The 72,089-nt window shown below is 46.6% G+C and overlaps 2 protein-coding genes across 2 annotated transcripts; both read right to left on the reverse strand.

The window, feature by feature from the left end:
• Window positions 1–8,059: 8,059 nt before the first annotated feature.
• Window positions 8,060–15,708, reverse strand: LOC120973529 (uncharacterized). The gene is made up of 4 exons (XM_040399289.2): window positions 15,319–15,708; window positions 15,054–15,232; window positions 11,708–14,962; window positions 8,060–10,879 (listed from the first exon to the last, which is right to left on the reverse strand). Exons 1-4 carry the CDS (start codon window positions 15,692–15,694, stop codon window positions 8,291–8,293), a joined length of 6,399 nt encoding a protein of 2,132 aa, XP_040255223.2. The 5' UTR covers window positions 15,695–15,708; the 3' UTR covers window positions 8,060–8,290.
• Window positions 15,704–16,938, reverse strand: LOC120974596 (uncharacterized). Its single transcript, XM_040401028.2, has 3 exons — window positions 16,737–16,938; window positions 16,350–16,552; window positions 15,704–16,198 (listed from the first exon to the last, which is right to left on the reverse strand). The coding sequence occupies exons 1-3, from the start codon at window positions 16,936–16,938 to the stop codon at window positions 15,704–15,706; spliced, it is 900 nt and encodes a 299-aa protein (XP_040256962.2).
• Window positions 16,939–72,089: the final 55,151 nt, after the last annotated feature.

A 72,089-nucleotide genomic window follows, 5' to 3' on the forward strand; every position in this document is an offset into this window, starting at 1 on the left:
AGCACAGGTGTGTAGGGTAACCTTCATACGTTCTTCTTGACGGTATTCATACTTATTTCCCAGGACCCGCACGCTGCGCCCTACTGATTCCGGCATGTTAAATAGCCCGGATACTTCTCGCACCATCTATACAAGATACGCCTTGACGTATCCATCCAGTTATAATAAAAATGATTCGTGGCCCAGTTTCTGTGGTTTTTGCTTCTTACTTTGTTTTATCTTGATCTACCTATTTGCTGCATCGATACCCTTCTGTACGTTTGATATTCGCCAGGGGCTACTTATCGCCCCATAATACGGCAACAAAGTCCGAACACTTCTTATACATAAGTTCGGCACCCCGAATTTAGCATTATATGCATTGGCTCCGAATCATGTCTTTGGTCAATAGTTGGGTTGCCCGGCTCCTGTGCTTGCTACCCTACGTTCCGCTCTATCGGCTAGGGTAGTAAAGGGAGAACTACTGCGATTGTGCCCTGGCCTTGACTGGATGAGCACCTCAGTAGAGAAAGCCGAAAACTGACTGTCATGATACGGCAAGAGCCGGTCAGCTGTTCGAGGGTTACAAAATCGTTGGAGATTTATTCCGCGCCATGCGAAGGATCAGCACTTCCTGATCAGATGCTGACAGCACCCTGGTTTGGACCAGGGGCTGCGCACTTGCTTAATTATAAAACTCCTATGGCTAAGTGAGGGTGTTTAAGCCGTACAGTCCGATTGCCTTGTTCGTTGCGCTAAACAACTCCTCCAAAGGACCATATAATTGGATCAAGATTGTTTAGAATCCATCCCGAACACCTCCGTACTACCTACGCGAGGGCAGAAGCCGACGACTGGCCAACCCTCAGATTACAAGTAACACGGCCGCACAGGAGGAAACAATTCAAAGCATAATAAAATTATTTTACAAAAACCGGCTTTGTTCCCATAATACAAGGCAAGGGCAACATGAATACATTTATTCAAATACAATGTCCTGCGAACATTGTGCCGCCACAAGTCGAGACCCATCTACGACATCCGCGAAATATCGCTCGGGTGTGCGGTGCTCCTTGCCCTCCGGAGGCCCGCTGGCAACTTCAACAGCGTTCATCTTTGCCCACCACATCTTGCAGCGAGCGAAGGCCATACGGGCACCTTCAATACAGGCTGAGCGCTTGATGACGTCCAGCCGAGGACAGTCGTTCACTAGCCGCCTCATGAGTCCGAAGTAGCTGCCGGGCATAGCTTCGGCTGGCCATAGCCGGATTGTCAAATCCTTCATGGCTAGTTCGGCCACCTAGTGCAGCTCCACCAGCTGCTTCAGCTGATCGGTGAAGGACACGGGATGCTCTGGCATCGCGTACAGCGACCAGAATAGCTTCTCCGTCGAACCTCCTCCTTCGGCTCGGTAGAACTCTGCAGCGTCTGATACGCTGCGTGGTAGATCCGCAAAAGCCCCTGGGGAACTCCGAACCCGGGTTAGTAAAAGGTATTGCTTCTCCGCATACTTGCTTTGCATCTTAAATGCCTTACCCGCCGTGATCTTCTTGGCCTCCTTGATCTCCTGGAGGGCGGCCTGGGCCTCATTCCGTGCGGTCTCCATGCTCTGACGAGCCTTGGTGAGTTCGGCCTCTTTAGCCGACGCATCATTCTCCAAGGTCTCACATTTTTTTCACCGCATCTTGGAGCTCCTGTTGGACTTCTTCGAGCCGGGCCTTGAGCTTCTTACGAGCGGCCTGCTGTTGGACAGCTTTCTCCTCGGCCTCGCCCAAGGCCTTCCTCAAGGCCTCAACCTCGGTCATGGCTCCTGCACATATTACGACATTACAGTCAAATACACAGTGCCTATGCTTTCCGAACACACAGCAAGACGATACTCACCTTGCTTCTTTTGAAGCCGAATTGTAACCTCGCCGAGCTCGTTCTCGGTCCGCTCCAGCCTCTGCTTCAATTCAGAGACTTCGGCAGCATGCGAGGTTGCGGCCAACGGCGACACCTGCTTATGCATACATACTATGTTAGTGTCCTACAATAGATCCTTTGTGCGGTTCTTCTCGCCGAACACCGTACAGTGTCTCAGGGGCTACTGACTACATGGGATTTTTTCTCTTTCTATGTCACTTACCTCGAAACCTGTCAATAGGTTGCTGCAGAATTCGTTCAGTCCACCCTTGGCGGACTGAACCTTCTCGATCACCGCGCCCATAAGGACACGGTGCTCGTCCATAACGGAGGCGCCTCGTAGCGCCTCTATCAGGTTGTCCGGCGCCCCTAGATGGACAGGGACCACCGGCGAAAGCGGCGCACCCCCTCCTTCAAAGGGGGCTGCTCGCCCGACTCCGGAGCCATATGGGCCTCCGGAATCATATTCGACTGAGGGCCAAACTGGATGCGGCCCTCTTCGCCAGTCTCCATGGGGATCGTCTCCTCCATGTGTCCGGCAGTGGAGGCTTCACCTCGTGGCGCCTCCCGGACAGCGTCCTGGGCTCCTCCCCGGTTCGGATCGGCCCTCCGGGACAGCACTTCGGTGTCGTCCCTGGCCCCGGGGGAGTAAGCAGGCGGTGGCGACTGGCTCGCCATCTCCGATGGAGCCAACAAACCTCCAGACGAGGATCGCTGGATCAGGTCGCGGGCCGGACTGCAATAGTACAGTTAAACTACATCAGGATAATGGAGAGAAAGGGCTGGATGTGCGCATGAGAGAGCCCTGTCACTTATGATGCGGCCTGGGGCTTAGTGCGGGGGCGTCGTTCCGGACTGCTGTCAATGTCCCACGCGGTGTTGACCGCTGGAACGCCCTTCCCCTTCTTGGGCGTCTCCGCCTCCAGATACGCCGGAGCTGCCCTTTTCTTCTTCCTCTCCTCAGTGGGAGGATTGTTTTCTTCCTCCTCCTCCTCTTCCTCTTCATTGTCCTCAGGGACAGAGGAATGAGTTTCGTCATCTTCGGACGTTACGTGTGAAGTGCCCTTATGGCGGAGGCCACTCTTGGCCCCCTTGGCCTTCTTCTCTGGCGCCTTATATGGCGCCGGCACCAGCATCTTCGCTAGACACGGGATGACTGGTTCTTCAGGCAGCGGAGCCGGACACTGGATCCGCTTCGCCCTCTCCATCCAGTCCTGAAGGAACCATAATAAAAGCTCAGACATCATCCTCAAAACAATAAGGTTGGTGATACGTCAAAAGTAACATACCTCGCTGGCGGGGTGTTTACAGTCGTGACCACGGTCTGAATCTGTGGCCGGCGGTTTCTCGTTGCCCTTAAAGAGCAAATTCCAGGCGTCTTCGTGGGTGGTCTCGAAGAGCCTCACCAGGGTCCGATGCTTCTTCGGGTTGAAATCCCACAGAGGTCATCCTCTGTGCTGGCATGGAAGAATCCGGTGAACTAGTATCACCTGGATCACATCGACGAGCTTGACGTTCTTGGCTATCATGCTCTGGACACGCGTCTGCAACGCTATCAGCTCATCAGACAAACACCAGTCCGGACTCTTCTCGACCCAAGAGGTGAGCTGCATGGGAGCACCGGAGCGAAATTCGGCAGCCGCGGCCCAGGTGGTGCCGCGGGGTTCCGTGATGTAGAACCATTGTCTCTGCCACTCCTTCACTGTCTCCACAAAAATACCTTTCGGCCAGGAGACGTTGGGCAGCTTGCTCACCATGGCTCTTCCGCACTCCGACTGCTGGCCGTCCACCACCTTCGGCTTCACGTTGAAGACTTTGAGCCACAGCCCGAAGTGGGGTTGGATGCGGAGGAAGGCCTCGCACACGATGATAAACGCCGAGATGTTGAGGAAGGAATTCGGGGACAGATCATGGAAATCTACCCCGTAATAATACATCAGCCCGCGGACGAAGGGGTGGATTGGAAACCCTAGCCCGCGGAAGAAATGGGGGATGAATACTACCCTCTCTGTGGGCTCCGGCGTGGGGACAACTTGTCCTTCGGCCGGCAGACGGTGGGCGATCTCCTTCGCCAAATATTCGGCCGCTCGGAGCTCAGTAATGTCCTCCTCCTTGACGGAGGAGACCATCCACTTGCCCTCCGGACATGGTTGCTTGAGTGGAAAGGAGATGAGAACTTGGGCGCTGGAGCTCGAGATCGGGAAGGCGGAGACAGAGAGAAAGCGTGAGAAGAGGAAGAGGGAATCCGTATCCTCTTATAAAGGAAGCAAACATTAAACGCCTCCTCACTCGCCTTAAGATTCGCCTGTTCCCAAGGGCTATGTAAAAAGGGCAATAAGGGGACACGATCTCTGCTTCGACAAGACATGCCAATAGCAGCCGTGTCTCGAAACGTGGGATGGCAGAAGAAAAAGGGTTCGAAATTATGACCGGACAAACGTGATGCCGCGTTGCAAAGAAGCTGTCAGCAGATTAGATTCGTGCAAATATTATATTCTCTCTGCGGTTGTGTATGGTGTGTGTAACAGGTCCGGATACAATCATCGCATCCGAAGACTATCTTGGAGTTCGGAGAAAGGGGAACCCGCCTTGCAATGCCGAAGACAATCTGCGCGCCGGACTCCTCGTCATTGAAGCCAGGTTCAGGGGCTACTGAGGGAGTCCTGGACTAAGGGGTCCTCGGGCGTTCGGCCTGTTATTCATTGGGCCGGACTGATGGGCTGTGAAGACATGAAGGCCGAAGACTGCACTGTGTCCGGATTGGACTCTGCTTGGCATGGAGGGCAAGCTTGGCGACCAACTATGAAGATTCCTTCTTATGTAACTGACCCCATGTAACCCTAGATCTCTTCGGTGTCTATATAAACCGGAGAGCATAGTCCGGATAGGGGATATTCATTACCGTATACACATAGGCTAGGCTCCTAGGGTTTAGCCATTACGATCTCGTGGTAGATCAACTCTTGTAACACTCGTATTCATCAAGATCAATCGAGCAGGAAGTAGGGTATTACCTCCATAGAGAGGGCCCGAACCTGGGTAAACATCGTGTCCCCTGTCTCCTGTTACCATCGATCCTAGGCGCAGAGTTCGGGACCCCCTACCCGAGATCCGCCAGTTTTGACACCGACAGTAGCAACGGTGCATACTCATGGAGAACACTTTTATCTTGAAATTAAGTGAAGGGATCATCATATAATGCTACCGCCTTTCTAAGGAAAATAAGATGCATAAAGGATAAACATCACATGCAATCAAAATATGTGACATGATATGGCCATCATCATCTTGTGCTTTTGATCTCCATCTCCAAAGCATCGTCATGATCTCCATCGTCACTGGCTTGACACCTTGATCTCCCTCGTAGCGTCGTTGCGTCGAGGTCGTCACGCCAACTATTGCTTCTACAACTATCGCTAACGCATGGTGATAAAGTAAAGCAATTATATGGCGCTAGCACTTCATACAATAAAGAGACAACCCTAAGGCTCCGGCCGGTTGTCGATATTACAAAATATGATCATCTCATACATCAACATATATCACATCATATCTTGACCATATCACATCACAACATGCCCTGCAAAAACAAGTTAGACTTCCTCTACTTTGTTGTTGCAAGTTTTGCGTGGCTGCTACGGGCTTCTAGCAAGAACCGTTCTTAACTACGCAAAAACCACAACGGTGATTCATCAAGTTTGCTGTTTTAACCTTCTTCAAGGACCGGCCGTAGTCAAATTCGATTCAACTAAAGTAGGAGAAACCGACACCCACCAGCCACCTTTTATGCAAAACTAGCTGCATGTCAGTCGGTGGAACCGGTCTCATGTGCGTGGACATGCAAGGTTGGTCCGGGCCGCTTCATTCCACAATACCGCCGAATCAACATAAGACGTTGGTGGTAAGCAGTATGACTATCACCGCCCACAACTCTTTGTGTTCAACTCGTGCATATCATCTACGCATACACCTGGCTCGGATGCCACTGTTGGGAAACATTGCATGGAAAACAAAAAAAATTCTACGCACACGCAAGAGTGGGGAGTGTGTCTACGTACCCTCGTAGACCGTAAGCGGAAGCGTTTACCAACGCGGTTGATGTAGTCAAACTTCTTCGCGCTCCAACCGATCAAGTACCAAACGTACGGCACCTCCGTGTTCAGCACACGTTCAGCTCGATGACGTCCTCCGCCTTCTTGATCCAACAAGACGGCGAGGTAGTGGGTGAGTTCCGGCAGCAAGACGTCGTGGTGACGGTGATGGTGAAGTGATCTCTGCAGGGCTTCGCCTAAGCACTACGAAAATAGGACCGGGGGTGTAAACGGTGAAGGGGGGCGCCGCACACGGCTAAGACAATGTTCTCGTGTGCTAGGCGCCCCCTCCCACATATATATAGGTGGGGGGAGGAGGGAGCAGCCAGGAGGGCGCCCCAAGTAGGCTGAATCCTACTTGGGATGTCCTCCTGTCTGGGATATACCAAGTGGCGTCCCCCTACCATGTTTAGGTGCGGGGGAAAGGCAGGGGAGGGAGCCCCCCCCCTTTCCTTTCTCCCATGAGAAGGGGAAGGCGGGAGGGGCTAGCCCTCCCCCTTTCCTTCCCTAGGGCTGGCCGGCCAGGGAGAGGGGCCCACCAGCCCCCTGTGGGCTGGTCTGTCCCCTCCTTGGCCCATTAAGCCCATACACCTACCGGGGGGTGTCCGAAACCCCTTCCGTGACCCGATGACTACCCGGTGCATCCCGAAACTCTTTCTGTATTCGAATACCATCGTCCTATATATCAATCTTTACCTCTTGACCATTTCGAGACTCCTTGTCATGTCCGTGATCTCATCTGGGACTCGAAACAACATTCAGTCACCAAATCATATAACTCATATAACACTATATCGTCAACGAACGTTAAGCGTGCGGACCCTACGGGTTCGAGAACTATGTAGACATGACCGAGCCACCTCTCCGGTCAATAACCAATAGTGGAACCTGGATGCCCATATTGGCTCCTACATATTCTACGAAGATCTTTATCGGTCGAACCTTATGACAACATACGTAATTCCCTTTGTCTACCAGTATGTTACTTGCCCGAGATTCGATCGTCGGTATCTTCATACCTAGTTCAATCTCGTTACCGGCAAGTCTCTTTACTCGTTCTGTAATACATCATCTTGCAACTAACTCATTAGTCACTTTGCTTGCAAGGCTTCTCATGATGTGTATTACCGAGAGGGTCCAAAGATACCTCTCCGATACTCGGAGTGACAAATCCTAATCTCGATCTATGCCAACTCATCAAACACCTTCGGAGATACCTATAGAGCATCTTTATGATCACCCAATTACGCTGTGACGTTTGATAGCACACAAGGTATTCCTTCAGTATCCTGAAGTTGCATAATCTCATAGTCGATGGAATATGCATTTGTCATTAAGAAAGCAATAGCAATGAACTGAATGATCAATATGCTAAGCTAACGGATGGGTCTTGTCCATCACATCATTCCCCTAATTATGTGATCCCATTATCAAATGACAACACATGTCCATGGTTAGGAAACCTTAACCATCTTTGATCAACGAGCTAGTCTAGTAGAGCCTTACCAGGGACATGGTATTTGTTTATGCATCCACACATGTATTTAAGTTCTCGGTCAATACAATTCTAGCATGAATAATAAACCTTTTATCATGATTAAGGAAATATAATAATAACCATTTTATTATTGTCTCTAGGGCATATTTCCATCAAAATGTAGTTTTGTTGTTTGTTGTATTTAGGAGGACTGCCCCGGCTGGGATATACAGCTGCTCCTGATTCAGTCTACCCTTCCTAGACTGTTTCTATTGTACTCTTCTTCTCTGTCTAATAAAGATCGGCCGAGGGCCCTTCGAGAAAAAAAACAAATGGAGTAGCACCATGATGTACGAAGCATCTATTCTAAACCTGTTTGAGAACGGGGTGTCACCCAGTTAGCTAGGATAGCATGGGGCTATATAGCCCACCCAGGTTCAAGTTATGGAGTAACCCTTGATGCTTAGATTTTCTTCTATAAAAATATGCCTCAAAGGGCTAGTTCTGGATGGTCTTTTTTTTTTATTCTACACCTTCCCATGCTCTTTTGTATGTCAGCAGTTGAGTTTGTTGACCAAGTCATCATCCCAACCTCTCGAGACGGCACTGAGCCAGCGACCACGATAGTGGTGGTGATGAACTTATTATTTCATTTCCATACTACGTACTACAGTCGATTTATTTCTTCTTCTAGCAGCCACCTGTCGCTGTTGATCTTTATCACTGCTATAAGATCCTACGTAGTACGTATACATCCATAGGCGGCACACCGAGAGAGCGGCAGCTAGCTGAAACCAAAAGCAGCAAGTAACCCACACATGCTTCTCGCGCCTACGGACTATAGCTTGTGCCTGACGATCTCCTCCTTCATGGCCAGGCACAGGGCTCCCAGGTAGCCGCCGTCCTCCACCTTCACGCCCGGCATCGCCACCGCCCGGCTGCCGACGAACCCGTCTTCCCCGACGTGGACCTTGCCGAACTTCACCTTCCCGGCCTCGCCCTCGTACACGTGCCCGAACAGCAGCGCGTCGTGGCCCACGCTCGCGCCCCGCTCCAGGTGCACCATCTCCGGGTTCAGCAGCGCGCCCATCGAGTCCACGTACACCCCGTCGGCCACGGCCACCGACGACCCCATCGTTCGCATCCACGCCGCGAACAGCACCGACCCGCACGTCAGCTCCGCGAAGTACTCCGCCGTCGCCGTCCGTATGGCCTGCCAGACCGTGTCCAGGAACACCTGCGGCGCCCAGATGTGCACCGCGTCGCCTTCGCCCCTGACGCCGACCAGGGCCCACTTTGCCGCGGCGCATGTCGCCATGGAGGCCAAGCCCGACACCGCCCAGAAGACCGGCAGCAGCCAGTACAGCGGCATGCCGGTGGCCCCGGTGACGGCAAGGAGGCCCCGGAATGGGAGGAAGATGACCAGGCCCAGGACGAAGTATGGCACCAGCGTTTGCAGCAGCGGCTGGCACAGCGTGGCCCAGAGCGCCTTGTGCCATGTCCTAGCCAGGGTCACCTTGGTCTCGCTGGCATCGGCAGTGTCGGACCTTGTGTGCATGACGGCGGCCACTGGGCACCCCGACAGGTTGATCTTGGTGTCGGACTGCTCCAGGAACGCCGCCCATGACGCGGGCAGTGGCTCGCCGTTCCGCAGGCGTTGGCATATCTCGTAAATCAGCGAGCGCCCGTGGTCGATGGACGCGCTCTGCTTGCAGGACGACGCCGGGATGACGTCCACCGCTTGGCACCGGAGGAAAGGGTTGAACTCGAGCTTCTCCGTCTCTTCTGCTGGGAGGTTGTTGTCGATGCTTATCTCTCCGATGTCAATGTACGGGAACTCCTCCTCGTCCCATGGCCGCGTGCAGTCAAGGGCGACGTCACAGGTGGCGTCGTCAGAGGGCACCTCCCTGAGCTGCAGTTGGAAGACGTAGCGCACCCCGTCTGGAACTTCCACCCTCCGACGGAAGTCGTCGGCGAGGAAGAGTAAAGGGCGTGTGTCACTCTCATCTCTTGGGATTGCACCGGTCTCTGGCGGCAAGATACCCCTTGGCACCACCTGACCGGACTCCTCCGGTATGTCTTGATCAACTGGACGAAGCTTGAATTTTGCATACATCTCCTTCCCTTCATCGAACCGCAGCAGCCGGCATATGTTGGAGTAGTAATGCAGCTCGGTGTAAGAGTTGGTGTCCCGCAGGGAGCCCCAGACAGCATCCCGGACGTGCGGAGCACGCTTGACATGCTCCTCCCTCGCTGGCAGGCCACAGACCAGCCAAGTGGCGAAGTCGGCGATCGTGCGCGCATAAAATGCTTTGCCACTCTTCAAAGTAAGGTCCAGAAGAGGCACCTCGCCATCGTCGGAGAGAATGCGCACTGCTGCACCACGCGCGTCGAGCCTGGCATCATCATCTGCACTGAGGCTATTACTGTGTCGGACGATTACTGGGAAAGACTTGCCGGCGCCAAATATCTTGTGCTTGGGCAGAGATGGAATGTCCTCGTACATCTTCAGGACCCCCCGCCCGCTTACGCCAATGCGGTGGAAGTACCTTGACTTGACGTTCATGGTGGTGATTGCCAAGTTCGCCGAGAGGTTCCCAACAATCTTCTTGTACATTGGGTCCATCATTTCAATCCTCTCATCTTCTGCAAGCAAGGTGTTCTTCACCATGGTCAGAGACTGTGCCCCAACGTAGATGCCGCCTCGCTGGAGAAGAGAATGTTCCGGTGCCACAGAAAGTGCTCCAAGGATAACATTCCCTTGGAGGACTGAGCCAGGGAGGAGCAAGCTGCCACTACCAATGATGGTGTTCTCCTGGACCTTTATCTCTGCACCAGTAAACCCCTTACTGGAGTAGAACCCTGGAACAATGTGGCAGAAATCACCTAGATGGACCCCATCACCGATGTTGATCAGTTCAGGATTTGCCACTGGATCAATGGACCGGATAGAGCAATGCCTGCCAATCTTTGCACCAAGAAGCCTCAAGTACATGCAGAATGCTTCAGTGCCAGACAACATCTTTGCAAATCTGAGATGCACAGCGATGTTTATACGCCTCTGGATCAAGCTTGTCATATGATTTTGCTTGGTTCCTGGCCTTGTGGTGAGAGCTGTGTTGACCATACTGGTAACAAGACTCAGGATGACACCATAGCTCAAGTAGGCGAAGGCGATGGAGAGAGCAAATGTCAATGCGCTTGTGGGCGTCTCCCGCACAATCACAGGGTAAGCGGCGAGGGCAGCTGGTAACCAGTGGAACGCGCCCGCAAGGCATGCAAAAGAGAAGTGCTGAGGTGAAGCCTCAGTGCCAGAGAAGTGAATGTACAACGTGTAGACGGTTGCACTTGATAGAGCACCTAGCAACGCAACCGCATAGATGCAAACCAGGTGTTCAAGAAGCATGGTCGCTTTCCCTGTTTCTTCCTGCACGAAATGGAGACAGTCACATAACAGCAAAAGATGATCAATTACATGAACTTGTATTTGCCCACCAACGTATGCCTTTAGCTGTATCGCCTAGCTAAAACTTGCAGAGAAGCATTTCTGGACCAATGTCCAGTGGCTCTTACGGTCTATTCCACTTGATCATTTTGTTTAAGGAGATTTAAATATATTTTGTCAGGTTTAAAAGATAAGTACATAGAAAATGAGTATGGCTAGCACCGGGGAACAAGGAATAGATTGAATTGTATGAATGGCTAGGCAAGAGCCCTTGAATTATAAGTAGTATATCATCCCCTTGGTGTATACCCTGTATTATTAGCAAAAGTCCCAAAATTGCATCCAACGGTCCCGACCATTGGTTCCGCTACTCATAGGTTCAGTGATACATTTATGTCCCTACTCATGTGTCTGCCACTAATTTGGTATTATCTCTACCAAATAAACAATAGTACTTCCATTCGGATAATATCCTAGAAAGCGTAAAGTCAAACTTCACTAAATTTGACTATTAATTCATAATATCCATTGAATTGGTCAAGTGAGCATATAATAAAAACTTGATTATCACAAATAAATGTTTCACAATTTCATAAATATTCACTAACATATCCACATAAAAATTAGCGGCCAAAGCTTCATATTGAAGAGTCTACATCCATGTCCAAGATGTCATCTATTTACGAACGGAGGGAGTATAACTAAGGGTAGGCGACGTCATGATGGTATAATGTATAATGCATGAGCAGCTAATTTGTCATCTAGTTACTAAGAATTTTAGCAATGTACGAAATAAGATATTCCAGTTACCTTCATGTCTGCAGAAGTTCTCTTATTCTGATACACTGATTTCCCTGGCTCAGTTTTTTGCAGTGGTGGGACCATAGCACCATCATCCACAACGGTGCCCTTTTGAAGCACCGCATAAGGACCAATGGAGGCCTCACGACCGATTCTGACACGCCTAAAACTCAGCACTTCATTACGGACTTCATGCCCCTGGATGAGAACACCTTCTGCAATCACTGCACCATTTGCAACCACTAACAAGGATGGGTCAGTGATGTCTACTGTGTCAATAACAACAGATGACCCAATTCGAGCCCCTTGCATCTTGAACCAATAATTCAAGAAGATTGTTCCCTTTAGATGCACAGCTAGCATCTTTGCAGCAAACCATTGAGCCTTGTTCAGTGCCCACCATTTAACAAAGTCAACTGACCATATCGAAACATCAGGGGTCAGACCATAATTTGGCTGAAGGAGTGACTTCCCCAAGATAGACAATGATAAAGAGGTGAGCAAGACATAACAAATCCAAGCAATAGGTGCCATGACCAACGAACCAAGATAGGTCGTCACTGATGCTTCAACCAGACTGACCGGGTAGAGCACGCTCATGTATGCCAAACTTGCAAGGTATGCTGGAAGTAGCAACATGAAACACACATAGGTAAGGGCCAGGAGTTGGAGAATCCCAGTAGCAAGCACACTGAAATCTGCACTGACATCTACTAAACTCTCATCCTCAGTAGAGCAAGATACATCAGATGCCAAAAGTGGTTGTGACTTGGGCAACAACTTCTCCAAAAAGCTAGCAAGCTCAGAAATACAGCTTGCTGCAAAGATGTCAATCGCTCCAACAGGAGTACCAAGAAAATCTGAGAGCTTCTGTGCTGCTCGGACCACAGCAATTGAATCGAAGCCATATGAAGGTAGGCTGCCTGTTGGAGAAATTTTATCCTTTGGAATACCTGATTGATCTGATACTATCTGAGTCAGAAACTCAATGATCTCCCTCGAGCTTTTCCCCTGGCTGTTGGGATGATGTGTCAACTTTGGTTGTGACTTACTCAACAAATTCTCCAAGAAGCTAGCAAGCTCAGAAATGCAGCTTGCAGCAAAGATATCAATGGCTCCAACAGGAATACCGAGAAAATCTGAGAGCTTCTGAGCTGCTCGAACCACTGCAATCGAATCAAAGCCATAAGAAGGTAGGCTGCCTGTTGGAGAAATTTTGTCCTTTGGAATACCTGATTGATCTGATACTAACTGTGTCAGAAACTCAGTTATCTGCTTGGAGTTTTTCACTTTGCTTTCTGACTGAGGATGAATGGTGGGATCAACAATCTGCTTCAAGAATGACCTCCTTCTCTCCATGCCGGTTCCTGTTGTGAGAGACCGGAATAGACTCCTTTTAGATGGACGATTACCATTGGCCAAACTAAGACTGTTGTCAACAAACTGCTTCATGCATTCAAATCTCCGTATCTTCCCGGATGTTGTCTTGGATATGGTTCTAGGCTTGATAAGCTTGACCGATGCAACAGTTACACCATGCTCCTCCGCCACACGTGTTTTGATGTTGTCAATGATTTCTTCAGAGACTGTCTTACCCTCCCTAACCTCTGCAATCACGACAAGTCCAACCTGATCAGAAGAATCGGGAATTGAGATGCCTTTCTGAGTCAGAACTTCCTCTGGGACACCAACAACAGCACAACATCCTGGTCGGAGGACATCGGAAGAATTTTCCACCGTCTTCTCTACATCTGCAGAATAAATATTTCTGCCAGCAACAATGATTAGATCTTTGATCCTTCCGGTAATAAAAAGTTTGCTGTCAATGATCCGCCCTAAATCACCGGTTCTTGTGAACTTCTTGTTGGGGTGGTTCTTGAGCTGATTGCAGAAAGTTTTCTGGCTCATTTCCTGGTTGCCCCAATAACCAACTCCAGAACTAGGACTGTTGATCCATATCTCACCCTCAGTACCATCTTGATGCTCAGTCAAAGAGTCTGCGTCAACAATTCTGATGTCAATATCTGGATCATCTTGCTCAATATACCCACAACAAATTCTTCCTTGCATATCTATGAAGACCGGCTTGCATTCACCAAAGGCACAACAAACATAGACACAGTTCTCAGCCAGCCCATATCCAGGTGCAAGAACGCCTTCAGAAAGGCCCAAAGGTTGAGTCAACTCTATGAACCTTCTGACAGTTTTTTGCCTTACTGGTTCTGCTGCAATCATGAGGAAGATCATTGAAGAGAGGTCATATACTTTGCTCTTCTCAGCTTCAAGTCTTCTTATCACGAGTTCAAATGCAAAGTTTGGACCTGCACTATGGGTTCCATGGTAGTCACTGATTGTTTGCAGCCACAGGAGGGGGTTCCTGATAAATGTCATCGGCGAGAATAGAATGGAAGTTCCTCCACTTACAAGAGCAGTGAAAATACCACCTATTAGTCCCATGTCATGGTACTGTGGAAGCCAACTGATAAGGACGGTTTTTGAGGTACTTTGATACCGCTTCTTCATCATCTTCACATTGTGGATTAGTCCTCCATGTGTTATCATCACCCCCTTGGCATCACCAGTGGAACCCGAAGTGAACTGCAGAAAGCACAAGTCACTTGGCTGGGGCTTGGTCATCATAGATAAAACATTTTCTGAGTTGAAGGTGTCTGGACTTCGCCGGTAGTTCTTGATCCATGACTCGGTGTGAATCCACGGGAGGTCAGGCCACTGCGCAGAGCATTTCTGATTCTTTGCTAGAGTGACAATGTTCTTGACATAACCTGCACGTACGGCAGCATGGTACGAAGAAGTTGACAGAATTGCCACAGCGCTGCACACTTTAGAGACGTTCTCGACTTTGAGAAGTGCTTGCCCACCCATTTGCATTGGATCAGGGGGAATAACTGGGACTGGTATAACTCCTGCTCTAATGCACCCAAAGAATGCATCAATAAACTCCAGACCTGGGAGGTGAATAAGGATAACTCTGTCACCAGGCTTGATAATAGGCTTCGTGCTTGTCAATAGTTTGTGTGCAATGTGAGATGCATTCTCATGAAGTTCCTGGTAGGTTCTTCGGTTCATGATTTTTCCTTCTTCATTGATCCAAGTATAGATGACATTTTCCTTGGTGACCCTGTGAGTTCCCCAATATTGCAAGTATCCATCCAGGGATGGAAGGTTGGGAAATTCAACACCTTCAAGCTCACCAAGATCTCTAGGAGGTGAAGGGTTGCTGTTGCGGGACAGAGGAAATAGTCTCTGTGTAAACAAGAATTGAAAAGCATAAGCACGACTCGTCTCATATATACAATTCTACTCATACAGACCGTGACAATATTTTCTAACTCACCTTGACATAAGGAGTTACAGTTTGCTCAACATCGATGGCAAAGTGTTTACAAACAGCCGCAATGGAGTATGAAGCATTTCGTTCAGTAAGCTCAAATGCTAGCAGACCTCCGACATAGTAAGTGTTCTGAAAGCCTTGCAACTCAGATTCAAGCCTCTCATAGAATCCGTCTTTCATGTCTGCAATAGAATAAATGATCACAGTTGGAATATGGAAAAGGTAAATAGAAGACTTGGCAATTAGTGACATTGCTATTATGCTATACCTTCACTGTTAACATGAGGGAAATACTTGAATCGACGCTGCAAAAGCACATTCTGAGCAGTGCCTCCCATAGAACTCACGATGCCCGTCACACATTTGGCCACATATGAACCGTTGATGTCTGCTGAATTCCCATAAGACCAGAACAAGAAAATGTCCGTGCCATCAAAGAATTTTTGCATTGCCACTGGATGCCCTATTGTTGCTGGATCCTCCATGAATTCTCCAAAGTAGTAAAATCCCTTTGGCATGTGCTCAAATCCATTGATCTTAACAACAGTAGTATAGTAGTCCACTGTCTGTACCTTACTGAATAGTTCTCTTTCGAGATCATTCAGTTCCACCACTTCACTTTCTCCATCTGAACAAAAGAGCATACAAACTAATCAGACAGCTGAAACGCAGACTTCAGACAAAGTTGAAAATAAATCACGCTCACCAGTGAGACTAGAAGATCGATATGTGTTGCCATTTTTAAAAGCAAGAGCACCTGAGAATATAATTTTGTCAAACTCCATAACTTGTTTGTCACCATTGTCCTTCTTAATGGTTACACTTGCACCATCGCTGCTGCGCCTGACTCTCAAAACCTCCGTGCCACAAAGAACTTCAAATGGTAATGACTGACTAAGTTTCTCCCACATGCTCATGTAGCCATGCTTGAAACGTCGGATTTTGCCAGCCATAGAGGTTCTAGTGAATTCTTGAATGAAAGCATAGGGCATGTCTTGAACAAAACCATAGCCAGAAGCTGTGTATCCATATGCTACAGATTTCGGAACTGAATTTATCCCATGCTGCCTCAAAAACTGAGGAGTTGGGTCAGAAGCCAATCCACTGAGAGCATGGATGCCCACTCGGCCTGACTTATTTGCTTCATCCTATAAGAATTACCAAAAGGCATACATGTAAACAATAGAGTGGGTGTCATAAAGGTAAAACTAGACCCACATATTCATAACTTCTTAACTGAACTTAATCTATAACTTTATACTTAGTTATTTGTAATCACACTTTACAGAAACAGCTCACCTGTAGTTTTAGCGTCAGAGATACCATGGATACATAGTCCTCAGCTACTTCAAGATCTCGAATATTTCCAGTTTGGCTGTCGATCAGAGCAAGCTTGTGTGAATCCATCTCCTCGAATTCAGCTCCTACCTCTTTTGCCAGGTGAGTTATAGCAGGCGCACTGTTTGCTGCTATAACTTGTCCTCCCAAGTCATATGTTCTTCCTGAATACAGTTGTCACTGATAACTACAACAGTGCAGAAAATGGTAACTACTCCCTCCGTTTGGAATTACTCGTCCAAGAAATGAATGTATCTAGATGTATTTTAGTTGTAGATACATCCATTTTTGTGACAAGTAATTCCGAACGGAGGAAGTAAATAGGAGTGCAGTCAATAAGTAACTCACCTTCTATGTCAATGGACTCACACATCCCTGAAACAGTCTTGCATTTCTCAAACACGGTTACATTGCAGTACCCGAGTTTAGCTAGTGCATAGGCTGCTGATAAGCCACTTGGCCCTGCTCCCACTATGCCAATTCTAGTGTCTATTGGCAAACTTGGATGCAACTTAGAGAATTTATCATCTATTGATTTCTTTGGGTCCATTTTCGAACAGCTGTGGCCCTTGACAAATCAACCTGTCAAATTTGTATAAATAGTCGTGACATTGGCATCTTTCAAAATTAATTTTTTGTATAAAAGCATATATATAAATAAGCAAAATATCTTGTGGGCATGCTGACTTGCATTCCCTTTAACAAATTAACACTTGAACATATAACTTCAGGTATGTCAGCCTCCATTTTAGTTAACATAGCAACTAGTCCACAGAAAATTGTAAAGTTGCTTCCTCATCTGAAATGTCAATCCTATACATTGCAAGGAATGTATATAGCTATTTAAAATACTAGCTGAAATGTATACACCTATTTAAAATACTAGCTTGATGACCATCAAGGAATGACTAATTAATGATTATCAAGTGGTTGTAACCTCAATTCATATGACATGGTGATTAGGAATCATGATTCTTCTTTTACCGGAGCATATAAGAAAACTTCGAAATGGCCATAAGAACCAGAAAAACAATACTGTAATAACATAGGAGAAGCTGTCTAAAAATAGGTTTGCTCACTAGGACAAGATAGGAATATGATAACATATGTTCACTCTCCGAAAATCAGTTTGATAAGCATGTGCATATGATATGCGCGACAATACTAAATAAACCAAATCATGATGTTATTCTTGCTGAAGATTTTACTCGCCTTCGTCGGAAAACTCCGTCCAGAACCTAACAGTACTTGATCCAACAACCTTAAATTCTCAAATAACCAAACAGTACTTGATCCGACAACCTTAAATTCTCAATAAACCAAATCATGATGTTCATTGGCAGAGTTTCAACCACTGATGATGATGCTATTCTTCATGAATGTTTTACTCATCTTCGACAGAAAACTCCGGCCAGAACCTAACTGTACTGGATCCAAGAACCTTAAATTCTCAAGAAATCAAAGAAAAATGGGTTCGATCCTAACGTAACTGGAATCGGAGGCATAGGTAGCAGCGAAGTAAATGCACTGATCAAATGCAAAAAAGATAGGCAACAATAATGAAGAAGGGAGGAGCAGCATGCATGTCAGGCACGCAGCACTTGCACACTGCATTACCATGGCATTGCATCGACGAACTAAGCAACCCTGAACCCCCCTCCATAAACCCAAAGAAGTAAAAAAGAAAAACCACCTCACAAAGACATACTTATTTACTGAAGGATTTACTGAAGAAATGTAAATGAGGAATGGTACTCACTCCCTCGGATCACATGCCCAGGCCCCAGAACACAACCAAACCACGCAGGCAGGCACAGGCTAGCACAATGCGGAGGCAAATATGACTGGCAGGAATGGAGCAGGCAGAGACAGGGTCGTCGTTCAGGGTGGAAGAGGGGGAGAAAGTTACCTCTCTGGTGGTCGGGCGGGCGTCCGGGGTGCAGGAGCCGGCGGCGTGGCGCCAAATGGCAGCTCCTCTCGCAGGCGCGGGCTCCCTCCGGGTGGGGGTGTGCCATTGGCGCCGTGACGCCTTAAATACTGCCCAGATTCCGCGCCGTGGCCAAGGGAGTGGCGACAAACCGGAGGGCGGAAGCGCTGGGTCTCGGCGACGGCGACCCCGCGGAGGGAGGGACGGGGGTTTGGTTGGTGTTTTGTTACCGCCGCCTTGGAAATGGGCGCGCATATTCTTCTCCGTATCCGTATGCCCCGGAAATTACCGGCGCGGTGACGAGGGGGCGGGGTTGGTGTCTCCGCCGGTGGGCACAGCCCGCCCGTAGGTTTTCGAGGAGGACAGGGAAAGGGCACGGTAAAAAAAAGTTCTCGTTCTGTGCCAAAGGACACATCAAAATCTGGATCACATGACAGCAATTGCGACTCTGGACCTGAACTTCCGGCCACACTAGGCAAGAAACATGAAGTGGAGCCCGTTATTTTGAAAAGAAATGAGAACCGCAGTTTGAAGTTTCAAAGAATATCTGGAAAAAAAAATCCACGTGCTCATATGGATGTATTCCATTACCTCGGTGCCGAAAAGCTTGTCTTAGATTTGTCTAGATACGACAAATCTTAAATAAATAATTCGGGACGAAGAAAGTACATGTTTGTAGAGTTTCACAATGAAATACTTTAACACAAAAATATACAAAAAACATGGGTCTTTAATAGTGAGCGGTGCAGGCATTGCTCACCATTTTAAAATCACAGACGGTGTTTTTTCTTTCTTTAAATGGTGCTCTTTGTAGGAAGAATCGTAAATGTAAGATTGATTCTGTCGAAAATCGATTTTACCGGGGATGGGTGTTCACACATTTATATAGGTTCTAACTTTAATGTAGAAAAACATTTATATAGATAAATAAAGTAATCATGGGATGTCCACTGATTCTAGCGTTAGCTATGTAATTCCAGCCTCCTAGGAGGATTGTACTTGTACCCTCCATCTTTCAATTAAAATGAAACACAAAGGTCTTTTGTGTTTTCTCATAAAAAATCATTATTATTTGAAAAGAATATCATATGGAAACCAAAGTTTTAGCGGAAATGATGTTTTGACGTTTTCAAAAAATCTAAAAAAATATGGGATGTTAAGAGTGTGATGGTCTATTAACATGTCAAATTCTCAAGTTCAAATACATTACCATTACGAGGTATGAAAGAAATAAAATCAACATTGAGTAGTGTCGAACAGTAATTGTCACTATTCAATGTTGAATTTGTTTTTTTCATAACTCGTACTCCCTTTGTTCCTAAATACAAGTCTTTTTAAATATTTCAATAAGAACTACATACGACTGTATATAGACTTTTTTTTAAATGGTTATATAGACATAATTTCAATAAGAACTACATACGACTGTATATAGACTTTTTTTTAAATGGTTATATAAACATATTTTAGAACATAGATTCGCTTTTGCTCTGTATGTAGTCCGCATTGGAATCTCTAAAAAGACTTATATTTAGAACGGATGGAGTGAATGGTAACGTGTTTGAACTTCAAAATTTTCATGGCAATAGAACATCTTCATCTTAACATCCCGTGGGTTTTTCAAACTTTTTTGAAACTTTCAAATGTGGTTTCCACAAAGTTTTTTTTGAAACTTTGTTTTCATGTGATATTCTCTCTATTATTTGACATGCTTGTCTTTTTTTTTGACCAGAATTTGACGTGCTTGTCAAGTACTATGTGTACGGGTGCAGGGGAAGGGAATTTTCACCGGTACATCTTGCACTACAGTAATTCGTTGTTTACCATATGATGGAGGCCGTTCAGATTTTCTAGTGCCGACCCTACGCACACAACCAGTCCAGCACGCCAACTCGGTTGCCAAGTCAGAGCCGGCATGCCACCTCAGATGCAACCACGTGGCAAGCTTCTGCTTCGCCCAGGCCAGTGGGGCCCAGTGTCCGGGACTGCATGTGCGTCTGCCACGACGTCGTCAACCCTGCAGTAGCACTCACACTACTCTTCTCGCACGGGCCGCTCACGTACCGCTTGGTAAAAAAGAAAACGAAAGTTGAGTATTTTTTCTTCCCTTTTTTGAGTTGAGTTGGACGAAAGTTGAGTTTAATTCAACACGAGCTGGTGCTTTCAAGTGCAGAAACTTCGTGTCGGACACAAGGCAAGCATGCGACCGCCACATGGGAGAAATGGTGCAATTTTTTTACTGTCTGCTACTAATATATATACTCGCTCAAAAAATATAGACCTTGTCAAGTTGTCATGTGCTAAAGAGAACTGTATATCAAATCGACGTTGCTTCAACTGATATACAAATACAAGCATTCTTATTTTGAATGAAACAAGGCAAAATGAGATGGACCGTTAGGTTAGTTAGTGCCACCCACTGAGGGGCAGAATTATATAACTCAAACCAACTGCAATAGTCTTCGCATAATAAAATAGACTTCTCGACTGTCTATTACAACAAGGTTTGCCCGGCTCCGGCGAGGGAGGGGCGATGACAGCAACGCGCCTTCAGCTCGCTTCAGTGCTTATTATCGTCGATAGGTAATCTATGGATCTGGATGTAATTTTTATTATTTTTAGTGTTCATTTTACTATCATGATTGAAGATGAATAGATTGGAAAAATATCGCAAAAAAAAGGTTTCTTTCATTCATCTCAACATTTGCTGGATAAAATACAACAAGTAATATATTAAAAAATTCAATAAGTAATATGCACCTTTTCTTTGTGGGGTATGATATGAACGTTACTAACAAAGAAAATTACATTACACTACAAAACGGTTAAAGGTGCACTAAATAGCTGTTGACGTACAAACAGAAGTAGCGCATAACATGTTAAAACCGAAGAAACGGAGCGGCAATATACTAATTGTATGTCCCCGCAAATAATAAATTATATGTATTACATACTCCCATACGCATACATGATACGTCCAACGTGTCATGCACGCTATTTGTATGTTGCATTTCTTTTCTTCATGAAATCACTTGGGGACAAAATTGATGCTTGACAGTAACGAAGATTGAACAGAGAGGATCTCAACTCCTAGAACTTCAAATACAATAACATGATAAGATAGGTCGATGACCTCGATGCTTTCCTCATTCTTTAACTGGGTGGGATTGATGACATGTAACATGGAGTCATGCTTTAGTGCACCCGTACATATTATTGGTTCCTTAATGTCCTTGTGATTCTCAATAAATATTGTGTTAAAAAAAGTGACTCTCAATAAATATTTTACTGCATACAAGGCTGTTAGTCCAAGAATATTATAGTAACTTATTTTGTGTTACTATGTATAATCCAAGAATCTCAAAATAAAACTTGCCAACACACACACTACAAAAAAATTCCTTGTAATGTCTTTATGACAACATAATAAATGACAGATTTGCACTTTTATCTAATTATTAAGGTTGGTCGTAATGGCGAGTATCATATACTAGTATCATGCATATGATACTAGTGTATGATACTACATCCGTAGTGCATAGTATCATAAGTTCGTATCATAGCTAACTTCATTTATAGCCATGCATGACACATAATAGCACACCATTTAATATGATACGGTATCATGATATGATACTCAACCTTCTCTTTCTTCATTTAATTCTATGATACTACCATTACGACCAGCTTAGGCTGGCCATAATGGGGGTAACATAAGTGGTATCATGCACTTGGGACTCGCAAGCATGCTTATGTGGCAAACAATTAAAGAAGAGAGAGAGCGTTATAGTAACATAGGTAGATACCGTAACATAATTAATGTTATGCTACTATGTGTCTTGCATGACAATAAATGAAACCACATATGATACTAATCTATGATACTATGCACTATAGATGTACTAGTATCATGATATTCCCTACTATGACCAGCCTTAACAATACAACTTAGATCGGTGGACAATATAATTCTGGTCCTACCAAGTCCCATGTATAAATCCCTAATGTGATTAAACCTACTAGGAGATCACAAGGAGAGTTATGTCAGGTCTTGGCGCCTTGTAACGGCTGTTTTATTTTGCGGAAAAGTTTGTAACGGCTGATCTCACTATTTTGAACCGTCTTTGAATTCCGTAGGGAAGGAAGCTATTGTGTTTTCAGGCGACTGAAGTTTAGCTGTTGTGAATGTTTAAGCTCCCATAGATTTGCGTCGAAAGTTGTAAACTTTTCAAAAGAAGGGTGCACCGAAGCAGCAATTCGAATTATGTGCATCTTTCGGTTGCGAGGTCGGCAAAGATATTTCTTCCACTGCTGAAAAATAATAATTCTTTTTTCTTTTTCTTTTTAAGATAGGAGACAGACTTTTGCAGACAATAGGAATAGAGACCTGATGAACAAGATCAACACACTCTAGCTACACAAAGTGCCTTGTTCAAATTGAAACCTCCTGGGAGAAGGATCCAAATCACGGCTACAAACGTGGCATATTCGAGCACGAAGTAGAGCATATCTGATCGAACTACGTGTGTTACTGAAAGTGAGATTTGTAAATTAGTGAGGAGGGGATGCAATTAGCAGTTGGAAGCGAGGCAAAGGGGCGAGATGCAGGGGGACAAGGCAGTAGCTTTTGGTCGACGCGGCAGCGAGGAGATATGCTCCCAATATGCGCTCAGGTGCCCCAGGATTTGGCCACTGGGATTGCTCTGTTTTCTCTTTGGAGAAGGGATCACTCTGCCTGGACAGGGACCGTCCGTGTGACACACGGTCTAGACAATGCGCGGCTCGGCGTAGAATATTTGGTCGACGATGTATCCAAGGGAATTGGGATGGCGCTGCTGTAGGAGCTGTATCATTTATCCAGAGAGTTGGCAACTTTGAGGACTTGTTTTTTCTATTATTCTTTTTTGAAATGCAGGAGGAGGTACGTAGATTTGGCTTCACCATCCATGTCATTGTTTGGAGCCACTTGATTCTTTTAAATCTTACTACCTCCGTTCCACATACGGATGTATATAGAGTGTAGATTCACTCATTTTACTTCGTATGTAGTCACTTATTGAAATCTTTAGAAAGACAAATATTTAAGAACGGAGATAGTATATTATGGTAAATCCACTTGATTTTTCCTGATAGGTTGGCGAAGCCGTGGAAGTAGTCGAACAAACGCGAGCTTCCAAAAAAAACATAGCACCCTTCACTGCATGTAGGTTTGCAAAGTGTACAGTTCAGACGGTCTAAGTATAGTTGTGCATGTGGTTACCGGGATGAGGAAATCGGAAGTAGCACAACAAGAAACAATGCTGGTGGTGTGCGTGTGCGAAGAGGTAGAAGGCAAATGTGACCTGATGGGTGGCGGCTAAGAGCATCTCTAGCAGACCCCGCATCCCGCCGACCCGCAAAATGCGTTTGCAGTTCGCGAAAAAACGGCTTTGCAGGCCGGCGCGGACGGCCGTAGATGCAGACCTCGCATAACGGACCCGTAAAAAAGAATATTCGCGTATATTATTTCCCATGTCTTCTTCTTCCTCTCGTCTGTGTTCATAGTCAGCTCCCGTCGTCCATGGTAGTCGCCGAATCGATCCAGGAGGCAGCTCCTCCGTTACCGGATGGATCCAGGAGCTAGCTAGCTATTCCATGGCCAGCTAGATCGAGGAGCTTGCTAGCTACTCCCTCAACGCTCGTGGCCGGATGGATCAGGAGCTTGCTAGCTAGCTCGTTCGTGGCCGGGTAGTTGGTTGAGTCTCCAGCCACTGCTCCTGTGATCTACTCCGCAAGCCAACGCCGCAGCAGCGGTAAACGACGAGTTTCCGGCGAGATTCCGGCGAGTTCCGTGGCGGAAGTGAAGGAAATATTCCCTAGAGGCAAGAATAAAATTATTATTTATTTCCTTATTTCATGATAAATGTTTATTATTCATGCTAGAATTCTATTAACTGAAAACTTAATACATGTGTGAATACATAGACAAACAGAGTGTCACTAGTATGCCTCTACTTGACTAGCTCGCTGAAATCAAAGATGGTTAAGTTTCCTAGCCATAGACATGAGTTGTCATTTGATTAATGGGATCACATCATTAGAGAATGATGTGATTGACTTGACCCATTTCGTTAGCTTAGCACTTGATCATTTAGTACGTTGCTATTGCTTTCTTCATGACTTATACATGTTCCTATGACTATGAGATTATGCAACTCCCGAATACCGGAGGAACACTTTGTGTGCTACCAAACGTCACAACGTAACTGGGTGATTATAAAGGTGCTCTACAGGTGTCTCCGATGGTACTTGTTAAGTTGGCATAGATCAAGATTAGGATTTGTCACTCTGATTGTCGCAGAGGTATCTCTGGGCCCTCTCGGTAATGCATATCACTATAAGCCTTGCAAGCAATGTGACTAATGAGTTAGTTGCGGGATGATGCATTACGGAACGAGTAAAGAGACTTGCCGGTAACGAGATTGAGCTAGGTATTAAGATACCGACGATCGAATCTCGGGCAAGTAACATACTGATGACAAAGGGAACAGCGTATGTTGTTATGGGGTTTGACCAATAAAGATCTTCATAGAATATGTAGGAGCCAATATGAGCATCCAGGTTCCGCTATTGGTTATTGACCGGAGACATGTCTAGTTCATGTCTACATAGTTCTCGGACCCGTAGGGTCCGCACGCTTAAAGTTTTGTGACGATCGGTATTACGAGTTTTTGTGTTTTGATGTACCGAAGGTAGTTAGGAGTCCCGAATATGATCACGGACATGACGAGGAGTCTCGAAATGGTCGAGACGTAAATATCGATATATTGGACGACTATGTTCGGACACCGGAAGTGTTTCAGGAGGTTACGGACATATACCGGAGTACCTGGGGGTTACCGAAACCCCCCGGGGGACGTGTAACGCCCGCGATGCGGCTATATCTCCCACGTGTCGAGGCACGACTTAGAGGCATAACCGCATAGTGGTTTTGTCGCAAGAAGGGTCATCTTTATTTAAACCCCGGGCCAGTGTTCCTCTGAGTGCTGGTCCAAACTAGAGCCACTTGCAGCGCCACCTTGGGGAAACTCGAGGATTGGTTTTAGCTGTACGTAGTGTTCATCCGGTGTGCCCTGAGAACGAGATATGTGCAGCTCCTATCGGGATTTGTCGGCACATTCGGGCGGCTTTGCTGGTCTTGTTTTACCATTGTCGAAATGTCTTGTAAACCGGGATTATGAGACTGATCGGGTCTTTCCAGGAGAAGGTTTATCCTTCGTTGACCGTGAGAGCTTATGATGGGCTAAGTTGGGACACCCCTGCAGGGTATTATCTTTCGAAAGCCGTGCCCGCGGTTATGAGGCAGATGGGAATTTGTTAATGTCCGGTTGTAGAGAACTTGTCACTTGACCCAATTAAAATACATCAACTGCGTGTGTAGCCGTGATGGTCTCTTCTCGGCGGTGTCCGGGAAGTGAACACGGTCTGTGTTATGTATGACGTAAGTAGGCGTTCAGGATCACTTCTTGGTCATTGCTAGATGGCGACCGCTCCGTTGCTTCTCTTCTCGCTCTCTCTTGCGTATGCTAGCCACCATATATGCTTTTGCCGCTGCAGCTCCACCTCACTACACCTTCTTTTCCTATAAGCTTAAATAGTCTTGATCTCGCGGGTGTGAGATTGCTGAGTCCCCGTGACTCACAGATTCTACCAAAACAGTTGCAGGTGCCGACGATGCCAGTGCAGATGATGGGGTCGATCTCAAGTGGGAGTTCGACGAGGAACGTGGTCGTTACTATGTGTCTTTTCCTGATGATCAGTAGTGGAGCCCAGTTGGGACGATCGGGGATCTAGCATTTGGGGTTGTCTTATTTTTATCTGGATTTTGACCGTAGTCGGTCTATATGTTTGTATTTTGGATGATGTATGAATAATATTTATGTATTGTGTGAAGTGGCGATTGTAAGCCAACTCTTTATCCCATTCTTGTTCATTACATGGGATTGTGTGAAGATGACCCTTCTTGCGACAAAACCACTATGCGGTTATGCCTCTAAGTCGTGCCTCGACACGTGGGAGATATAGTTGCATCGTGGGCGTTACAAGTTGGTAATCAGAGCCATCCCCGACTTAGGAGCCCTCTGTTGATCGAATCGCTGGCGTTGTTGAGTCTAGAACAAAAATGTTTTGAGTCTTAGGATTATATATATCGGAGAGTAGGATTCTTTTTACTCCTCAGTCCCTTCGTCGCTCTGGTGAGGTCCCCTGACGTAGAAGTTTTGACTATTCTCTCCTCAAATTTCACTAAAAAAAATTTAGGATCACGCGGGTATCTTGGAATCGTTCCGATGGTTTTGTGACGAGAACATTGTTCTTGGTGCCTCCTGACATTTAGGGGTTGTGGCAGTGTCCCGGGGAGTTGAGCTCCGAGGTGTTGTCGTCACAATTTTATCGTTGCAGTTCTGGAATACCCGAGTTTCGCCGACATCGAAATCTCTTTTATGCAGTTGTTGGTGAGATCACCTCGACGCCACCCAGTACTGGGGCGGGAGTTCGGGAGTATTGCCATAACTTGTATAACGGATGTTTTTCGAAGGTTGAGGTAAACGATTTCCGAAGGTTTCTTGGTTATGTGTTGACGGATGGATATAGCTGGATCTAGGGATTGCTAGTTTGTGTGATATATTTTGTGTCCCCTGTATCCCCAACACCAGATTGCATAACCAGAAAGTTTCGGGAGTTTATAAGTGGGAATTCAAGTAGCCTTAGAATATCTTTCCGACAGACGCATGATATGAGATTGGGGTTCGACGTCTAGTGGTCCGCCTATACACGGTTGATTTTACAGTGGTCTCGTAGTGTCTTAAAGAGTCCATGGCTATGCCGACTCGGGGACTCTTCGTATGTCATGTGCACAGCCTTGAACATGATGGTGTTGTACGATTGAGCCCGTGTGGGCCCCACCACGAAAACTTCGGACGAAATATCTATCATATGTTTGTTCCGGCTTATTCTGCAAGCCAATACTTTGTTTTGTTTTGTATTATGGTATTCGAGTTGTTTCGAAATCATACGTTGATTCCATATCTTTTCAAGTGGCTTCTCAACTTATGGAAGTGTGTTGATTTACTACGGAATTCATTCGTTCATCTTCGTTCGAATGTTTATTGTGAAGACTATATGTTGCAATTTCTATCCGTTGATTCTACTTATCTATTTGTCTATCAAGATGCTAACGGATGTCACCCTCTTCAAGATGGCTTCGCCAACGCGTCAGAATCCGGATCGCAATGAAGGGAGTCAAGCGAACCCTCCGCCACCACCTCCGCCTCCGGAGGCATGGCAGGCTATCATGGCAGCCACCAACGCCAATGCTCAGATGATTCTGCAACTCTTGCAAGAACGTACTCAAGGGCAAGGCAATCAAGGTCAATGCAACAATCAGTTTCACTTTGCCACTCTCAACCAGTTTCTCGCAAATCAGCCCAAGTCTTTCAGCTACTGTGCCGAGGCCACGGATGCCGATGATTGGCTCGTGGACATCAACAAGCATTTTGAATGTAGCAATGTCAGGCCTGAGGACTATGTCAAGTTCGCTTCTTTCCAGCTCAAGGACCAAGCTGCTGATTGGTATCAACAATACAAAGATTTCAGAGGAGGTCGTGTGATCACTTGGACTGACTTCTGTCGGGACTTCAAAGCGCACCACATTCCACAAAGTGTTGTTGAGAGCAAGTGCGAGGAGTTCCGCAATCTCAAGCAAGGCAACATGTCTGTGTATCAATACAACATCCAGTTTCAGAAACTTGCTCGCTTCGCTAAACAAGACGTTCCTGATGAAAAGAGCATGATCTATCACTTCAGAGGTGGCCTTAAAGAGGATCTGCAGTTAGCTCTCGTTCTTGTTGAGCCTACTCAGTTTGATCAATTCTATAATATGGCACTGAAGCAAGAGGCTGCTCAGCTCAAGTGTGAGGCTTCTAAGAAGAGAGTCAGGGACGCAGTTCAGTCTTCTTCTTCCTCACTTGTGACAGCTAAGCAACAGAAGTTCTGGTTGCCTCCTCCTCCTCCGTTTCGTCAGCCTTATCAGCAGAAGAACAAAGGTGGCCATGGTTCTTCCAACTCTGGCTATCAGAACAAGTCTCAGAATCAAGCTCCAAAGTCCAATGCTCCTTATCACCGTCCACTCTCAGAGGTGACTTGCAACAGATGTCAGCAGAAAGGTCACTATGCTAACAAATGCTTCAACCAAAGGCGTCTTCCTCCTCCTCCTCTTGTCAGATCTTCCAGCAATGCAGTGGTCAAGCATAATCCAAAGTCTGCAAAGGTGAACATGATGAATGCAGCTCAAGCGGAGGAATCTACTGATGTGATAATGGGTAATCTTCCTATTAATGATATTCCTGCAAAAGTTCTTTTTGATACTGGTGCATCTCTCTCTTTCATATCAAGACCTTTTGTTGCCAAGCATGAATTTGTGACGGAAAAGATCCCTATCTCGTTGAAGGTTGTGTCTCCGGGCAAGCAAATGACATCTAATAATTGTGTCCCAGATGTTTCCATCAAGATGGGCGACTATAAATTTCAGTATTCTCCAATTGTTCTTGGTGACTCGGATATTGATCTAATTCTCGGGATGGACTGGCTTTCTAAGCACAAGGCTCAACTTGATTGTGCTACCAGGGAAATTCAATTGACACACTCTTCTGAGGATGTGATTATTTATGCTGCTCATGATGAAACCATTCGGTTTTTCTCTCTCAATGAGAAGGGCGAATTGAATGCCATCTCGCAAATTCCAGTCATTTGTGAGTATCAAGATGTCTTTCCAGAAGAGCTTCCGGGTATGCCTCCTCATCGGCCAGTTGAGTTCGTTATCGAACTAGAGCCTGGCACTGAACCCGTTTGCAAGTGTCCATACAAGCTTGGACCCAACGAGCTGAAGGAATTGAAGAAACAGCTCGATGAACAAGAGCGTCTGGGTTTGATCAGACCGAGTTCTTCTCCATGGGGTTGTGGTGTTCTTTTTGTCAAGAAGAAGGATGGCACGGACCGACTTTGTGTCGATTACCGTCCATTGAACAAGAAGACAATCAAGAACAAGTATCCACTTCCCAACATCAATGAGCTATTTGAGCAACTCAAAGGTGCTAAAGTATTCTCTAAGCTTGATCTTCGTATGGGTTATCATCAGATTCGCATTCGTGAAGAAGATATCCCCAAGACAACATTCAGAACAAGCTTTGGTTCTTATGAATACACTGTCGTGTCTTTCGGCCTTGTCAATGCTCCTCCAGTATTCTCTCGGATGATGAATTTCATCTTCAACCCCTATACCAATGAATTCGTTCTGGTGTATCTCGATGATATCTTGGTCTTCTCCAAGAATAATAAGGACCATGCCAAACATTTGCGATTGGTGCTCGACAAGCTCAGAGAGTATCAATTCTATGCGAAGTTCTCAAAATGTGAGTTTTGGCTTGATGAAGTTCTTTTCCTTGGTCACATCATCTCTGCCAAGGGCATCGCTGTAAATCCCGAGAAGGTGTCCGCAATTGTGAATTGGGAACCTCCTCAAAATGTCAAGCAGCTCCGTAGTTTTCTTGGTCTTGCAAGCTATTGTCGAAGATTCGTTGAGAATTTCTCTAAGATTGCAAAGCCTCTTTCCAACCTCCTCCAGAAGCATGTGAAGTATGTCTGGTCTCCTGAGTGTGATGTTGCTTTCAACACTCTCAAAGAGAAACTAGTCACAGCTCATGTCTTGACTCCTCCTGATGAATCCAAGCCGTTTGAAGTTTTCTGTGATGCTTCTCTCCAAGGTCTCGGTGCTGTGTTAATGCAAGAGAAGAAAGTTGTGGCCTATACCTCTCGTCAGTTGAAGCCCAACGAAAAAAACTACCCCACTCACGATCTTGAGTTGGCGGCAGTTTTCCATGCATTAATAACGTGGAGACATCTCTTGTTGGGAAGACAAGTGGACATTTTCACTGATCACAAGAGTCTCAAGTACATCTTCACTCAGCCCAACCTTAACCTCAGGCAGACTCGATGGGTCGAAATGATTCAAGAGTACAATCCGAGTATTGAATATACTCCAGGCAAGGCCAATGTCATTGCAGATGCTTTAAGCAGGAAGGCTTATTGCAACAGCTTAATTCTCAAGCCTTTCCAACCGGATCTTTGTGAAGCTTTCCGCAAGCTGAATCTCCAAGTTGTTCCTCAAGGCTTTCTTGCCAACCTCATAGTCTCTCCTACTTTGGAAGATCAAATTCGTGAGGCACAACTCCTGGATGCCATGGTGAAGAAGGTGAAACGTGGTATCGACAAGGGTCTTTCCAAATACAAGTGCTATCGCATTGATGACAGAGACACTTTGTTCTTCGAGGACCGGATTGTGGTTCCTAAAGGTGATCTAAGGAAAGTCATTATGAACGAGGCACACAATTCTCTCCTGTCCATTCATCCTGGAAGTACGAAGATGTACCATGATCTCAAGCAGTCGTATTGGTGGACTCGAATGAAGCGAGAGATCGCTCAATTCGTGAATGAATGTGATGTCTGTCGAAGGGTGAAAGCAGAACACCAACGACCAGCTGGTCTCCTCCAACCTCTTGCTATCCCGGAATGGAAGTTTGATCACATCGAAATGGACTTCGTGATTGGTTTTCCAAAGTCCAAGCGCGGAAATGATGCTATCTTCGTTGTCATTGACAAGCTTTCTAAAGTGGCTCATTTCCTTCCAATCAAAGAATCCATCACAGCAGCTCAGCTGGCAGAGCTATACACCTCCAGAATTATCTCCTTGCACGACATTCCACAATTGATTTCTTCAGATCGTGGAAGCATCTTCACCTCTAAGTTCTGGGACTCCTTCCAGAAGGCCATGGGCACAAACATTCGCTTCAGCACAGCTTTCCATCCTCAAACTAGTGGCCAAGTCGAGCGAGTCAATCAAATTCTTGAAGATATGCTCAGGGCTTGTGTCATTTCCTTTGGCATGAAATGGGAAGATTGTCTTCCTTATGCTGAATTCTCCTACAACAACAGCTTCCAAGCGAGTTCGGGCAAAGCCCCATTCGAGATTCTCTATGGCAGAAAGTGTCGTACTCCTCTCAATTGGTCAGAGACTGGTGAACGCCAACTTCTTGGCAATGACTTAATCACTGAAGCTGAAGAAATGGGTAAAGTCATCCGTGATAATCTCAAAGCCGCGCAATCGCGCCAGAAGAGTTACTATGATAGTAAGCATCATGATTTGGCTTTCGAGATCGGAGACCATGTCTACCTCCGCGTCTCTCCAATGAAAGGCACTCGTCGCTTCGGTATCAAAGGGAAGCTCGCCCCTAGATACGTGGGTCCTTTCAAGATCATTGGCAAAAGAGGCGACCTCGCCTATCAACTTGAGCTTCCTTCCAACTTCGCGAACGTGCACGATGTGTTCCACGTGTCACAGCTCCGCAAGTGCTTCAAGACGCCTGAGCGCACTATCAACTTCGAAGAGATTGACCTCCAAGAAGATTTGTCTTATCATGAGCACCCCGTTGCTATTCTTGAAGAAACTGAGCGCAAGACCCGCAACAAGTCAATCAAATTTCTGAAAGTGAAGTGGTCGCACCATTCCGACCGGGAAGCCACCTGGAAACGCGAGGACCATCTCCGTTCCGAATATCCGGAGTTCTTTCAGTCCTAGATCTCGGGACGAGATCCTCTCGTAGTGGTGGAGTGTTGTAACACCCCGCATGTAACTTGCCATATTTGTAACTCCGACTCTTGCCATTTCCGGCTATGTGTTATGATATTCCCTCCGTAGTCGGGATTTGTCTTCCGTTTTGCATTTTGTCTTGTCATGCATTTTCATATCATGTCATCATGTGCATTGCATTTGCATACGTGTTCGTCTCATGCATCCGAGCATTTTCCCCGTTGTCCGTTTTGCTATCCGGCGCTCCTATCGCCTCCGGTGCACCCCTCTTGTTTTCTTTCGTGTGCGGGTGTCAAACTTTCTCAGAATGGACCGAGGCTTGTCAAGTGGCCTTATTATACCACCCGGAGACCACCGGTCAAGTTTCGTTCCATTTGGAGGTCGTTTGGTACTCCAACGGTTAACCGGGCATCCGCAATGTCCATTTGAGTGTCCAGCAAAACCCCCCTCAAAAACCAGACCAAAACCCCTCCAAGTCATCTCCATGCTCTAGGTCGTTCGATCACGATCGTGTGGGCGAAAACCGCACCTCATTTGGAGCCTCCTAGCTCCCTCTACCTATAAATATGTGAGCATCCCGAAATAGCATTCTCAGTCCAAACCCTAGCCCTCGTCCCACTCCGCCGCCGGACACGTCCGGGCGGAGCCGGACGCGTCCACCTCCGCCACTGGCCAATCCGTGGCTGCCACGTGGCAAGCCCGTATGCCGCCGCCGCCGGAGCCCGCGGGCCCAACGCCAGCCCTCCCGGCCCGTCGCCGCGCCCTCCCGCACGCGCCTCCGCGCCGCCGCCTCGGCCTCCCCGCCGCCGCCGCCTCGTCGCCTCGCCGGCGTGGCCGCCCGCCGCCGACGCCGCGCGCCACCACCGACGCCGGCGACCGCGCCCCTCCGGCCGTCGCCCGGCGCCCCATCTCGCCGCCTCCTCCTTCCCCTCTCCGGCCGCTCCTCCTCACCGCGGCCTCCCGCCGGCGAGCACCATCGGAGCCTCGAGGCTCGGCACCGATCTAGATCTCCTGTGAGCGTTGACTTCCCGCACCCCCTAAATTCTTCCAAGTATTTTTTTTACAGCATATTTCCCTGTTCCTCGTTGCATAACTCCTTGCATGTAGCTCCGATTCGCACGTGTAATATTTCAAATTGTTCGTCTCGTGATGCTCTACATTTTGTTCAATTGCACCATGTTTATTAGAGGTCATCTTGATGCCCAAATCTCTGTTGGAAGAGGGCTAGTTGCTGTTATTCTCTGGTTCTTATCAAAACTTGGAGATTTGTCATTTTTATATCTTTAAATCTGTGCATCTTATGGGCATGAGCTCTACATGTGTTTTGAAGTATGCCATGCCATCTTTCCAGCGGTGTAGTCCATGTATTTTTGTGATCTCTGTGGTGACTAGAACAAGCATGCAAAGTAGGCTCCGTAATGTTTCTGATTTCAGGGACGGTGATTTCTCCAAGTCCTTGTCTGCTGTTATTTTATTGCCATGTAAACTTGATGCTACAGAGAGATCCATGCATATTTTGGGGGTGTTCAGTAAGGATGTTTTGTAGCTATAGTTGTAATTGATCCATTCCTGCAATTGTTTGCAATTATGGAGTGCCATAGCATGACTCAATCTTGCTCTACTTTTGCTATAAAATATTTCTGGCAGGTTTTTAACATGATATGCAATTTTGCCAAGCTTATTGTAGTTGATCCATACATGCTATACTTGTGTTCTTGCCATGGTTAGCTTCATAAACATGCCATATTGCTGTAGATATGCTAGTTTTGTCATGCATTGCTCTGTAGTGAGTGCTTCAAGCTCACAAAGAGGCCTACATATTATTATTTCTGCCATGCTCTGTTTTCTGCTAAGTCTGAAACCTGATAACGAAACTTGCTATGTTTACATGCTTGCCATTATATCTTCTGGTCCTTTTTGGCTTATGGTCAGTAAGGGACTTTTCTCATGTGCATTTAGTAGAATACTTTCATGCCTTGTTTTGCTATGTTAAGTTCCTGTAGCATGTTGATTTCGTGCTCTGAACATTGCTACCTGATGCTGTTTTCTGCCATGTCCAGTTTTTCACTAAGTCTGTGAACCTGTTATCTTTTGCACTTTTGCCATGCTTGTTTGAGCTTGATATGTTGTGAACTAGCCATAGCTCAGTGTTCATCTTTTGTCAAGCATCTCCTGTAGATTACTGTCATATGCTTTGTTGCTATGTTGAAGTGCTGTAGCTTTGCTACTTGTTGCATTTTAAGTGCCATCAATGCTGTTAATCGCAGATTCGTGTCATTCTTGTTTTGCTTGCCATTTGCAAACCGTGCATCCGTTTGCGGTGATCTTTATATCGATTTCGACCGAAATCATCTCATCTTTCCAGTGGCATGCTTGGTTTGTCAAGTTACTGCCTTGTTCATCATTTTCCTTCCGGAGCACGCATATGCATCGCATATCATATCTTGCATATCATACATGTTTTGCATCATGTTGCTTGTGCATTTCTCGTGGTTGATTGTGGTTCCGTTTGTTTGTGTTCTTGTCTTGGGTAGAGCCGGGAGATGAGTTCATGAACGAGGAACCTGTTGAGTACGCTTACGAGGATCAAGCTTTCGTCAACTCTGAGAACCTTGCAGGCAAGATGACCACCCCTCGAAATCACTTCTATCTCTGCTTTGCTAGTTATTCGCTCTATTGCCATGCTACGCTACCTATTACTTGCTATATCATGTCTCCCATATTGCCATGTCAGCCTCTAACCATCCTTTCCTAGCAAACCGTTGATTGGCTAAGTTACCGCTTTTGCTCAACCCTTCTTATAGCGTTGCTAGTTGCAGGTGAAGTTGAAGTTTGTTCCATGTCAGAACATGGATATGTTGGAATATCACAATATCTCTTATTTAATAAATGCATCTATATATTTGGTAAAGGGTGGAAGGCTCGGCCTTATGCCTGGTGTTTTGTTCCACTCTTGCCGCCCTAGTTACTGTTATACCGGGATTATGTTCCTTGAGTTTACGTTCCTTACGCGGTCGGGTGATTTATGGGACCCCCTTGACAGTTCGCCTTGAATAAAACTCCTCCAGCAAGGCCCAACTTTGGTTTTACCATTTGCCGCCTAAGCCTTTTCCCCCGGGTTTTCGCGAGCCCGAGGGTCATCTTTATTTAAACCCCGGGCCAGTGTTCCTCTGAGTGCTGGTCCAAACTAGAGCCACTTGCAGCGCCACCTTGGGGAAACTCGAGGATTGGTTTTAGCTATACGTAGTGTTCATCCGGTGTGCCCTGAGAACGAGATATGTGCAGCTCCTATCGGGATTTGTCGGCACATTCGGGCGGCTTTGCTGGTCTTGTTTTACCATTGTCGAAATGTCTTGTAAACCGGGATTCCGAGACCGATCGGGTCTTTCCGGGAGAAGGTTTATCCTTCGTTGACCGTGAGAGCTTATGATGGGCTAAGTTGGGACACCCCTGCAGGGTATTATCTTTCGAAAGCCGTGCCTGCGGTTATGAGGCAGATGGGAATTTGTTAATGTACGGTTATAGAGAACTTGTCACTTGACCCAATTAAAATACATCAACTGCGTGTGTAGCCATGATGGTCTCTTCTCGGCGGTGTCCGGGAAGTGAACACAGTCTGTGTTATGTATGACGTAAGTAGGCGTTCAGGATCACTTCTTGGTCATTGCTAGATGGCGACCGCTCCGTTGCTTCTCTTCTCGCTCTCTCTTGCGTATGCTAGCCACCATATATGCTTTTGCCGCTGCAGCTCCACCTCACTACACCTTCTTTTCCTATAAGCTTAAATAGTCTTGATCTCGCGGGTGTGAGATTGCTGAGTCCCCGTGACTCACAGATTCTACCAAAACAGTTGCAGGTGCCGACGATGCCAGTGCAGATGATGGGGTCGATCTCAAGTGGGAGTTCGACGAGGAACGTGGTCGTTACTATGTGTCTTTTCCTGATGATCAGTAGTGGAGCCCAGTTGGGACGATCGGGGATCTAGCATTTGGGGTTGTCTTATTTTCATCTGGATTTTGACCGTAGTCGGTCTATATGTTTGTATTTTGGATGATGTATGAATAATATTTATGTATTGTGTGAAGTGGCGATTGTAAGCCAACTCTTTATCCCATTCTTGTTCATTACATGGGATTGTGTGAAGATGACCCTTCTTGCGACAAAACCACTATGCGGTTATGCCTCTAAGTCGTGCCTCGACACGTGGGAGATATAGCCGCATCGTGGGCGTTATAGGATGTAATGGGCCTATTGGGCCTTAGTGGAGAAGAGGAGGGGCGGCCAGGGCAGGCTGCGCACCCCCTCCCCCTCTAGTCCGAATTGAACAAGGAGGGGGGGCGGCGCCCTCCTTTCCTTCCTCCTCTCTCCTTTCCTTCCCCCTTCTCCTACTCCTACTAGGAAAGGAGTCCTACTCCCGGTGGGAGTAGGACTCCCCCCTTGGCGCGCCCTCCTCCTTGGCCGGCCGCCTCCCCCTAGCTCCTTTATATATGGGGCAGTGGGGCACCCCAAGACACAACAATTGATCATTGATCTCTTAGCTGTGTGCGGTGTCCCCCTCCACCATAATCCACCTTGGTCATATCGTAGCGGTGCTTAGGTGAAGCCCTGCGTCGGTAGCATCATCATCACTGTCACCACGTCGGCGTGCTGACGAGGCTCTTCTCGGAAGCTCTACTGGATCATGAGTTCGTGGGACGTCACCGAGCTGAACGTGTGCTGAACGCGGAGGTGCCGTACGTTCGGTGCTGAGGATCAGCCGATCGTGAAGATGTACGACTACATCAACCGCATTGTTATAACGCTTCCGCTTACGGTCTACGAGGGTACGTAGATGACACTCTCCCCTCTCGTTGCTATGCATCACCATGATCTTGCGTGTGCGCAGGATTTGTTTTGAAATTACTGCGTTCCCCAACAGTGGCATCCGAGCTAGGTCTATGCGTAGATGTTATATGCACGAGTAGAACACAAGTGAGTTGTGGGCGATACAAGTCATACTGCTTACCAGCATGTCATACTTTGGTTCGGCGGTATTGTTGGATGAAGCGGCCCGGACCGACATTACGCGTACGCTTACGCGAGACTGGTTCTACCGACGTGCTTTGCACACAGGTGGCTGGCGGGTGTCAGTTTCTCCAACTTTAGTTGAACCGAGTGTGGCTACGCCCGGTCCTTGTGAAGGTTAAAACAACACTAACTTGACGAAATATCGTTGTGGTTTTGATGCATAGGTAAGAACGGTTCTTGCTCAGCCCGTAGCAGCCACGTAAAACTTGCAACAACAAAGTAGAGGACGTCTAACTTGTTTTTGCAGGGCATGTTGTGATGTGATATGGTCAAGGCATGATGCTATATTTATTGTATGAGATTATCATGTTTTGTAACGGAGTTATCGGCAACTGGCAGGAGCCACATGGTTGTCGCTTTATTGTATGCAATGCAATCGCCCTGTAATTGCTTTACTTTATCACTAAGCGGTAGCGATAGTCGTAGAAGCAATAGTTGGCGAGACGACAATGATGCTACGATGGAGATCAAGGTGTCGCGCCGGTGACGATGGTGATCATGACGGTGCTTTGGAGATGGAGATCAAAGGCACAAGATGATGATGGCCATATCATATCACTAATATTGATTGCATGTGATGTTTATCCTTGATGCATCTTATTTTGCTTTGTTTGACGGTAGCATTATAAGATGATCTCTCACTAAATTTCAAGGTAAAAGTGTTCTTCCTAAGTATGCACCGTTGCCAAAGTTCATCGTGCCGAGACACCACGTGATGATCGGGTGTGATAAGCTCAACGTTCATCTACAACGGGTGTAAGACAGTTTTGCACACGCAAAATACTCGGGTTAAACTTGACGAGCCTAGCATATGCAGATATGGCCTCGGAACACTGAGACCGAAAGGTCGAGCGTGAATCATATAGTAGATATGATCAACATAGTGCTGTTCACCATTGAAAACTACTCCATCTCACGTGATGATCGGTTATGGTTTAGTTGATATGGATCACGTGATCACTTAGATGATTAGAGGGATGTCTATCTAAGTGGGAGTTCTTAAGTAGTATGATTAATTGAACTTTAATTTACCATGAACTTAGTCCTCGTAGTATTAGCATATCTATGTTGTAGATCAATAGCTCGCATTTAGCTCCCCTGTTTGATTTTTGATATTTTCCTAGAGAAAACTAAGTTGAAAGATGTTAATAGCAATGATGCGGATTGGACCTGTGATCTGAGGATTATCCTCATTGCTGCACAGAAGAATTATGTCCTTGATGCACCGCTAGGTGACAGACCGATTGCAGGAGCAGATGCAGATGTTATGAATGTTTGGCAAAGCTCGGTATGATGACTACTTGATAGTTTAGTGCACCATACTTTACGGCTTAGACCCGGGACTTCAAAAATGTTTTGAACGCCACAGAGCATATGAGATGTTCCAAGAGTTGAAATTGGTATTTCAAACTCATGCCCATGTCTAGAGGTATGAGACCTTTGACAGTACTTTGCCTACAAGATGGAGGAGAATAGCTCAACCAGTGAGCATGTGCTCAGATTGTCTGAGTACTACAATTGCTTGAATCAAGTGGGAGTTAATCTTCCAGATAAGATAGTAATTGACAAGGTTCTCTAGTCACTATCACCAAGTTACTAGAACTTAGTGATGAACTATAATATGCAATTGATGACAAAAGTAATTCCCAAGCTCTTCGTGATGCTGAAATCGACGAAGGTAGAAATCAAGAAAAGCATCAAGTGTTGATGGTTTACAAGACCACTAGTTTCAAGAAAAGGGCAAAGGGAAGAAGGGGAACTTCAAGAAGAACGACAAGCAAGTTGCTGCTCAAGTGAAGAAGCCCAAGTCTGGACCTAAGCCTGAGACTGAGTGCTTCTACTGCAAAGGGACTAGTCACTGGAAGCGGAACTGCCCCAAGTATTTGGCGGATAAGAAGGATGGCAAGGTGAACAAAGCTATATTGGATATACATGTTATTGATGTGTACTTTACTAGTTTTTATAGCAACCCCTTGGTATTTGATACTAGTTCAGTTGCTAAGAGTAGTAACTTGAAACGGGAGTTGCAGAATGAACAGAGACTAGTTAAGGGTGAAGTGACGATGTGTGTTGGAAGTAGTTCCAGGAATGATATGATCATCATCGCACACTCCCTATACTTTCGGGATTAGTGTTGAACCTAAATAAATGTTATTTGGTGTTTGCGTTGAGCAAGAATATGATTTGATCATGTTTATTGCAATACGGTTATTCATTTAAGTTAGAGAATAATTGTTATTCTGTTTACATGAGTAAAACCTTCTATGGTTATACACCCAATGAAAATGGTTTGTTGGATCTCGATCGTAGTGATACACATATTCATAATATTGAAGCTAAAATATGCAAAGTTAATAATGATAGTGCAACTTATTTGTGGCACTGCCGTTTAGGTCATATTGGTGTAAAGCGCATGAAGAAAACCCATGCCGATGGGCTTTCGGAATCACTTGATTATGAATCAGTTAATGCTTGCGAACCATGCCTCATGGGCAAAGATGACTAAGACTCCATTCTCCGAAACAATGGAGCAAGCAACTGACTTATTGGATATAATGCATACTGATGTATGAGGTCCGATGAGTGCTGAGGCTCGCGGCGGGTATCGTTATTTTCTGACCTTCACAGATGATTTGAGCAGATATGGGTATATCTACTTAAAGAAACATAAGTCTAAAACATTTGAAAAGTTCAAAGAATTTCAGAGTGAAGTGGAAAATCATGGTAACAAGAAAATAAAGTTTCTACGGTCTGATCGCGGAGGCGAATATTTGAGTTACGAGTTGGTCTTCAATTAAAACAATGTGGAATAGTTTCACAAACTCATGCCACCTGGAACACCACAACGTAATGGTGTGTCTGAACGTCATAACCGTACTTTATTGGATATAATGCAATCTATGATGTCTCTTACCGATTTACCACTATCGTTTTGGGGTTATGCATTAGAGACAGCTACATTCACGTTAAATAGGGCACTGTCTAAATCCGTTGAGACGACACCGTATGAACTATGGTTTGGCAAGAAACCTAAGCTGTCGTTTCTTAAAGTTTGGGGCTGCGATGCTTATGTGAAAAAGCTTCAACATGATAAGCTCGAACCCAAATCGGAGAAATGTGTCTTCATAGGATACCCAAAGGAAACTGTTGGGTACACCTTCTATCACAGATCCGAAGGCAAAACATTCATTGCTAAGAATGGATCCTTTCTAGAGAAGGAGTTTCTCTCGAAAGAAGTGAGTGGGAGGAAAGTGGAACTTGATAAGGTAATTGTACCTTTTCCCGAATTGGAAAATAGTTCATCACAGAAATCAGTTCCAGTGATGCCTACACCGATTAGTGAGGAAGTTAATGACGATGACCATGAAACTTCAGATCAAGTCACTACCGAACCTCGTAGGTCAACCAGAATACGTTCCGCACCAAAGTGGTACGGTAATCCTGTTCTGGAAGTCATGTTACTTGACCATGGTGAACCTACGAACTATGAGGAAGCGATGATGAGCCCAGATTCCGCGAAATGGCTTGAGGCCATGAAATCTGAGATGGGATCCATGTATGAGAACAAAGTATAGACTTTGATTGACTTGCCCGATGATCGGTGAGCCATTGAGAGTAAATGGATCTTTAAGAGGAAGAAGAACATTGATAGTAGTGTTACTATCTACAAAGCTCGAATTGTTGCAAAAAGGTTTTCTACAAGTTCAAGGTGTTGACTACGATGAGATTTTCTCACTCGTAGTGATGCTTAAGTCTGTCCGAATCATATTAGCAATTGCCGCATTTTATGAAATCTGGTAAATGGATAACAAAACTGCACTCCTTAATGGATTTATTAAAGAAGAGTTGTATATGATGCAACCAGAAGGTTTTGTCAATCCAAAAAGATGCTAACAAAGTGTGTAAGCACCAGTGATCCATTTATGGACTGGTGCAAGCATCTCAGAATTGGAATGTACGCTTTGATAGTGTGATCAAAGCATATAGTTTTATACAGACTTGCAGTGAAGCCTGTATTTACAAGAAAGTGAGTGGGAGCACTATAGCATTTCTGATAAGTATATGTGAATGACATATTATTGATCGAAAATAATGTAGAATTTTTCTGGAAAGCATAAAGGAGTTTTTCAAAGAAAGACCTCGGTGAAGCTGCTTACATATTGAGCATCAAGATCTATAGAGATAGATCAAGACGCTTGATAAGTTTTTTCAATGAGTACATACCTTGACAAGATTTTGAAGTAGTTCAAAATGGAAGAGTCAAAGAAAGAGTTCTTGCCTGTGTTACAAGGTGTGAAATTGAGTAAGACTCAAAGCCCGACCACGACATAAGAAAGTCATTCCCTATGGCTCAGCCATAGGTTCTATAAAGTATGCTATGCTGTGTACCAGACCTATTGTGTACCTCACCAGGAGTTTAGCAAGAGGGTACAATAGTGATCTAGGAGTAGATCACTGGACAGCGGTCAAAATTATCCTTAGTGGAATAAGGAAATATTTCTCGGTTATGGAGGTGACAAAAGGTTCGTCGTAAAAGGTTACGTCGATACAAGTTTTGACACTGATCCAGATGACTCTAAGTCTCAATCTGGATACATATTGAAAGTGGGAGCAATTAGCTAGAGTAGCTCCGTGCAGAGCATTGTTGACATAGAAATTTGCAAAATACATACGGATCTGAATATGGCAGACCCGTTGACTAAACTTCTCTCACAAGCAAAACATGATCACACCTTAGTACTATTTGGGTGTTAATCACATAGCGATGTGAACTAAGATTACTGACTCTAGTAAACCCTTTGAGTGTTGGTCACATGGCGATGTGAACTATGGGTGTTAATCACATGGTGATGTGAACTATTGGTGTTAAATCACATGACGATGTGAACTAGTATATTGACTCTAGTGCAAGTGGGAGACTGAAGGAAATATGCCCTAGAGGCAATAATAAAATTATTATTTATTTCCTTATTTCATGATAAATGTTTATTATTCATGCTGGAATTGTATTAACCGGAAACTTAGTACATGTGTGAATACATAGACAAACAGAGTGTCACTAGTATGCCTCTACTTGACTAGCTCGTTGAAATCAAAGATGGTTAAGTTTCCTAGCCATAGACATGAGTTGTCATTTGATTAACGGGATCACATCATTAGAGAATGATGTGATTGACTTGACCCATTCCGTTAGCTTAGCACTTGATCATTTAGTATGTTGCTATTACTTTCTTCATGACTTATACATGTTCCTATGACTATGAGATTATGCAACTCCCGAATACCGGAGGAACACTTTGTGTGCTACCAAACGTCACAACGTAACTGGGTGATTATAAAGGTGCTCTACAGGTGTCTCCGATGGTACTTGTTGAGTTGGCATAGATCGAGATTATGATTTGTCACTCCGATTGTCGGAGAGGTATCTCTGGGCCCTCTCGGTAATGCACATCACTATAAGCCTTGCAAGCAATGTGACTAACGAGTTAGTTGTGGGATGTTGCATTACGGAACGAGTAAAGAGACTTGCCGGTAACGAGATTGAGCTAGGTATTAAGATACAGACGATCGAATCTCGGGCAAGTAACATACCGATGACAAAGGGAACAACGTATGTTGTTATGTGGTTTGACCAATAAAGATCTGCGTAGAATATGTAGGAGCCAATATGAGCATCCAGGTTCTGCTATTGGTTATTGACCGGAGACATGTCTCGGTCATGTCTACATAGTTCTCGAACCCGTAGGGTCCGCACGCTTAAAGTTTTTGACGATCGGTATTATGAGTTTTTGTGTTTTGATGTACCGAAGGTAGTTTGGAGTCCCGGATATGATCACGGACATGACGAGGAGTCTCGAAATGGTCGAGACGTAAAGATCGATATATTGGACGACTATGTTCGAACACCGGAAGTGTTTCGGGAGGTTTCGGACATATACCGGAGTACCTGGGGGTTACCGGAACCCCCAGGGGGATGTAATGGGCCTATTGGGCCTTAGTGGAGAAGAGGAGGGGCGGCCAGGGCAGGCCGCGCACCCCCTCCCCCTCTAGTCTGAATTGGACAAGGAGGGGGGGTGGCGCCCCCCTTTTCTTCCTCCTCTCTCCTTCCCTTCCCCCTTCTCCTACTCCTACTAGGAAAGAAGGAGTCCTACTCCCGGTGGGAGTAGGACTCCCCCTTGGCGCGCCCTCCTCCTTGGCCGGCCGCCTCCCCCCTAGCTCCTTTATATACGGGGGCAGGGGGGCACCCCAAGACACAACAATTGATCATTGATCTCTTAGCCATGTGCGGTGCCCCCCTCCATCATAATCCACCACGGTCATATCGTAGCGGTGCTTAGGCAAAGCCCTGCGTCGGTAGCATCATCATCACCGTCACCACGCCGTCGTGCTGACGAAGCTCTTCCCGGAAGCTCTACTGGATCGTGAGTTCGCGGGACGTCACCGAGCTGAACGTGTGCTGAACATGGAGGTGTCGTACGTTTGGTGCTGAGGATCGGTCGATCGTGAAGACGTACGACTACATTAACGGCGTTGTTATAACGCTTCCGCTTACGGTCTACGAGGGTACGTAGACGACACTCTCCCCTCTCGTTGCTATGCATCATCATGATCTTGCGTGTGCGTAGGAAATTTTTTAAAATTACTGCGTTCCCCAACAGGAAGGTCACCGGAGCACGTGTGCGCACGGCGGAATTTCCTTGTCGCGTAGCGTTGACCGGTTTGCAGTTCCCCTTATATTTTGCCTCCAAATCTGCAAAATTAAGGGTCGTGGAGATGGATTCTCAGGGGCCTTCAAATTTTTTACGGGTTTGACCGCTTTTGCGGGGTCTATTCGGGACGTTTTTTGACACCACGAAACTGCAAACATGGATTTTTACGGGTTTGACCGCTTTTGCGGGGTCTGCTAGAGATGCTCTAAGGTCGTCAAACTCCTCTATATAGTCTCTCCGAACCCACATATGAGTTGGTAATCACATACCATCCTAAAAAGTTAGGAACGACTATTTTTAAGTTTTAACACATTTGTCAAATAATCATAATTAATAAAAAAAAACTCACGCCTCGATATGGAAGGAATGCGCGTACATCACTCGTCATCTCAAATTCTAAGGAGTAACAGAAACATATAAAGTTGTTTCGACTCCCCTTCACTCTCCACGTCGGACTAATTTCTCGCCATGTTACAAAACTAGTTTTGTTAGAATCATGGCACAACACTAGTGAGTCTGAGAGTTTTTAAAGAATTAAATGGTTATTAGGCACAAGGCCCATACCTTCAACATAGGTTAGTCGTATACCACCATAGAGCAACTCTAGCAAAATAATCAAAATCTCAACTTTCGTATTATCTGACTGATATAATTTATAAAGACTGAAACGTGTGACATCAAACTCAAAATCACTATAAGCCAGCCTCCAAAATTTTCTAACATGGGAGCAGCTTGTCATTTGCTGACTCTTCTTCCCCAAATCCACACCCACACCTGGTTCACCCACATGTAGACGTCCTTCATGCCTAGCACATTTTGTCGTCCTTTGCTCTATCCTCGCCGCGCATGGTCGAGCTCCTCTCTCGTGGCTTTTGCTCCACTGATTTTCTCTTAGTTTTTTTTAGTAGCCTAGTTTGAAGCAATGCAAACGCTATATGTCGTTGCTCACGTGCGCCCCTACATGGGTCGCACCCAATATTGGGGAGACTAGTGATTTTTGACGTTTCTAGTTTTTATTTTCGGCTTTCGTTTGATCTCCTGGTTCTCTTTATTTATCTTGGTTTCTTTTCTGGATTTCTGTTTTACCTATAGGGTTTTTATTCAATTTCCTTTTTCATTTTCCCTTTTCTTTTTGCTTCTTTCCCCTTTTTAGTTTTCTTTTCCTTCCTTTTTCTTTTTGATTTTTTGTGAAATACTTTTAAAATATCTAAACATATTTTGGGAAAAAATAAAAAAATTCATAAAAAATACACGAACATATTTTGAAAGACCTGTAGACTTTTTAAAATTTTCATGTACACTTTTGAATTTCGTGAATGTTTTTTCAACATGTGTGCATATTTGTAAACCACATGGTCATCTTATATAATGGACGATCTTTTAATAAAAATGTGTGAACACTTCTTAGTAATTACATGAACATTTTTAAAATAGAAGAACACTATTTAGAAAATATGTAATATTTTAAAGTAGATGATTTTTTATAAATATGTGATCATTTTAAAATTAAAAATTTATTTTAAAACGGTGAACACTTCTTAAATTACACAAACTTTTTTAGCATATTTGATGTTCTGAACTATATGAACTTTCCTTATAAATTGTGTAAACTATGTTTAAAATTATATGAAAACAATTTAGATACACAAACATTTTTAATTTTACATGAGCATTTTCTTAAAATGCATGAGCATGTTTTAACATGAACAGTTTTTCTAAAAATGTGCGAAGATTTTTTCTACTTACATAATTCCGATCCATATTACTTGTTTTAGATTTTTCTAGATACAAATAAATCACTAAAATGTGTCTAGATATATCCGTATCTAGACAAATCTAAGATAAGTAATATGAATCAGAGGGAGTATTATTTTCTCAAACCAGGAGTACGTAAAATTGATACAATTATTATTTTGGAATACACACATTTTAATGACAACTTCGAAATATGTATATATAATGGGAACGTGGAAGAATAACTGAAGAACTATCCACGAAAAGGGTACACGGTAGTGAGGAAGAAGGAGCACACTCCTTCCCGCAAAAACAAAAAGGGAAAAAGAAGGACACACTACTGCTCTACATGCACAATTTGACGCAGAGTTTTTCCCCTAGAGTTTCTCTAGGGTACCCGATCTCCTCTGGCGACGCGCGCTAGAGTCCATCGAAAAACCTCGCCGGCGGCCGAGATCTCTTGGTCCTCGGTGAGTGCTACCTTTGTGCTAAGGTTGAGGGCGTCTGTCATGGCGGACGTGGTTTCTGTTGGGATGCAGGCGAAGGGAGGAGATGGGACGAGAGGTAGGGCGGGAGAGGCCAATGCAGTTGAGGCCGATCTGGGGAGACAGGAGGTCCAGGAGGGCGAAGGAGTAGAGGTGGACGAGGACGCGGAGGCGGAGGAGGCGGGTAATGCTAGGGTTCATGAACAGAATCTGGAGGAGGAAGAATATGATTATTTAGATGGACCAAAGCCAGAACTTGCTGATCAGTTTGCGGGCTTGAAACTTCATGGCAAAGAGGAGGAGGATCTCGATTTTTTGGAAGAAGTAGAGGATCTAATCAAGGATGTTCTCTGGCTGGGGTTGTTCCGTGTTCATATATACTACACAACCTTTCAGTCACTCGGCGCTCCTTAATCAGATGCGTAATGTGTGGTCTGCCTCGCAGGGTGTAACTTTCAGCATCAAGGGTCCGAACTTGTTTTTGGTACAATGTCATTGCCTCGGAGACTGGAGAAGAATTATGGATGGGGGGCCTTGGTTGTTTCGTAGAGCACTAGTGGTCATCCAGGAGTATGATGGTTACTCCGATGTAACAAGCTACAAGTTAAACAAAATCCCAGTCTGGGCAAGGATCAAGGGCCTACCAGATGGTCTAACGAGGGAGAAGCAACTGGCGGAGAGAGTTGCAGCAAAGTGAAGGAAATATGCCCTAGAGGCAATAATAAAGTTGTTATTTATATTTCCTTATATCATGATAAATGTTTATTATTCATGCTAGAATTTTATTAACCAGAAACTTAGTACATGTGTGAATACATAGACAAACAGAGTGTCCCTAGTATGCCTCTACTAGACTAGCTCATTAATCAAAGATGGTTAAGTTTCCTAGCCATAGACACGTGTTGTCATTTGATGAATGGGATCACATCATTAGAGAATGATGTGATGGACAAGACCCATCCGTTAGCTTAGCACAATGATCATTTAGTTTATTGCTATTGCTTTCTTCATGACTTATACATGTTCCTATGACTATGAGATTATGCAACTCCCGAATACCTGAGGAACACTTAGTGTGCTATCAAACGTCACACCGTAACTGGGTGATTATAAAGATGCTCTACATGTGTCTCTGATGGTGTTTGTTGAGTTGGCATAGATCGAGATTAGGATTTGTCACTCCGATTGTCGGGGAGGTATCTCTGGGCCCTCTCGGTAATGCATATCACTATAAGCCTTGCAAGCAATGTGGCTAATGAGTTAGTTTTGGGATGATGCATTACGGAACGAGTAAAGATACTTGCCGGTAACGATATTGAACTAGGTATGATGATACTGACGATCGAAGCTCGGGCAAGTAACATACCGATGACAAAGGGAACAACATATGTTGTTGTGCGGTTCAACCGATAAAGCTCTTCGTAGAATATGTAGGAACCAATATGATCATCCAAGTTCCGCTGTTGGTTATTGACCGGAGAAGTGTCTCGGTCATGTCTACATAGTTCTCGAACCCGTAGGGTCCGCATGCTTAACGTTTGATGACGATTGGTATTATGAGTTTATGTGATTTGATGTACTGAAGGTTGTTCGGAGTCCCGGATGAGATCACGGACATGACGAGGAGTCTCGAAATGGTCGAGACATAAAGATTGATATATTGAACCATGTTGTTCGGACACCAGAAGTGTTCCGGAGAGTTTCGGATAAAACCGGAGTGCCGGAGGGTTACCGAAACCCCCCGAGAAGTTAATGGCCTACCATGGGCCTTAGAGGAGAGAGGGCCGGCCATGAGGTGGCGCCCCCCCAGTCCGAATTGGACAAGGGGTGGGGGCGGCGCCCCCCTCCTTCCTTCTCTCCCCTTCCTCCTTCCTTCCCCTCCTTGTTGGACTAGGAAAGGGGGGAACCTACTCCTAATAGGAGTAGGATCCCCCCCTTGGGCGCGCCCCTTGTGGCCGACCGGCCCCCTCCTCCCCTCCTTTATATACGGGGGAGGGGGGCACCCCATAGACACACAAGTTGATTTCTTAGCCGTGTGCGGTGCCCCACTCCATAGTTTTCCACCTCTGTCATATTGTCGTAGTGCTTAGGCGAAGCCCTGCGTCGGTAACTTCATCATCACCGTTACCATGCCATCGTGCTGACGAAACTCTCCCTCGGCCTCAGCTGGATCTAGAGTTCGTGGGACGTCACCAAGCTGAACGTGTGCAGATCGCGGAGGTGCCGTGCGTTCGGTACTTGATCGGTTGGATCGCGAAGACGTTCGACTACATCAACCGCGTTACTTAACGCTTCCGCTTTCGGTCTACGAGGGTACATGGACACACTCTCCCCGCACGTTGATATGCTTCTCCTAGATAGATCTTGCATGATCGTAGGAATTTTTTTGAAATACTACGTTCCCCAACAGTGGTATCAGAGCCAGGTCTATGCGTAGATGTTATATGCACGAGTAGAACACAAAGTGTTGTGCGCAATAATAGTCATACTGCTTACCAGCATGTCATACTTTGATTCGGCGGTGTTGTTGGATGAAGCGGCCCAGACCGACATTACATGACCGGGTTCATGAGACTAGTTCTACTGCCGTGCTTCGCACACAGGTGGCTAGTGGGTGTCTGTTTCTCCAGCTTTAGTTGAATCGAGTGTGACTACGCCCGGTCCTTGTTGAAGGTTAAAACATCACACTTGACGAAAAATCGTTGTGGTTTTGATGCGTAGGTAAGAACGGTTCTTGCTAAGCCCGTAGCAGCCATGTAAAACTTGCAACAACAAAGTAGAGGACGTCTAACTTGTTTTATCACGGCTTGCTGTGATGTGATATGGTCAAGACGTGATGATATATAAATTGTTGTATGAGATGATCATGTTTTGTAACAGTTATCGGCAACTGGCAGGAGCCATATGGTTGTCGCTTTATTGTATGAAATGCAATCACCATGTAATTGCTTTACTTTATCACTAAGCGGTAGCGATAGTCGTAGAAGTAATAGTTGGCGAGACAACAACGATGCTACGATGGAGATCAAGGTGTCGCGCCGGCGACGATGGTGATCATGATGGTGCTTTGGAGATGGAGATCAAAGGCACAAGATGATGATGGCCATATCATATTACTTATTTGATTGCATGTGATGTTTATCTTTTTATGCATCTTATTTTGCTTAGTACGGCGGTAGCATTATAAGACGATCTCTCACTAAATTCCAAGGTACAAGTGTTCTCCCTGAGTATGCACCGTTGCGATAGTTCGTCGTGCCGAGACACCACGTGATAATCGGGTGTGATAAGCTCTACGTTCACATACAACGGGTGCAAGCCAGTTTTGCACACGCAGAATACTCGGGTTAAACTTGACGAGCCTAGCATATGCAGATATGGCCTCGGAACACTATGACCGAAAGGTCGAGCGTGAATCATATAGTAGATATGATCAACATAGTGATGTTCACCATTGAAAACTACTCCATCTCACGTGATGATCGGACATGGTTTAGTTGATATGGATCACGTGATCACTTAGATGATTAGAGGGATGTCTATCTAAGTGAGAGTTCTTAAGTAATATGATTAATTGAACTTTAATTTATCATGAACTTAGTACCTGATAGTATTTTGCATGTCTATGTTGCTGTAGAATGGCCAGTGCTATTGTTCCGTTAAATTTTAATGCGTTCCTAGAGAAAGCTAAGTTGAAAGATGGTGGTAGGAACTACACGGACTGGGTCCGTAACTTGAGGATTATCCTCATTACTGCACAGAAGAATTACGTCCTGGAAGCACTGCTAGGTGCCAAACCCGCTGCAGGAGCAACACCAGATGTTATGAACTTCTGGCAGAGCAAAGGTGATGACTACTCGATAGTTCAGTGTGCCATGCTCTATGGCTTAGAACCGAGACTTCAACGACGTTTTGAACGTCATGGAGCATATGAGATGTTCTAGGAGTTGAAGTTAATATTTTAAGCAAATGCCTGGATTGAGAGATATGAAGTCTCCAATAAGTTCTACAGCTGCAAAATGGAGGAGAATAGTTCTGTCAGTGAACATATACTCAGAATGTCTGGGTACCACAATCACTTGACTCGGCTGGGAGTTAATCTTCCAGTTGATAGTGTCATTGACAGAGTTCTTCAATCACTGCCACCAAGCTACAAAAGCTTCGTGATGAACTATAATATGCAAGGGATGGATAAGACAATTCCTGAGCTCTTCGTGATGCTAAAGGCTGCGGAGGTAGAAATCAAGAAGGAGCATCAAGTGTTGATGGTCAACAAGACCACTAGTTTTAAGAAGAAGGGCAAAGGGAAGAAGGGGAACTTCAAGAAGAACGGCAAGCAAGTTGCTGCTCAAGTGAAGAAGCCCAAGTCTGTACCTAAGCCTGAGACTGAGTGCTTCTACTACAAAGGGACTGGTCACTGGAAGTGGAACTGCCCCAAGTATTTGGCGGATAAGAAGGATGGCAAAGTGAAAGGTATATTTGATATACATGTTATTGATGTGTACCTTACTAATGCTCGTAGTAGCGCCTGGGTATTTGATACTGGTTCTGTTGCTCATATTTGCAACTCGAAATACGGGCTACGGATTAAGCGAAGATTGGGTAAGGACGAGGTGACGATGCGTGTGGGAAATGGTTCCAAAGTCGATCTGATCGCCGTCGGCACGCTACCTCTAATCTACCTTCGGGATTAGTTTTAGACCTGAATAATTGTTATTTGGTGCCAGCGTTAAGCATGAACATTATATCTGGATCTTGTTTGATGCGAGACGGTTATTCATTTAAATCAGAGAATAATGGTTGTTCTATTTATATGAGTAATATCTTTTATGATCATGCACCCTTGATGAGTGGTCTATTTTTATTGAATCTCGATAGTAGTGATACACATATTCATAGTATTGAAGCCAAAAGATATAAGTTTAATAATGATAGTGAAACTTATTTGTGGCACTGCCGTTTAGGTCATATTGGTGTAAAGCGCATGAAGAAACTCCATGCTGATGGGCTTTTGGAATCACTTGATGCTTACGAACCATGCCTCATGGGCAAGATGACTAAGACTCCGTTCTCCGGAACAATGGAGCGAGCAACAGACTTATTGGAAATAATACATACTGATGTATGCGGTCCGGTGAGTGTTGATGCTCACGGCGGGTATCGTTATTTTCTAACCTTCACAGATGATTTGAGCAGATATGGGTATATCTACTTGATGAAACATAATTCTGAAACATTTGAAAAGTTCAAAGAATTTCAGAGTGAAGTGGAAAATCATCCTAACAAGAAAATAAAGTTTCTACGATCTGATCGTGGAGGAGAATATTTGAGTTACGAGTTTGGTCTTGATTTGAAACAATGCGGAATAGTTTCGCAACTCACGCCACCCGGAACACCACAGCGTATTTGTAACACCCCCGGTGTCATGCTACAGTAACCCTCTGTGATTAAAGCTGATCGTTTTGCTAAACAGTGCTTGATCACCTTCGATTCAAATATCGTTTGAAATATCCAATTTGAAATGAAATTCAATTTGCAAGTGAGATATGGAGTTGCACCAAAGTTGCTGTAATATAGTTCATCATTTAGCCAAAATTCCATTACATTTAATTGTTAAGGAAAACAACATCACCTAAGCGCTAAGATGGATTGGAGCAATTATTATAATGCAATTTCAGCATTTCTAAGTGCTATCTTATTTGTGAAAAATGAAAATGGATTCCTCTAGCCTCCAAACTTTTTGTGGCACTGCCTAAAAATGCAAACTATTTAATAGGCTAAGTCCCACATTTTTCTCAGATCTTGTGGTTACCCTAAATAGTCATTTTCTATCTCTGTTTTTAAATAAAAGAGGAAACAGGAAATAAAGAAGAAAGAAAGAAAGGGCCACCCCCCCACTGGGCCAACCGACCGAGCTGGCCACTAGGCCACCAGGCCGGCCCGCACCGTCGCCCAGCCGGCTCACCCCACTCCCACCTTATCCCCCACCCGACAGAAACCCTAACCGCTACCCCCACTCCCCACGATCCCCCACGTCTCGCTCCCTCTCTCCTCCCCCCGATCCAGATCGGGGGCAGCGAACACCGACAACGGCGCCGCCTCGTGCCCCGCCGCCGGCGCCCATCCCGGCGCCGCCCTACCGCCGTCCTCCTCGCCTCCTCCCCCTCCCGATCTGGGCGCCTCGCCGTGGCGCCCCGACGACGCCACCGCCCGACGTCACCGCCGTCGCCTCACCGCCTCGACCATGTCTCCTCGCCGGACCGCAACACCGTCGTCCTCCCATGCGTCGCGCCGTCCTCGTCCCCCTCCACGACACCCGCTGCCGTTGCCCTACGAACCGCCGTGAGCCCCGGCCTCCGCCTCTCCTCTTCCCCCACTTGCTCCAAGGCGACCCGGCATCACCACTGCGCCACTGGCCCGCTCCGGCGCGCCCCGATGCCTGCACACCGCGCCCAAGCCATGCCCCACACCGCGTCACCTGCACGTGCCCAAAGATGCCTCGCCCCTGGCCTCCCCTGCCTCCCGCTCCCGCTGCTCGCACGTCGCGCTCCGCCCCTCCGCCGCGGCCACGCGCCCGATCTGGCCACGGCCAGCGCCGCCCTGCTCCCCTCACCGCCCGCAACCGCGCAGGCCTCGCCGTGCCACCGCTGCCCATTCCCTGCTTCCGGCCCAAGCCCGTGGCCTCGCCCTACCGCTGCTCCCCCTTCCCTGCAGCTGCGGCTGCTCGTAGCGGTGGGCGCCGGCGCCCCGCTGCTCCTCCGCCGCCCAGCGCCCGCTGCCGGCGCTCGCTCCCGCATCAGCACCCGCGGGCTGGGCGACAGCGCCCCTGCGCCCGCACGCGCGTAACCGCTAAGGCCCCTAGGGCCAATGACATGTGGGGCCCAGCCCCCAGAACGTTTTAGATATAAAAAAGAGAATTTTAAAATAATAATAAATAGTTAATTAATTAATTAATTAAAGAATTAATTAACTTAATTAATCCTGATTAGATTAATCTAATCACTAATTAAACTATTTAACCTGTTTAGTTAATCTCAGTCTATGACCAGTGGGACCCATGTGTCAGCTTGACCAGTCAACAGTCAGAGTTGACTGCTGATGTCATGCTGACGTCATAAATGCAATTTCGAATTAAAATAATCTGTTAATTGTAGAAAACTGATTAAACCTTTTAAAATTAATATTAAATAAACCGTAACTCGGATGAAAATACTTTGTACATGAAAGTTGCTCGGAACGACGAGACGAATCCGAATACGCTCTCCGTTCCTCCGCCACACGTCCCTAGCATAGCGAACATGCAACCTTTCCCCTCCGTTTCATTTGTCCAAAAATGCCAAACTTTGGGGAAACTTTCCCGGATGTCTTTCCCCTTCCCCGGTACCGCGTAGCCTTGCGTTAGTTCATCCCTAGCGCTGCTTATTGTGTTGTCATGCATAGTATTGTACTTGTTTGCTCTATATTTATTGTTTCTTCCCCCTCTTCTCTCCGGTAGACTCCGAGGCCGATGTTGATGTCGTTGTGATCGACTACGTCGCCGACAACCCTTCTTCCCGTTCAACGGAGCTTCCAGGCAAGCCCCCCCTTTGATCATCCCGATATCGCCCATTCCATTCTCTCATGCTTGCATTAGATTTTGCTACTGTTATTGTTTGCTCCTATTCTGATGCATAGCCTCCTTTTGTAACCTGCTCATTGTACCTTACTTACTTATCCTAAACTGCGTAGTATAGGTTGGTTAGTGATCCATCAGTGACCCCCACCTTGTCTCGGTTGCCCCTGCTTCATCATCGAAGACCCGATCAACGGGATCGAAGACCAGGCCCCGGCACCGCACATCACTTTCCCCTTAGTTGCTCGAATTCTGATGTTAACCCTGTAGTATAGCTATTCGATCGTCGTCATCGAGGGTGATTTCCTCCTTAACCACTTCCGATACGACTCTGTCATGCAACCCCTCAAGTGTGAACCTCGGGGTGGTTCCTCTTACGTTCACCTTGATGATTACATCGAGTGGAATTCACCGGGGGTGATTCCTTGGGTTTTCCCCTTGATGTTTGGACACACGGATACCTGGACTTTACAACAATTACTTGGAAGGGCGGGTCGACCCTGAGGGGTACCCGCGAGTGATGTGGAGACGGGTTGACCTGGAGGGTGCCCGCGAGATAATTACGAGGCGTGGCCGGGCATTCCTAGCCCTTGCCGCAAGTCCTCGAGACGGGGCAACGGGGTCACATCTTTTGTAAGTCTCTGCTTGTCACCGCGTGCTCCTAATCCACTACGATCTGGATATTTGATCCGAGGGGCCTCTGGCCTGATAGCACTAACCATCACGTGGGCATAGTATGGGCGTTCTGCGTCGTATGCATCAGCCGAAGATTAATAGACGTCAGCGACTGAGCGACGCGCGCCGGGTTGGACTGGTAAGCACCTGCCTTTTTAAAGGAGGTAGCTAGGTCTGCTCACCGGCCGCGTACGCAACGTGTAGGAGTTCTTGGGGAGATGGCCCATGACCCCTGGGGGCATAGGTTTAGTCCGGCGTGCTGACCTCTCTATTAAGCCTAGGTCGGGTTGCGGCGTATTGTTTGGCCGAGGCCGGGCATGACCCAGGAAAGTGTGTCTGGCCGGAGTTAATCGAGCGTGGTGGGTAAGTTGGTGCACCCCTGCAGGGAAGAAAACATCTACCGATAGCCTGTCCTACGGTAACGGACACTTGGAGTTGTATCCCGATGGATACAACTAGAACTGGATACTTGAGATGAGACATGGATATGAGAAATGGATAGTATGGCTCTGGGATTGCTTTCTTGCAGTGAGTCGAGAAAGGATCTCTGGCCAAGGTTGATAACACTACTACTACTTTACTTTATGCTACTCTACTCCCCCTGTTGCTGCAAGATGGTGGTTTCTAGAAGATGCTAGTCTTTGATAGGACTAGGTTCTCCCCTCTATTCTGTCATTTCTGCAGCCCAGTCCACATATACAGCCTTCGTTTGATAATGTTCCATATGTAGTCTAGATCCTTGCTTGCGAGTACTTTGGATGAGTACTCACGGTTGCTTTTCTCCCCCTTTCCCCCCTTTCTTCTTCTTTCCGGTTGATTCAACCAGATGTCGGAGCCCAGGATCCAGATGCACCGTCGATGCCTACTACTACGTGGAGACCGCTGACGACCAGGAGTAGTTAGGAGGCTCCCAGGCAGGAGGCCTTGCCTTTTCGATCGTAGATGCTTTTGTGCTGGCCTTCTTAAGGCAAACTTGTCTAACTCATGTCTGTACTCAGATATTGTTGCTTCCGCTAACTCTTGTGTATTCGAGCTTTTGTATTCGAGCCCTAGAGGCCCCTGGCTTGTAATATAAAGCTTGTATTATTTTTTAATTCATGTCTAGAGTTGTGTTGTGATATCTTCCCATGAGTCCTTGATATTGATCGTACACATTTGCGTGTATGATTAGTGTACGATTGAATCGAGGGCGTCACAAGTTGGTATCAGAGCCGACTGCCTGTAGGTAGCCCCCTTTCCAACTCCTTGGCCGAAGTTGAGTCTAGTCACTGAAAAACTTTTACTAACATTGGTTGTGTGTCTTACGGGTCCACGGCGCCATTGGGTGGTATTAGGATCTTTTACTCCTCACCTATACTCTGGGACTCTGTTCTCTCTTCTATTCAGGTTAAATGAATTTACTAACTACATTAGGTTCTCGTAACGACTTTCCCCGGAGGGCCGCATCAGTCCGGATGGTTACCTACTTCACTAGAAGAATTCTGCAGTTACTCTCCGATGTTTTCCCGAGACCCTTGTGACCTCCGCCTTTGCAATTCCCTACCACCGTTATATTCATATGGATAACGACTTACGCGTGTCGTTCATACAATCATTCCAAATTGCTCTTGATGATTACAAGTTACCCCAATACTATTCGTTATTCCGAGAATCCTTGTGCTTCTGCTTTGCAGCTTCTTTCACACTGCGGATAATTCCTCACACTTATCAGGGATTCGTTCATCCCTAGTTGATCATGTGCTTCATAGCATCATTCCCATTATTAATCGATCTTCTGAAATTTCTCTGCACCCCTTTTGCTCTTGAAATTCATGCCTGCTGGCATTTTGGATAGTTCCATATGTCAAGTAATCCTCGTTGACATTCCTTGATACTACTATTTTGAATCCCTTGAATCAATATGCTGCCAATGTTCGTAATCATTAGTTGAATCCTAGAATTCATCCTTCCGACTCAGACATCATTTTAAGCAGGAGCTGGTTCTCGACCAATCCATTTGCCATCGATTGTACCCCTAAGTCTATTCAACTTATCCATCCTTCATCAGAGCGTATGCTTCTGATCTTTCATTTTGGAAATCATAATTCCTTTGTTATCTAAGCATCGAATTATTCAGATGTTCTATAATCCGATGACCTTGCATTCTTTCTTCCTCTGATTGAGTACCAATACTCACATCAGCTCCGTTGTGGATCGCCGGATCCATTATGGGATTATCATCCGGCAGTGTCCTTCATATTGAAAGAACCTCGTGAAGTTCTTTCCCAGATACATAATGCCTTTGGTAATTGTATCCTCTCCTTTTGTCAACCATGCTCTGCTTTCGAGCTTGTGTTGTTTACTTTTGAAGTTTGTGGAATAGGTTCCTAAGATGCCCCTATGGGTTGAACCTATGCCTCCCATAATCCGTTTGAACCCGAGAGTTTTAACGAGTCTTACTCTTCTGGTGTTTTGCCAGATAACATTTCAACACTACAACTTCATCGAAAGTGAGAAGTAAATGAAATGATATGCATTGAAGAAGTGGGAGTCGACCTTGAACTTGTGTTCATGCCCATGGACACGATGTAGATCTTATCATGGAAGCTTCTCTTAAATTAATTATCCCCATGGTATAAGATCATCTTATATCTAGGATTTGATCTTTCATAAGCGTGGTTCCGACCATAGTTTCTCCTTAATTCCATTTCCCGGACAAGTTAAAATACTTGTCTCCTACAAGTCATTTCGCATGTCCAACCTCTAACTTGATCTACCTACAAGTATTGCCTCATGTTATCTCGAGGATATTGTGTCATTGCACTACCTCTTGTAAATTCTTAATTGGAGTCATACTCCGTCACATCATTCCTAGCCTGATCGGCTATATCATTGTCATGCTAATTTTAACTATGCTACCTGGTCCTTATTCCCGGAGCACAACTTTTCGACGATGAGCGAAGCTTACGTCGATCTTCCTCCTCTTATCTTTCCACCTTGAACAAGTAGCTTGAATCCGAGCTTGTGTCGTATCCGTGGTTCCAATAGCCTTCGCTTCATCATTCCTTTTGCTTGATGTCGTTGCTGCTCGATGGCATCTTCATAAAGCCTATCGACAAAATTTGTCGTGATCACCATCAATATACTGCCTTGTTCTAAGATATAAATCGAATTCTTAAGGACAAATACTATCCTTGCCCGTCGATTATTCGTGTTGTCATCGACACCAACCTTGACTTCTTGCCAATGCAGACTTGGTCATGTTTTGGTTATATCTTACATTCCTTAACATTCTTGTAATTGTTCCTTTGTACTTCTTGTGACCTTCAGTTTCAATCTTGCTTGAAACACCATGTTAATGTTACCTCGAAGCATGACTGTGGTACGCCGAACATCAACAAGAACATTGGAAGTGCATTGCCAAATGTTTCTTGCTCTATTATCCAAACACCGTTGTATGGATAACATCATGAATTCCCTTGCCCCTTTATCCAAATTGTGATGTACTTGTTGATCTAACATGTATATCATGCTCTACCTTTCCTTGGGAAAAGTTACACTCCTAAATCTTGTGTATAAACACATTTTCCTTTCCATTGGTTTGTTCAACCTTTCTTGTGATCTATATATGTTATAAGCAGAAATAATTCCCTGGTCATGTAAGCACCTCGGTGTACAACTCTGTCAGTAAGACCCTATTACTATTGTTGATGACATTCCGGTAACCATCGATGGACGAGAACTTTGCCTATTGGTCCGCCTCGTCTTACGAGCAGGAAAATGGTTCTCTTCGTCCCACGCCCTTGGTACCAAACTTTGTTGCCAACATAACTGACAGGCTATCCTCTGACCTGCCCTGCCATCATGGCCGTGCAAAAATGTTAGCGCCTTCCTGCTTCTAACCCACATGGTGGGCCCATAACCCACAGTTCCACAGGATCGAAACCTGACTCTCCTGTACATCCCTGTTTTCCAAAATTGTTCCTCGCGCTTGGCTTCGTATGTAAATCACGAGCCACCTTCCTAGTGGTCTATTCTGGTACCAGACGTAATACTTATTCCCATTGCTCTGAACCCTTTTCACCCTCCGTTTTAGGCAACAAATGATTTCCTACCCGGTTGAAGCTTCTTATTGCACCTCCTTACCTTGCTCTCGACGTCTTTCTTGAGTTTCGACTCGAGAGGTGCCTCTATGCCACATTCACTAAGATAGCCCCAGGTACCTATCTTGTGTTGAGCTCCGTCTTTCCCGAGTCTTTCCCCTTACTCCACCCCTTAAATCTCGGGACGAGATTTCTTGTAGTGGAGGAGATTTGTAACACCCCCGGTGTCATGCTACAGTAACCCTCTGTGATTAAAGCTGATCGCTTTGCTAAACGGTGCTTGATCACCTTCGATTCAAATATCGTTTGAAATTTCCACTTTGAAATGAAATTCAATTTGCAAGTGAGATATGGAGTTGCACCAAAGTTTTTGTAATATAGTTCATCATTTAGCCGAAATTCCATCACATTTAATTGTTAAGGAAACCAACATCACCTAAGCGCTAAGTGAAGGAAATATGCCCTAGAGGCAATAATAAAGTATTATTTATTTCCTTATATCATGATAAATGTTTATTATTCATGCTAGAATTGTATTAACCGGAAACATAATACATGTGTGAATACATAGACAAACAGAGTGTCACTAGTATGCCTCTACTTGACTAGCTCATTAATCAAAGATGGTTATGTTTCCTAGCCATAGACATGAGTTGTCATTTGATTAACGGGATCACCTCATTAGGAGAATGACGTGATTGACTTGACCCATTCCGTTAGCTTAGCACCCGATCGTTTAGTATGTTGCTATTGCTTTCTTCATGACTTATACATGTTCCTATGACTATGAGATTATGCAACTCCCGTTTACCGGAGGAACACTTTGTGTGCTACCAAACGTCACAACGTAAATGGGTGATTATAAAGGTGCTCTACAGGTGTCTCCAAAGGTACTTGTTGGGTTGGCGTATTTCGAGATTAGGATTTGTCACTCCGATTGTCGGAGAGGTATCTCTGGGCCCACTCGGTAATGCACATCACTATAAGCCTTGCAAGCATTGTGACTAATGAGTTAGTTGAGGGATGATGTATTATGGAACGAGTAAAGAGACTTGCCGGTAACGAGATTGAACTAGGTATCGAGATACCGACGATCGAATCTCGGGCAAGTAACATACCGATGACAAAGGGAACAACGTATGTTGTTATGCGGTCTGACCGATAAAGACCTTCGTAGAATATGTAGGAACCAATATGAGTATCCAGGTTCCGCTATTGGTTATTGACCGGAGAGGTGTCTAGGTCATGTCTACATAGTTCTCGAACCCGTAGGGTCCGCACGCTTAAAGTTACGATGACAATTATATTGTGAGTTTATATGTTTTGATGTACCGAAGGTTGTTCGGAGTCCCGGATGTGATCACGGACATGACGAGGAGTCTCGAAATGGTCGAGACATAAAGATTGATATATTGGACGACTATATTCGGACACCGGAAGTGTTCCGGAGAAGTTTCGGATAAAACCGGAGTGCCGGAGGGGTTACCGGAACCCCCCGGGGAAGTATTGGGCCTTAGTGGGCCTTAGGGGAGAGAGAGGGCAGCAGCCAGGAGGTGGCGCGCCCCCTCCCATGAGGAGTCCGAATTGGACTAGGGGAGGGGGGCGCGGCCCCTCTTTCCCTCTCCCTCTCCCTCTCTTTCCTTCCCCCTCTCTCTTCCTAGTTGGACTAGGAAAGGGGAGTCCTACTCCTACTAGGAGGACTCCCCCCTCTCCTTGGCGCGCCCCAAGGGCAGCCGGCCTCCCCCCTTGCTCCTTTATATACGAGGGCAGGGGGGCACCTCTAGACACACAATTGATATACGATATTTTAGCCATGTGCGGTGCCCCCTCCACCATATTACACCTCGATAATATCGTTGCGGAGCTTAGGCGAAGCCAAGCGTCGGTAGAACATCATCGTCGTCACCACGCCGTCGTGCTGACGAAACTCTCCCTCAACACTCGGCTAGATCGGAGTTCGAGGGACGTCATCGAGCTGAACGTGTGCTGAACTTGGAGGTGCCGTGCGTTCGGTACTTGATCGGTTGGATCGTGAAGACGTACGACTACATCAACCGCGTTGTGATAACGCTTCCGCTTTCGGTCTACGAGGGTACGTGGACAACACTCTCCCCTCTCGTTGCTATGCATCACCATGATCTTGCGTGTGCGTAGGATTTTTTTTGAAATTACTACGTTCCCCAACACTAAGATGGACCGGAACAATTATTATAATGCAATTTCAGCATTTTTAAGTGCTATCTTATTTGTGAAAAATGAAAATGGATTCCTCTAGCCTCCAAACTTTTTGTGGCACTGCCTAAAAATGCAAAATATTTAATAGGCTAAGTCCCACATTTTTCTCAGCTCTTGTGGTTACCCTAAATAGTCATTTTCTATCTCTGTTTTTAAATAAAAGAGGAAATAGGAAATAAAAAAGAAAGAAAGAAAGGGCCACCCCCCCCCAATGGGCCAACCGACCGAGCTGGCCACTAGGCCACCAGGCCGGCCTGCACCCTCGCCCAGCCGGCTCACCCCGCTCCCACCTTATCCCCCAACAAAAAAAAACCCTAACCGCTACCCCCCACTCCCCTCGATCCCCCACGTCTCGCTCCCTCTCCCCCTCCCCCCGATCCAGATCGGGGGCAGCGAACACTGACAACCGCGCCGCCTCGTGCCCCGCCGCCGGCGCCGCCCCACCGCCGTCCTCCTCGCCTCCTTCCCCTCCCGATCTGGGTGCCTCGCCGCGGCGCCCCGACGACGCCACCGCCCGACGTCGCCGCCGTCGCCTCACCGCCTCGACCACGTCTTCTCGCCGGACCGCAACACCGTCGTCTTTCGCTGCGTCGCGCCGTCCTCTTCCCCCTCCTCGACACCCGCTGCCGTTGCCCTACGAACTACCGTGAGCCCCGGCCTCCGCCTCTCCTCTTCCCCCACTTGCTCCAAGGCGACCCAACATCACCACCGCGCCACTGGCCCGCTCCGGCGCGCCCCGATGCGTGCACACCGCGCCCAAGCCGTGCCCCACACCGCGTCACCTGCACGCACCCAAAGATGCCTCGCCCTGACCTCCCCTGCCTCCCGCTCCCGCTGCTCGCACGGCGCGCTCCGCCCCTCCGCCGCGGCCACGCGCCCGATCTGGCCACGGCCAGCTCCGCCCTGCTCCCCTCGCCGCCCGCAACCGCGCAGGCCTCGCCGTGCCACCGTTGCCCGTTCCCTGCTTCCGGCCCAAGCCCGTGGCCTCGCTCTACCGCTGCTCCCCCTTCCCTGCAGCTGTGGCTGCTCGTCGCAGTGGCCGCCGGCGCTCCGCTGCTCCTTCGCCGCCCGGCGCCCGTTGCCGGCGCTCGCTCCCGCATCGGCGCCCGTTCGGGCTGGGCGACAGCGCCCCTACGCCGGCATGCCCGTAACCGCTAAGGCCCCTAGGGCCAATGACATGTGGGGCCCAGCCCCCATAACGTTTTAAATATAAAAAGAGAATTTTAAAATAATAATAAATAGTTAATTAATTAATGAATTAATTAATTAACTTAATTAATCCTGAATAGATTAATCTAATCACTAATTAAACTAATTAACCTCTTTAGTTAATCTCAGTCTATGACCAGTGGGACCCATGTGTCAGCTTGACCAGTCAACAGTCAGAGTTGACTGCTGATGTCATGTTGACGTCATAAATGCAATTTTGAATTAAAATAATCTGTTAATTCTAGAAAACTGATTAAACCTTTTAAAATTAATATTAAATAAACCGTAACTCGGATGAAAATACTTTGTACATGAAAGTTGCTCGGAACGATGAGACGAATCCGAATACGCTCTCCGTTCATCCGCCACACGTCCCTAGCATAGCGAACATGCAACCTTTCCCCTCCGTTTCATCTGTCTGAAAATGCCAAACTTTGGGGAAACTTTCCCGGATGTCTTTCCCCTTCCCCGGTACCGCGTAGCCTTGCGTTAGTTCACCCCTAGCGCTGGTTATTATGTTGGCATGCATAGTATTGTACTTGTTTGCTCTGTATTTATTGTTTCTTCCCCCTCTTCTCTCCGGTAGACTCCGAGGCCGATGTTGATGCCGTTGTGATCGACTACGTCACCGACAACCCTTCTTCCCTTTCAGCGGAGCTTCCAGGCAAGCCCCCCCTTTGATCATCCCGATATCGCCCATTCCATTCTCTCATGCTTGCATTAGATTTTGCTACTGTTATTGTTTGCTCCTATTCTGATGCATAGCCTGCTTTTGTAACCTGCTCATTGTACCTTACCTACTTATCCTAAACTGCATAGTATAGGTTGGTTAGTGATCCATCAGTGACCCCCACCTTGTCTCGGTTGCCCCTGCTTCATCATCGCAGACCCGATCAACGGGATCGAAGACCAGGCCCCGGCACCACACATCACTTTCCCCTTAGTTGCTCTACACTACCGGGTTACTATCGAGTGCCGAGGGTGAGACCTCTTCAGCACTTCTGATGTTAACCCTGTAGCGTAGCTATTCGGTCGTGGTCATCGAGGGTGATTTCCTCCTTAAACACTTCCGATACGACTCTGTCATGCAACCCCTCAAGCGTGAACCTCGGGGGTGGTTCCTCTTACGTTCACCTTGATGATTACATCGAGTGGAATTCACCGGGGGTGATTCCTTGGGTTTTCCCCTTGATGTTTGGACACACGGATACCTGGACTTTACAACTGTTACTTGGAAGGGCGGGTCGACCCTGAGGGGTACCCGCGAGTGATGTGGAGACGGGTTGACCTGGAGGGTGCCCGCGAGATAATTACGAGGCGTGGCCGGGCATTCCTAGCCCTTGCCGCAAGTCCTCGAGACGGGGCAACGGGGTCACATCTTTCGTGAGTCTCTGACCGCGTGCTCCTAATCCACTATGATTTGGATATTTGATCCGAGGGGCCTCTGGCCTGATAGCACTAACCATCACGTGGGCATAGTATGGGCGTTCTGCGTCGTATGCATCAGCCGAAGCTTAATAGACGTCAGCGACTGAGCGGCGCGCGCCGGGTTGGACTGGTAAGCACCTGCCTTTTTAAAGGAGGTAGCTAGGTCTGCTCACCGGCCGCGTACGCAACGTGTAGGAGTTCTCGGGGAGATGGCCCATGACCCCTGGGGGCATAGTTTTAGTCCGGCGTGCTAACCTCTCTATTAAGCCTAGGTCGGGTTGCGGCGTATTGTTTGGCCGAGGCCGGGCATGACCCAGGAAAGTGTGTCCGGCCGGAGGTAATCGAGCATGGTGGGTAAGTTGGTGCACCCCTGCAGGGAAGAAAACATCTATCGATAGCCTGTCCTACGATTACGGACACTTGGAGTTGTATCCCGATCGATACAACTAGAACTGGATACGTGAGATGAGACATGGATCTGAGAAATGGATAGTATGGCTCTGGGATTGGTTTTCGCAGGGAGTCGAGAAAGGATCTCTGGCTGAGGTTGATAACACTACCACTACTTTACTTTATGCTACTCTACTCCCCCTGTTGCTGCAAGATGGTGGTCTCCAGAAGATGCTAGTCTTCGATAGGACTAGGTTCTCCCCTCTATTCTGGCATTTCTGCAGCGCAGTTCACATATACAGCCTTCCTTTTATAATGTTGCATATGTAGTCTAGATCCTTGCTTGCAAGTACTTTGGACGAGTACTCACGGTTGCTTTGCTCCCCCTTTTCCCCCTTTCTTCTTCTTTCCGGTTGATGCAACTAGATGTCGGAGCCCGGGAGCCAGATGCCACCGTCGATGCCTACTACTACATGGAGACCGCTGACGACCAGGAGTAGTTAGGAGGCTCCAGGGCAGGAGGCCTTGCCTTTTCTATCGTAGATGATTTTGTGCTGGCCTTCTTAAGGCAAACTTGTCTAACTCATGTCTGTACTCAGATATTGTTGCTTCCGCTGACTCTTGTGTATGTGAGCTTATGTATTCGAGCCCTCGAGGCCCCTGGCTTGTAATATAAAGCTTGTATTATTTTTTAATTCGTGTCTAGAGTTGTGTTGTGATATCTTCCCGTGAGTCCTTGATATTGATCGTACACATTTGCGTGTATGATTAGTGTACAATTGAATCGAGGGCGTCACAGTATTGGTGTGTCCGAACGTCGTAATCGTACTTTATTAGATATGGTGCGATCTATGATGTCTCTATCGTTTTGGGGTTATGCTTTAGAGACGGCTGCATTCATGTTAAATAGGGCACCATCTAAATCCGTTGAGATGACACCATATGAACTGTGGTTTGGCAAGAAACCCAAGTTGTCGTTTCTTAAAGTTCGGGGCTGCGATGCTTATGTGAAAAAGCTTCAACCTGATAAGCTCGAATCCAAATCGGAGAAATGTGTCTTCATAGGATACCCAAAGGAAACTGTTGGGTACACCTTCTATCACAGATCCGAAGGCAAGATATTCGTTGCTAAGAATGGATCCTTTCTAGAGAAGGAGTTTCTCTCGAAAGAAGTGGGTGGGAGGAAAGTAGAACTTGATGAGGTAATTGTACCTGCTCCCTTATTGGAAAGTAGTTCATCACAGAAACCAGTTCCAGTGATTCCTACACCAATTAGTGAGGAAGCTAACGGTGATGATCATGAAACTTCTGATCAAGTTGCTACCAAACCTCGTAGGTCAACCAGAGTAAGATCTGCACCAGAGTGGTACGGTCCTGTTCTGGAAGTCATGTTACTTGACCATGACGAACCTACGAACTATGAGGAAGCGAAATGGCTTGAGGCCATGAAATCTGAGATGGGATCCATGTATGAGAACAAAGTGTGGACTTCGGTTGACTTGCCCGATGATCGGCAGGCCACAGAGAATAAATGGATCTTCAAGAAGAAGACTGACGCTGACGGTAATGTTACTATCTACAAAGCTCGACTTGTTGCGAAAGGTTTTCGACAAGTTCAAGGAGTTGACTATGATGAGACCTTCTCACCCGTAGCGATGCTTGAGTCCGTCCGAATCATGTTAGCAATTGCCGCATTTTATGATTATGAAATTTGGCAAATGGATGTCAAAATTTCATTCCTTAATGGATATCTTAAAGAAGAGTTGTATATGATGCAACCAGACAGTTTTGTCGATCCAAAAGGTTCTAACAAAGTGTGCAAGCTCCATCGATCCATTTATGGACTGGTGCAAGCCTCTCGGAGTTGGAATATACACTTTGATAGTGTGATCAAAGCATATGGTTTTATACAGACGTTTGGAGAAGCCTGTATTTACAAGGAAGTGAGTGGGAGCTCTGTAGCATTTCTGATATTATATGTGGATGACATATTGTTGATCAGAAATGATACTGAATTTCTAAATAGCATAAAAGGATACTTGAATAAGAATTTTTCAATGAAAGACCTCGGTGAAGCTGCTTATATATTGGGCATCAAGATCTATAGAGATAGATCAAGACGCTTAATTGGACTTTCACAAAGCACATACCTTGATAAAGTTTTGAAGAAGTTCAAAATGGATCAAGCAAAGAAAGGGTTCTTGCCTGTGTTACAAGGTGTGAAGTTGAGTCAGACTCAATGCCCGACCACTGCAGAAGATAGAGAGAAAATGAAAGTCATTCCCTATGCTTCGGCCATAGGTTCTATCATGTATGCAATGCTGTGTACCAGACCTGATGTGTGCCTTGCTATTAGTTTAGCAGGGAGGTACCAAAGTAATCCAGGAGTAGATCACTGGACAGCAGTCAAGAACATCTTGAAATACCTCAAAAGGACTAAGGATATGTTTCTCGTTTATGGAGGTGACAAAGAGCTTGTCGTGAATGGTTACGTCGATCCAAGCTTTGACACTGATCCGGATGACTCTAAGTCACAAACCGGATACGTATTTATATTGAATGGTGGAGCTGTCAGTTGGTGCAGTTCCAAGCAGAGCGTCGTGGCGGGATCTACGTGTGAAGTGGAGTACATAGCTGCTTCGGAAGCAGCAAATGAAGGAGTCTAGATGAAGGAGTTCATATCCGATCTAGGTGTCGTACCTAGTGCATCGGGTCCAATGAAAATCTTTTGTGACAATATTGGTGCAATTGCCTTGGCAAAGGAATCCAGATTTCACAAGAGAACCAAGCACATCAAGAGTCGCTTCAACTCCATCCGCGATCAAGTCAAGGAGGGAGACATAGAGATTTGCAAGATACATACGGATCTAAGTGTTGCAGACCCGTTGACTAAGCCTCTCTCACGAGAAAAACATGATCAACACCAAGACTCCATGGGCGGTAGAATCATTACTATGTAATCTAGATTATTGACTCTAGTGCAAGTGGGAGACTGAAGGAAATATGCCCTAGAGGCAATAATAAAGTTGTTCTTTATATTTCCTTATATCATGATAAATGTTTATTATTCGTGCTAGAATTGTATTAACCGAAAACTTAGTACATGTGTGAATACATAGACAAACAGAGTGTCCCTAGTATGCCTCTACTAGACTAGCTCATTAATCAAAGATGGTTAAGTTTACTAGCCATAGACATGTGTTGTCATTTGATGAATGGGATCACATAATTAGAGAATGACGTGATGGACAAGACCCATCCATTAGCTTAGCACTATGATCGTTTAGTTTATTGCTATTGCTTTCTTCATGACTTATACATGTTCCTATCACTATGAGAGCATGCAACTCCCGCATACCGGAGGAACACTTAGTGTGCTATCAAACGTCACAACATAACTGGGTGATTATAAAGATGCTCTACAGGTGTCTCCGATGGTGTTTGTTGAGTTGGCATAGATCGAGATTAGGATTTGTCACTCCGATTGTCGGAGAGGTATCTCTGGGCCCTCTCGGTAATGCACATCACTATAAACCTTGCAAGCAATGTGACTAATGAGTTAGTTGCGGGATGATGCATTACGGAACAAGTAAAGAGACTTGCCGGTAACGAGATTGAACTAGGTATGATGATACCTGCTACCTCTTGAGCACGCGTTGGTTTTCCCTTGAAGAGGAAAGGGTGATGCAGCAAAAGTAGCGTAAGTATTTCCCTTAGTTTTTGACAACCAAGGTATCAATCTAGTAGGAGACTACACGCAAATCCCTCGTACCTGGACAAACAATCAAGAACCTTGCAACCAACACGATAAAGGGGTTTTCGATACCTTCACGACCACTTGCAAAAGTGAGGTCCGATAAAGATAATAAGATAAATATTTTTGGTATTTTTGTTGTATAGATTGGAAAGTAAAGATTGCAAAATAAACGGCGACAGAAATAGCTAGTTGACAGGAGATTAATATGATGGAAAATAGACCCGTGGGCCATAGGTTTCACTAGTGGCTTCTCTCAAGATAGCATAATCTACAGTGGGTGAACAAATTACTGTCGAGCAATTGATAAAAAAGCGCATAGTTATGAGAATATCTAGGCATGATCATGTATATAGGCATCACGTCCGTGAAAAGTAGACCGCAACGATTCTACATCTACTACTATTACTCCACACATCGACCGCTATCCAGCATGCATCTAGAGTATTAAGTTCATAAGAACAGAGTAACGCATTAGGCAAGATGACATGATGCAGAGGGATAAACTCAAGCAATATGATATAAACCCCATCTTTTTATCCTTGATGGCAACAATACAATACATGCCTTGCTGCCCCTGCTGTCACTGGGAAAGGACACCGCAAGATTGAACCCAAAGCTAAGCACTTCTCCCATTGCAAGAAAGATCAATCTAGTAGGCCAAACCAAACTGATAATTCGAAGAGACTTGCAAAGATATTAAATCATGCATATAAGAATTCAGAGAAGAATTGTAACGCCCGGATGTTTAAGCTACAGTAAAACTTCTGCTAATGAGGCCACATCACCTCCGTCACATGCTAATCATGTGTTTGTTCGAATCGTTTCAAATTCAAATTTGAATTAATGACAAACAACCAAAGTTTTCAAACATTAAAACAAAAATGTTCGGGATGTGACTTAATTAAGTTTACTAAATTAGGTACAACCTATGTATTTTTACAAAACTAAAATGTTAGGTAAATAAAGTGAAAGCAGAAAAGAAAATGCAAGTAAAAAAGAGAAAAGGCCTAAACTAGTACTGCCCAAGTGGGCTCTAGTGTGCACATGGCCTAGCCCACTCCCAGCCTTTCCTCTACCATGTACAGGGGGGAGGCAGGGGCCACGTGGCGGCCATCCCACGGCGCCATGGCCGGATGGCCACCACGTCGCCTCCCTCGGCCTATAAAGTCGCCCACCGAAACCCTAATCCCCATCCCGCCCATAGCCCCCTGGATCCCACATCGGCCCCCTCCTCTTCTTCTCGAATTCGAGCTCGAATAACTCACGGTCACCGTTGCCTCGCTATCATCGTCGCGGCCACCGACCTCTCCGATGTGCGGGAGCACGTCCAGGAGGTCCGTCGCGGCTGGCTTCGTCCTTTGCGGGCACCAGCTCGAGCCAGGGCGCTGCGTCGCCAACGCCGTCTTCGTCTTCTTCGTCCGGCCGCCGCCATCTCGCCATCGATCCACACCACTCCGACAACCCTCGGTCTTGCCATCTGCTCCTCCGCCATCACGGTGAACTCCCCTCCATCTCCCCCTATTTTTTCCTTCGATCCGATGCCGTAGGCTGCTCTACCTGTCGTGCCCGAAGTTTCGTGTCGTAGACATGCTCAATCGCGCCCCTGTTCGTGTCTGACCGCGTCTGGCCGCACGCGCCGCTTCCTAACTGCACCCACGCGCATGACCGCTGCCTGCCCTGCGCCAGCGCCGCTCGCGACCGCGCCTCCGCGTGCGCGTGGCCTCGCCCGAGCTGTTGCTGCTCCTTGCGTCTTCTTGATGCTGCTGTTTTTCTAATGTTGGCAGGAGAACTGCCAAATTCATTGATCAGAAGAAGGTGTTACAAGAGTCCCTAGAGGAGGAAAGCACCGCAAAGGCAGCGCAAAAAGAAAATAAAGAAAAGGACCCGCCGGCAGCACCACAAACCCAAGCTCTACCATCAATCCTGAACACCATCGGAACCCCTCGGCGGGATCACCAAGGTGACGCCTCCAAGGAGGAAAACGGAGTTGAGGACTCCATCGTCACCCGATCTGGCACTGCCAGATCTTAGGTTTTCACCCGGAGATCTCACGCTATTGGTAAGGAAGGGAACGGCTATAGAACGGTACCTCCAAGGAGGAAGACAACATCCATGGATGACGTTACCGCCGGCAACGACAGAGTCGATGCATGATTTTCATCCGGAGCCGAGTCTTCCACCAACAATCCAAGGATCCGAGGCCACCAGCGACACAGTGCAACATGAGCCCAAAGAAAACACTACTAGAGACGAATTGGTCAAGCCGCACGCAGGAACTCGACGAGCACACGCCAACCCGACCGGTCCGCACCGCCGCTCGCAGGCCCTGGGCAATCCAATCCAGATCTGGCCATCCTCTACCTCCGCGCGCAGAACTGGGCGATCCTCCGCACCGCAGCGCGCAGGAAAGGTCGAGGGGGAACCAAGCATAGCCGGTCCGCACCACCGCGCGCAGGACTTGGCAAGATCCAGGCCAAATTGTGCGGCTCGCACCGCCGCGCGCAAGAACAGGACTATCCGTGCTAGATCCGGCCTGCCCGAACCTTCTGTAGCACATGACAAACTGAACGGCGCCGCAGCTCGAGGAGCCGCGCATGAACGCGCTTGAAGGAGAGACAACCACCAGCCATCCCTGACACCACCGCTACAGCCACCACACGTCGCCGGACTAGGCGCGAAACACAGCCACTCTCCAACGACGCCTGGTGCCACCTCGAGCCAGCCCTCCAGCCACAGGTTGCCAGAGGCCAGATCTGGCCAAAGCCGACCGCAGCGCCCCCGCACCCCCACGGCGCCCGAGCGAGCAACACTGGCCAGTCGCGCCCACCGTGCCTGCCTGGTGCCCCGGCGCCCGCTCGCCGCGCCTGCCGCGCGCGCCGTCGCCTGCACTCCATGCCCGCCGCGCGCATTGGCCGCCTGCTCGCCGCGCCAGCCTGGCGTCCCGACGCCCGCTCGCCGCGCCTTCCTGGCGCCCCGACGCCCGCTCGCCGCGCCAGCCTGGCATCCCGACGCCCGCTCGCCGCGCCGACCACGCCTGCTCCTCGCACGCGTCACCCCCCGCGCCTCTCCTTGACCAAGCGACCCTGCACTGCCATGGCCTCGCGAGAAGGAAGAAGAGGAAGGCCCCCCCGCCGCCGACGCTGCACGGGCTTTGCCCGGCGGCGCTTGCCGGCGGCGGCGAGGGGAGGTCGGCGGATCTGGAGGAGGCTGGTGCGGCGGCTAGGGCTTCGCCCGGGTCGCCCGCGGGGTGGGGCAACACGAGCGACTTCGTGCTCCGATGCTTTGCTGCTACTGTTTTTGTTTTGCTGTTGCTCCTCTTACCTGCTGCCGCTGCAACTCTGCTGCTCTGCCGCTGCTGCCCGCAGCCCGTCCGCCACTGCTGTTCTTTGCTGCTGCCTGCTGATGCTGTTGCAGGCCGTGGCCCCTGTGGACTCCAGTGCGTGCGTGCCCAATGCAAATGGCCGGCTTGGCCATGGCCGTTGGGGCTAGCCCCTGCTTTGTTTAGACTAGATGATATTAGTGGTTAGATTAGTCTATGTACAGATGACATGTGGCCCCTTTTAATTAGGTTTGTTTTATTTATTTGTTTAGGTAAAGAGTATGACATGTGGGCCACACTTGCCCTTTTGACTAGTCAAATTGACTTGGTCAATTCGTATTAAACTAAATACAAAAATCCAGAAAAATCATATAAAATAATCCATAGCACAGATGAAAATACTTTGTACATGAAAGTTGTTCAGAACGACGAGACGAATCTGAATACGCAGTTCGTTCGTCTGTCACATGTCCCTAGCATAGCGAACATGCAACAATCCCCATCCGGTTCGTCTGTCAGAAAAAGTCAAACACCAGGAATTCTTTCCCGGATGTTTCCCCCCTTCACCGGCATCGCCTAGTACAGCGTTAGGGCATACCTAGCACCGCTCATTGTCATGTCATGCATATGTTTGCATTATATTTATTGTTTCTTCTCCTCTTCTCTCGCTAGACACCGAGACCGACGCCGCTGCTACCCAGTACGACTATGGTGTTGATGACCCCTCCTTCTTACCAGAGCAACCAGGCAAACCCCCCCCCCCCCCCCGATCACCAGATATCGCCCATTCCTTCTCTCTACTGCTTGCATTAGAGTAGTGTAGCATGTTACTGCTTTTGGTTAATCCTATTCTGCTGCATAGCATGTCATTGTTGCTACAGTTGTTACCCTTACCTGCAGTCCTAAATGCTTAGTATAGGATGCTAGTTTTCCATCAGTGGCCCTACATTCTTGTCCGTCCGCCATGCTACTACCGGGCCGTGATCACTCGGAAGGTGATCACGGGTATATACTTACATACATATTATATGATACATGTGGTGACTAAAGTCGGGTCGGCTCGTAGAGTACCCGCAAGTGATTCCGATATGGGGGCTGAAAGGACAGGTGGCTCCATCTCGGTAGAGGTGGGCCTGGGTTCCTGACGGCCCCCGACTGTTATTTTGTGGCGGAGCGACAGGGCAAGTTGAGACCACATAGGAGAGAGGTGGGCCTGGCCCTGGTCGGCGTCCGCGGTTACGACAATTTAACACGCTTAACGAGATCTTGGTATTTGATCGGAGTCTGGCCACTAGCCTATACGCACTAACCAACTACGCGGGAACAGTTATGGGCACTCGACGTCGTGGTATCAGCTGAAGCCTTCTTGACAGCAGCGACTGAGCGGCGC

Source organism: Aegilops tauschii, chromosome 2, assembly GCF_002575655.3.
Source record: "Aegilops tauschii subsp. strangulata cultivar AL8/78 chromosome 2, Aet v6.0, whole genome shotgun sequence".
Taxonomy (NCBI): Eukaryota; Viridiplantae; Streptophyta; class Magnoliopsida; order Poales; family Poaceae; genus Aegilops; species Aegilops tauschii.

Bases quoted from the DNA above. Each gene is read 5' to 3' on its own strand.
- LOC120973529 (XM_040399289.2), bottom strand. From the start codon at position 15,694: ATGCTCTTTTGTTCAGATGGAGAAAGTGAAGTGGTGGAACTGAATGAT. The intron at 14,963-15,053 runs GTGAGTTAGAAA...TTGTTTACACAG, and splicing joins CTGTAACTCCTTATGTCAAG to AGACTATTTCCTCTGTCCCG. The intron at 10,880-11,707 runs GTAACTGGAATA...CATTTCGTGCAG, and splicing joins GAACTTCTGCAGACATGAAG to GAAGAAACAGGGAAAGCGAC.
- LOC120974596 (XM_040401028.2), bottom strand. From the start codon at position 16,938: ATGGACCCAAAGAAATCAATAGATGATAAATTCTCTAAGTTGCATCCA. The intron at 16,553-16,736 runs GTGAGTTACTTA...AACTGTATTCAG, and splicing joins TGAGTCCATTGACATAGAAG to GAAGAACATATGACTTGGGA. The intron at 16,199-16,349 runs GTGAGCTGTTTC...TAATTCTTATAG, and splicing joins CTCTGACGCTAAAACTACAG to GATGAAGCAAATAAGTCAGG.